Source organism: Loxodonta africana, chromosome 23 (genome assembly GCF_030014295.1).
Source record: "Loxodonta africana isolate mLoxAfr1 chromosome 23, mLoxAfr1.hap2, whole genome shotgun sequence".
Lineage (NCBI taxonomy): Eukaryota > Metazoa > Chordata > Mammalia > Proboscidea > Elephantidae > Loxodonta > Loxodonta africana.
In genome coordinates this window covers 16,567,574-16,639,662 of record NC_087364.1, presented here as the reverse complement: position 1 = coordinate 16,639,662, position 72,089 = coordinate 16,567,574, and the positions used below count along the sequence as shown (strand labels likewise).

The window sequence follows — 72,089 nt, the reverse complement described above, 5'->3', positions numbered from 1 at the left end:
GTGTTCTGGAATTCCCATTCTTCACAATGTTATCCATAATTTGTCATGATCTACACAGTCAAATACCCTTGCATAATTAATAAAACACAGGTAAACATCTTTCTGGTATTCTCTGCTTTCAGCCAAGATTCATCTGACATCAGCAATGATACCCCTGGTTCCTCGTCCTCTTCTAAATCGGGCTTAAATTTCTGGCAGTTCCCTGTCGATGTACTTCTGCTTTCCAACATGAGGGGTTCATCTTCCAGCACTATAACGGACAATGTTCTGCTGCTGTCCAAAAGGTTTTCATTGGTTCATTTTTTTCAGAAGTAGATCAACAGGTCCTTCTTTCTAGTGTGTCTTAGTCTGGAAGCTCCACTGAAACCTATCCACCATGGGTGACCCTACTGGTATTTGAAATACCAGTGGCATAGGTTCCAGCATCATAGCAACACACAAGCCACCACACTATGACAAATTGACAGACCAGTGGTGGGCAAATGTAATACATGACTATTACAGTTAAACTACAATTAGACCAAGAAGAGTGACTGCTCATTGGGGAAAAGGAAATAGACTTTTCAGGGATTACTGGACACTGCCGCTAAACTGACACTAATTCCAGGAGACCCAAAATGTCACTCTGGTCCACCAGTCAGAGTGGGAGCATATGGAAATCAGGTTATTAATGGAGTCTGAGTTCAAGTCCATCTCAGAGTAGGTCCAGGGGGTCCCTGAACCCATCCTGTAGTGATTCTCCCTGTTCCAGAATGCATTATCGGAATAGACATACTCAACAACTGGCAGAACCTCCACACTGAATTCCTGACATGTGAAGTAAGGGCTATTATGGTAAGACAAGGCAAGTGGAAGTCATTAGAACCTCCCCTACATAGGAAAATAGTAAACCAAAAGCAATACTGCCTTCCTGGAGGGATTGCAGAGATTACCGCTACCCTCAAGGACTTGAAGGATGTAGGGGTGGTGATTCCCACCACATCCCCGTTCAACTTGCCTATTTGGCCTGTGCGAGAAACAGATGGATCTTGGAGAATGACAGCGGAGTATCAGAAACTTAATCAGGTGTTGACTCCAACTGCAGCTGCTGTGTCAGATGTGGTGTCATTGCTTGAGCAAATTCATAAATCTTCTGGTAACTGGTATGCAGCTCCTGACCTGGTCAATGCCTTTTTCTTGATTCTGGTTTCAAAGGAACGCCAGAAGGAGGTTGCCTTCAGATGGCGAGGCCAGCAATACACCTACAATGTCCTACCTCAGAGGTATAGCAACTCTCCAGCCCTATGTCGTAATTTAGTTCGTAGGGACCTTGATTGCCTTTTCCTTCCACAAGATGTCACACTGGCCCATGACATTGATGACACTATGCTGATTGGACCTAGTAAGGAAGAAGTGTCAATGACTCTGAAGTTATTGGTAAAACATTTGCGTGCTAGAGGGTAGGAAATTAATCCGACAAAAACTCCACCTCAGTGAAATTTCTAGGGATCCAGTAGTATGCGGCATGTCAAGATATTCCTTCTATGAGAAGGGTAAGTTGTTACATCAGGCCTCTCCTACAACTAAAAAGGAGGCACAAGGCCTCGTGGGCTCTTTGGGTTTTGCAGGCAACATATCCCTCATTTGGGTGTGCTACTCCAGCTTATTCATCAAGTGACTCAAAAAGCTGCTAGTCATGAGTGGGGCCTAGAACAAGAGAAGGCTCTGCAACAAGTTCAGGCTTCCGTGCAAGCCGTTCTGCCATTTGGGCCGTGTGATCTGTCTGATCCAATGACGCTTGAAGTGTCAGTGGCAGAGATGCTGTTTGGCGTCTTAGCCAGGCCCTTATTGGTAAATCACAGTGCAGACCCTTAGGAGTCTGAAGCAAAGCTCTGCCATCCTCTGCAGATAACTGCTCTTCTTTTGAGAAATGGCCTTTGGCTTATTACTGGGCCTTAGTAGAGGCTGAACACTTAAACATGGGCTATCAAGTCACTATGCAGACTGAGCTGCCAGTCATGAATTGGGCACTGCCTGACCTACATAGTCATAAAGTCAGACGTGCCCAGCAGCACTCCACTATTACACGGAAGTGGTATATACGAGATCAAGCATGAGCAGGACCTGAAGGCACAGTAGGTTACATGAGAAAGTGGCCCAAGTGCCCATGTTCCCCATTCTTGTCACATTACCTTCCTTCTCCCAGTCTGCACCTATGGCCTCATGGGGAGCTCATTATGATCATTTCCTCAAGCCACTTCTTTGAGAAAACTTATGCCTGGTTTACAGGTGGTTCTGCATGGTATGCAGGCATCACTCAGAAGTGGACAGCAGCAGCACTGCAGCCCTTTTTTGGGACTTCCTTGAAGGACAGTGGTGAAGGGAAATCCTCCCAGTGGGTAGAAGTTTGAGTGGTGCACCTGGTAGTTCATTTTGTTTGGAAGGAGAAATGGCCATATGTGCAACCGTGTACTGATTCAAGGGCTGTGGCAAATGGTTTGGTTAGATGGTCAGGTACTTGCAAAGAACATAATTGAAAATTGGTGACAAGGTACGGGGATGAGGCAAACGGGTAGACTTTTCTGAATGGGTCAAACAAGTGAAAATATTTGTCTGATATGAATGTTCACCAAAGGGTGACCTCTGTAGAGGAGGATTTTAACACTCAATTGGATAGGATGATGTGTTCCATTGATACCAGTCATCCTTTTCCCTCAGCCACTCCTGTCATTGCTCATTGAGCTCATGAACAAAGTGGCCATGGAGGGGAGGCAGGAATGGAGGTTATCCAACATGGACTTCACTCACCAAGGCCAACTTGGCTACAGCCACTGCTGAGTGACCAATCTGCCAGCAGCAGAGACCAACACTGCATCTTCTATATGGCACCATTCCTAGGGGCAATCAGCCAAAAACCTCATGGCAGGTTGATTACATTGAACCACTTCCATCATGGAAAGGGTAGTGTTTTCCTCTTACTGGGATAGGCACTTACTCTGGATATGGATTTGCCTTCCCTGCATGCAATGCTTCTATAAAAGCTACCACCTGCGGACTTGCAGTATGCCTTATCCGCCATTATGGTATCCCATACAGTATTGCCTCAGTTCAAGGAACTCACTTCACAGCATGGAAATTCACTGGTCTTAATATGTTCCCCATCATCTTAAAGCAGGTGGCTTGATAGGACAATGGAATGGCCTTCCAAAGACACAATCACAGCTCAGTTAGGTGGCAATACCTTTCAGGGCTGGGGCAATGTTTTCCAGGAGGCTGTATATGCTCCAAACCAGTGTCCAGTATATGGTGCTATTTCTCCCATAGCCAGGATTCATGGGTCCAGGAATCAAGGGGTGGAAATGGGAGTGGCACCACTCATTATTACCCCTAGTAACTCACTCACAAAATTTTTGCTTCCTGTTTCCATGAAGCTGTGTCTTGCGGCTCTAGAGGTCTTAGTTCCAAAGGGAGGAATGCTACCAGGAGACAACACTGATTCCATTTAAGTGAAAGTTAAGAATGCCACCAGGCCACTTTGGGCTCCTCATGCCTCTGGATGGATCAACAGGCAAAGAAGAGAGTTACTGTATTGGCTGGTGTGATTGATCCTCATTACCAAACGGAAATTGGATTGATACTACATAATGGAGGTAAAGAAGAGTATGTCTGGAATACTGGGAATTCCTAAGATGTCTTCTAGCACTACCACGCCCTAATTAAAGCCAATGAAAAACTCTAGCAACTCAATTCCGACATGACTGCTAATAGCCCAGACCCTTCAGTAATGGTTTGTGTCACCCCACCAGGCAAGGAACAACCAGCTGAGGTGCTTGCTGAGGGCAAAGGAAGTATGGAATGGGTGGTGGAAGAAGGTAGCTTTAAATAGCAGTTATAACCACATGATCAGGTGCAGAAATAAGGACTGTAATTGTTATGAGTGTTTCATCATTATTTTAGTATACATGTGTGCATGTATATATACACACGTGTACATATATTTATATATACATACATAGCAAATATTTTTGTTTTCTTCCCTCCCTTGTATAAAACATAAAATTTAAATGAGGCTACTGCATTTTGGTTGTACACGTCAGTTGTATCATGTTAGAAGCAAATATAACTAATTTTTATTCAGAGATCGTATATGGTTTTAGATGTGTACAGGTGTCAAGTTGACAAGGGGTGGACTGTGATTGTGAAGGTTGTGTGTCAACTTGGGTAGGCCACGATTCCCAGTGGTTTGGCAGTTATGAAATGACGTAATTTGGCTGTTAAGTAAGGATGTAGTCATCTTCCATTTTGTGATCTGATGTGAGCAGCAAATCTGTTGAAAAGGGAATTTTCTTGGGCATGAGGTCTGCACCTAAAATACATGGGCATTCAGGCAAAGCTCACTCACTTGCCCTGGATCCTTCATCTGGCTCATCATCCGAGCTCTGGTTCTTGGGACTTGAGCCAGCAGCCTGCTGCACTGCCTGCCTATCCTGGGATTCGTCAGTCTCTGCAGCCTGTGAGCTAGCGCCCTGCTGTCTTACCTGCAGATCTTGGGATTCATCAGCCTCTGCAGCCTGTGAGCCAGTGGCCTGCTGTCTGACCTGCCAATCTTGGGTTCGTCAGCCCTCGCAGCTATGTGAGTCAGGAGAAGGCTCCAGCCTGAAGCCTGACCCACAGCCTTGGGACTTTCCAGGCTCTGTAACCACATGAGCCATTTCCAAGAGATAAATCTTTCTCTCTATATATTTATATACATATACAATTCACTGGTCTTGCCTCTCCAGAGAACCCAACCTAAGACAATGGTGACAGATGCAGCAGTCGAAGAAATATAAAGCTGGGTAAGGGGCTGCATCTACCTAGTGGAAGGGGCGCCCTGTTCAATTTTCGCCAAGAGAAAAAGCTTTGCATAAAGAGAAAAGCTGCTCTCCACGTGGTGTGTGTAAGTGTTCATGGGGAAGGGCTCTATATGGACTTAAGAGATTTCACCCTAATGAGATAAGAAGGCATTGAAAGGTTTTTAGCAAAGAACTGACATGATCTATGTTTTTAACTGATACACTGGTTGCTAGATGGAGAATAAGCTATTGGGAAGCAAAGAGGCAAGCCGCGAGAACAGGAGATGTCTTAGTTATCTAGTGCTGCTAAAACAGAAATACCTCAAGTGGATGGCTTTAACAAAGATAAGTTTATTCTCTCACAGCCTAGTAGGCTACTAGTCCAAATTCATGGCGCCAGCTCCAGGGGAAGGCTTTCTCCCACTGTTGGGTCTGGAGCAAGGTCCCTGTCATCAATCTTTCCCTGGACTAGGAGCTTCTCCGCACAGGAAACGCGGGTCCAAAGGACGTGCTATGCTCCCAGCACTGCTTTCTTGGTGGTATGAGGTCCCCAACTCTCTCTTTTCCTTTCCTTTTATCTCTTGTAAGATAAAATGCAGGCCACACCCCAGGGAAACTCCCCTCACATTGCATCAAGGATGGGATCTTAGTAAGGGTGTTACAATCCCACCCTAATCGTCTTTAACATAACCTAATCTTGCCTCATTAACCACAGGCAGAGATTAGGATTTACAACACATAGGAAAATTACAATCACAAAATGGACGACAACCACAAAATACTGAGAATCATGGCCTAACCAAGTTGGCACATATCTTGGGGAGACACAATTCAATCCATGACAGGAGGGTATTGCTATCACCCACTGTTCCTCAACTGGGGCAATGTTGCCTCCAAGTGGACACTTGGCAATGTCTGAAGACACTTTTTGGTTGTCACAGTTGAAAAGAAGGTTTGCTACTGGCATCTAGTGGGTAGAGGACAAGATGTTACTCAACATCGTACAATGCACAAGATAGCCCCCACAACAATCAGGCCCACAATGTCAACAGTGTCAAGTTGGAGAACCCCTGCCATAATCTGAGGTAGAATGGTGGCTTGGATTGAGATGGCAGTGCTGGAAGTTGGAGTGGTTAGATTCTGGATATATTTGGAAAGGAGAGCTAACCATATTTGCCAAGGGATTAAATGTAAGGTATGAGGCGAAAAGAGGAATCAAAGATGACAGCAGGGTTTCTTGCCTGAGCAATTAGAAGAACCACATTCTGCATGTTGAGATAAGGAAGACTGTGAGAGTGGCAGGTAATGAGCAGGTGCCTTATTTTGTTTGGGAGTACAAGGAATCAAGAGTTCAGTTTTTAATGTATTAAATTTGAAATGCCTACTTAACACCCAAGTGAGGTTGGCAGTTGGATACATGAGTCTGGAGTTTAGGGGAGGCGTTGGGCCTAGAGATAGAAACTTGGGAGTCTTAGCATCTATCTAGCATTCAAAGCTATACGACTGGATAGATCACGTCGGGAGTGAATGCAAATTGACCCTTGAGGCATGCAATGTTTAAAGAAGAGGTGGAACCTGCAAAAGACAGTAAGAAAGAGAAGCTATGAAGGAGAACTGAGAGCAGGAGGGAATGATCAACCAGGTCAGTGTTGCTGAGGGGTCAAGTAAAGTGAGGACTAAGAAATGACCACCAGACAGCAGGCAACATGGAGGCGATGTTGATGGAGAAATGCACCAGCTTGGTGGGGAGGTGGGAATGAAAGCCTGATTGGCGTGGATTCAAAAGAGCTAACAGTTGAGAAAAGGAGAGACAGCAGCTACATGTGATGAACTCTCTCGAGCTCTCTTGCTGTAAAGCTGAGTAAAGAAACGGGGTATCTCATGAGGGACTTTTTTTCTCCTTCTTTTACGTAATCAAACATACAGAGAAGTTGAAACAACAGAATGACAATCACCCTTGTATCTACCACTTAGAGTCAACATGTTTAACACTGAATCATATTGGCTTTACCAATATGTGCGTATGTGTACACCTATATATTTTTTCTGAACTATTCAAAGATAACTTCATGCCTAAATACATTTTAGATATATCTCCTAAAATAAGGCCATTCTCCTATCTAACCATGTTGTTGTGGTGTGCCATCAAGTAGATTCAGATTCATAGAGCGACCATATAGGACATAGTAGAACTGCCCTATTGGGTTTCCTAGACGGAAATCTTTACGAGAGCAAATCGCCAGGTCTTTTCTCCAGTGGAACGGCTGGTGGGCTCAAGCAGCTGAGCTTTCCCTTAGCATGCTGAACACTTTAACCATTGCATCACCAGGGCTCCTTTACCTAAACACCATAGCCATTAACAACCTAGGAAAGTTAAAAATATATCCCTAAATATATTCAATAGCTGGGCACATTCCAATTTCCCCACCTTCCTCAAAATGTGTTCCACAGAAGGGTTTTTGTTTTCTCCCCCAAGCAATGATCTAATCAAGGTCCTCGCACTGTCTTTGGTTACTACATTCTCTGGGATCTTTCAACACCAATGACTTGCTGAAAAGACCAGCCTTAATGAAAAATTCTACTTTCTGGATCGGGTTCTTTTATTTACTTAAAATAATATTTTATTGTGTTTTCAGTGAAAGTTTACACAGCAAATTAGGTCCCCATTTGACAATTTCCATAGAAATTGTTCAGCGACTTGATTCTTTGTCATGCCATTTGCCTTGTTCTTCTATACTGGAAGGGGAATTTTTTGAGGGTAGTGAACTTATTATTTCCGACACAATATCCCAAAGTTAACATTTCTCAACTTCCCTAAATCTCCTGGCCCTTTCATATTCAGAAAATCCTCCACTTATTCCAAGATTTTTTCATTCATCCACCACAGATTAGCTCTGAAGACTCAACTGAGCAACTTCCAGGGTTTATATACTCCATATTCAGAATAAATGTACTACCACCTCTCATTTACCATACATTTCAAAAGAAATCTCAAAGCCAATCAGTACCCAAGCCAAACGAGATTTTATTAATCACGACAAATTGCAGTTGGGAAGTAAAATGAATGTCTTGAAATTTCTTTCCTGATTAGCAAACAGTGCCTCACTCGAGGGTGAAATCTACTGTCAAATATGTCTACATAAGAGGAAACTCTGTGCACCAACTGAGCTAAGTGGGTCTGGTCTGAGGTCCTGTATACTCTGCCTTTGTAGTAAACTGCTTAAATCCAGATAAGAAAACAGGTTATACTGGTCTCTGGGCCTCTGTAACTGGTCATTCATGTAGACAGTTCTTCAAGCAACTGATCCAATAATGCTTATTGTTAGAAATCCAAAGAATGTATTTAGCCACTGTCAATTTATCTTAAAATGTTTTCTGCCATACGCTTCAGATTATTTTCCTTCCCATAGTGTTGAAGAGCATTAAAAATGGAGGATAAATGAATCCTATACTCTGCAATTCAATGAGCATTTCAAGTTCCCTCTGTAACACTGCTATCTTACAAAACCTAAAATTATTAAGCACAGTATATAAACTAGATTATATTCTTAACCATTTCATTGACTTGGGCTTCTTTAATCCATTGGCATTAAAATTTTAATCAAACCACACACTCACTTAGAATGATGATTTTCAACTCCTTTCGGCCTATGGACTATTTCAGTGAGGTAAATGACCTTCACCAGCCGTCTACTCCACCTACGCTGATCGTTGACGTTGTTAGGTGCTGTTGAGTTGGCTCTGACTCATAGTGACCTTATGTATGACAGAACAAAATGTCCTGGTCCTGCACCATTCTCACCATTGCTATATCTGGGCCCATTGTTGCAGCCACTGTGTCAGTCCACCTCATTGAGGGTCTTCCTCTTTTCTCCTGACCCTCTATTTTACCAAGCATGTCGTTCTCCAGAGATTGGTCCCTGGTGACACAGTGGTTAAGCACCCAGCTGTTAACTAAAAGGTTGGTGGTTCAAACACACTAGCCACTGGGTAGGACAATGCAGCAGTCTGCTTCCACAGAGATTACAACCTTGGAAACTGCATGGGGCAGTTCTACCCTGTCCTATATAGGGTCCCTATCAGTCAGAATTGACTCAACAGCAATGGGTCATAAAACCTTGCTTTAGCCTTGATACCCTGATTACCACTGCAAAAAACACCTCAGTTTGAATAAATCAGAAGATAGAAATCAGACTTTACGAGGCACCTCCCAGGAGACCATAAATAATTAATTTGTACTAAATTGTAGCTATTATCACCTTACAATAGTGACCTGAACTTTCACAGACTATCTGGAAGGTCATGTAAACCAAGAGTAGCCCTGGGCCACACCAGGTAGGTACGCTACTGATTTAGAGACAGAGCTAGACAGGAAGGGAGGTCCAACTGTAGAAAATTATCTTCTGGACGTAATCTCTCAGCTTATTCTCCAGCTAAGAAGCTGCATACTACCGTATGCAAAAATACGATCATTTCACAAAACTACCATTAAATGTTTTAATATTTTAATAGGATATTAGACATTATTGAATTACTTGCTACCCTATGAAGCGATGCAAATACGAAATCAAACCGACATCTTATATAATCATGGTTGCCAGCCTCCAATATGGTTTCCAATGATCCTGCCTCCTGGTGTTCACACCCTTGTGGAATCCTTGGCCACACTGCATCAGGGTTGGTGTGTGGAACCCGTGGCACACGGCAGAGTGATGGTCTGTCACTTCCGAGGCTAGGTTCTAAAAGGCATTGTGGTTTCTGCCTCTCTCAGATGAGTTGTTCTAGGGGAAAGCCAGCTGCCACGTTGTGAGGACACGCAAGCAGCTTTCAGGGGACCGCAACCCCGTGACAGACTGGGAAATGGAATCACCCAGCTAAGCCACTCCCAGATTCCTGACCCACAGAATCCATGTGAAATAATGTTTATTACTTTAAGCTGTTCGGGGTAATGTGTTAAGTAGCAAGATGACCAATAATACATTAAAAAATATATAAATAAATACATACTAGAAAAAAATCTACCTGTGAATTTAACTGAAGTTGTAATCTCATGACTTTTCATTTAGGTGTCAAAAATCACAGCATCCTGATGCCAAGCTTTTTTTTTTTTTAATCCATTACCAAATACCTACTGGGTACTGAGAAGCCCTGGTGGCACAGTGGTTAAGTGCTCAGCTGCTAAGTGAAAGGTCGGTGGTTCAAACCGAGCTATTCTTCGACACAAGGATGTGGTATCTGGTTCCAAAGATTACAGCCTTGGAAACCTTATGGGGCCGTTCTACTCTGTCCCATCGGGTCATCGTGAGTTGGAACTGACTCGACAATTTTTTTTTGGTAATTAAACTGCCATTTTAATCTTCATCTACCTGACTTCTGTGTCTTATTTCTTAACTGAATCCACGCTTAGACAAACTTAGGAAAAAAGAGGCCATCACTTATCAACCCCTAAAGTAAGTGCAAAGTACTATGATGGGTATTTTGTGTCCTTGGGGAGTTTATGGCATATTTAAGGTGTATTTAAACCACCTGAAGGGTTACCTGATAGTACAAAAATTACCTAACAAAAACCCTAAGAACCACATGATCATCAGCAAATAGGTGAGAAATTTTGACACCTGGATCTTTGGTAAGCATCAGGACATTTAGGGAGAAAGGTAAAAATATAGATGCCCGGCTCCCATGTCAACTCACGAATTCAGTCTACAGGAATGGGATCCAAGCCACTGTACTTTTAACAAGTTCCCAGTATAATTCTAATCCATACCATGGTATACATGGTAAGTGCAATAACTGGAAAAGAAGACTGTGAGCTAGCCCAGCAAAGGTTACAGCAAGTGGAACTGCAGGTGAACTCTGAAGAAGATGCAGGATTGAGACGAGATGGAAGAAGGTCGGGGGGAAGCCATTTGCTGAAGGCTTATTAACTGCCGGACACTATTCTGCATTTTACCTCATTTAAGATACTATTTCATATATAGAAAAACTGAGGCTCAGAAGTTAAATCATTTGCCTCAGGTCACAAAACTAGTTAAACAACCAAAGTGTGATTAGTAGAGATTTTCATTTTGTAGATGAAATTGAGCCTCGGGGAGGTTAAATATTTTGTCTGAAGTAACAAAATTTGAAAGTGGCAGAGCTGGGATTACTAACAAATGGTAAGGCTGAAATCAGGCCTGTGACTTTTTTTTTTTTAATGAGAGTGGGGAAGAAGGTCTATATTGCTTACGAAAACACACAGAGGTAGGAAATACAAGTAAACTTAAAAAAGAAATAACTTGTGATCTTATCAGACTGCCACATCTTTCTCCCCCGGCATGCCTGGTGGGTTTGACCTTCTGGTTAGCAGCTGAGTGCTTAACCACTGCACCACGAGGGCTCCTTTTCTCCATCTATGCAGCCCTGGCTCATGGTGACCGTATAGAACAGAAAGGGACTTCAATTCTTTTTCCATCATCAAGACGAAAGTCAAAATTCAACTCTGTGAGGCTGTACCCGCAATTAAAATTCTGACTTCTTCTCTGTTGTTCCTACAGAACATTGTTTGCACAACTCTCTTTAACACTCATTTCACTCTGCCTTGTGTAAGAGCCCACTGGTTCCATGTTTCTACTGATCTTTAGGGATGAGGACTATGCATTACTTACCTCTGGATTTTCCCAGCATTTAGCACAGTGCCTCCCACAGTGAATAAAAGGTTGTTGGAGAATGTATGGTTAATATTTTTCTCAATTAGACAATGACCCTATCCAATACGTATACATCTTCTAAACCAACCCTGAATTAATAAATATCAGAACATGGGGGAAATACGCTGTTATAAACATTCTATGTTAAGAATGGGATTGGTCAGCCATGGAAATTGGGAACTGGGAACCATCAAGGTCCTTTATTCATTTACTCAACAACTGTGTACTTTGTACCAGGCACTGTATCTACAACGGTGAACACAAAACAGGTAGCCACCCTTGCCCTCACGGAGTTCAAACCCTAGCAGAGGGACAGACAGTAAGTAACTGAAACCAACACGTATGTAATTAAAAGTTGAGAAAAGTGCTATGACGAAAACAAACAGCAGGTGGTAACAACGAATTAGAACACAGGTGAAGGATAAAGGGCTCTTCAGATGGAGGGGCAGCTGGACACATGACATTTCAGTTGAGACTTACAGGATAAGAAGAGTCAATGATGCAATGGGTAATAGTATTACCTGCAAATTTAAGGCCCTAAGGGGGTGCCACCTGCTGCAATGTCAGCTTCAAGATAGTCGTTACTACAACACATACCCCAACCTTTCATTTTTAATTATTTTGCTATTGTTCCTATCTCCACTTTTCCTCTTCTTACGATATGTACGAGAGTTAAGTGTCTTCAATTTTCTTGGCTAAATTAAATGATGGCATGAGCTCTGGAGAAGGTAAGACACTCATTTCCAAATAATTCTAAATTTCTTCCAGTCCTTCTGACTGATAATTTAATCTTGAAGTGACAACTATGTCCCAATTAGCAGAGTGTTTCTCTGTAATAGCTTAATTTTTTGATTTGGAGTCCTCCTGATTGCTAATCAGCATGGTGTGTGACTACTTCAACAATCACTTGCAGAACGTTATCCTGCCATGGGGAAAAACACACTGCTGCTTTCTGTACTCTAGGGTGCTCCAGAATCTAGGCAGAGTAAATACACCCGAAGCAATCCACCATGACTGGACATACTCAGACCTACTGCCGGAGCTACATGTACGAGAGTGTGATATATTCGAAAAAACTGTGGAGCAGGAATAAGAAGATGTAGGTCTTAGCCTCAAGGAGCCCTAGTGGTGCAATGGTTAAGAGCTCGGCTGTCAAATAAACCAAAAGATTGGTGGTTTGAACACACCCGGCGGCTCCTCGGGAGCTTTCTCTGTGGATCTGCTCCTGTAAAGATTATAGCCTAGAAAACCCTATGGGGGCAGTTCTACTCTGTCATATAGAGTGGCTATGAGTCGGAATGGGCTTGATGATGGCACACAAGTCTTCGTCTCAGGTTTGCCATTTGGTTATGGAAATTTGGGGTAACTACTTCTTTTAGGCTTAGTTTTCTCATTGGTAGAGGAGGAATATAGTTGTACTTACACACATTCAGCTATATGCACTTGGTAAAAAATTAGAATTGTCAACTGAAACAGCACTCAATGAGCATGTGCCCTGGATGGGCACGAGCTAGAAAGCCACACCTGTTGCTGCATCAACCAGTCTCAACTTTGATGTTTAAAGATTTATTTTTTCAGAATAAGGCCCCTTAAAATAATCTACCTGCTTCATTTGGGGCTCAAAGGTGATGTGATTTGTCTTAAATGTTTACTTTAGGACCAAACATGGCACTGACTCCACTATACCACTGTTAGACTGGTGTAGAGACCACATAAAGTAGATGGAACCCTAGAAATACACTGTTGAAACCCAGATTAACTGATTTTTTATCTTATCAGTTACTAAAAGTTTCATCGATTATGTCACTGTCCAAAAGAGCTGTCACTGTCCGAAGCACAGATAAATTCACAAATGCAGAAAACGATGAATGTACCAAATTAGTCATTGCACAATGCTTTTTAATAGCTGAAGATCTGGAAAAAAATGCTAAAGGGAGAGAACTGATGAAATGATGACGTAGCTATGCAGTGCAGTATTATGCAGCCATAAAAAATGATATATACATACACATGTAAATATAAGGATCTAAAACAGCTTCTAAGTAAAATAATAAGTATTTATATAAATAGGGAAAGAAAATTATATATATATCTCATTTCTTATATATGCATAAAAATTTTGGAGGGGAAACTGTTACCTTTGGTTGCTTCCTAGGCAGGGACCCGGGTAGCTGAGGGACAGGTGTGGAAGGAAGACTTTTACTGCATAGCCCTTTGTACCTTTTGAATTTTTAACCATGGGAATGTATTACCTAACCCAAAACAAAACACCAAACTTAGATCACCAAGAAAGTAGCTTTAGAGGAAGTGGGATCATGTCCTTGGTGAGAAACAAAACAAGCAGGCGGTAGTCCAAGGGTTAATGTCTGCAGGTAGAATGTTGGAACTACTCTAAGAGACCTGCCTCAGGAGATCCATCCATTCTAAACTTGTCATTTTATAATCTGTAAACTGAACCTTGAGAATTAAGTGACTTGTGTAGTTCTATAGCATGAGACAAGACCAGAAGTCAGATATTCCAGTATCCACTCCAGGACTCCTTTATCATACTGTCTTATTTTGTGTGGGCAAAACAGAGCCAAGAGTCTAAAATATAAAGTAACCTCAAACCCTGGGACTAGTAGTTTCTTACTGAGATCACTTATACGGCTATACTTACAAATAGCCTGCGCATACTTCTACCATTGCGATTACTGCAATGTGATAAATGTATTTTTTTCTATCCGAAATCAATTGAATTCACTAAGGCCAATAACTAATACATGATATTATTTAAGTTTTTTAAATATACAAATACATAGCATAAGCGTACTGCCAGAAAAATACTAATATTCACAGTTCCCTTAACCAAAACTCAGAGGATGAATGTTTTAGAATTAAGAATTTCTTAGAAATTAAAAATATTACAAGACATACTAACCATTACATAATACCCCCAAACCTCAGCAACCAGGGAGAATACCCCATAAAATTAATATTTCCCCAGCAGGACATGGGATGAAGACTAGATATAACTTCTCATCAATTCAGGTCAGATTTTGCTACCAAATGGATTTTTGTCTCCAAGCTTAAAATGCTTTTGGTTTCCAGAACCTTTTGGATGCTGGGATTAGATAAGGGATTATAGACTACCCACAACGACGCTGCTTAGATGTAATGTTGGTCACTTCAACTCTCATCTTTTTTTATAACAGAACAAGCAATCACAGCAGGCAGCTTTTACATCGTAGCGTTGGGCAGAAGACTTGTTTGTGGTTAAGGAACACAACCGAGGACAGGGTCTAAAGGCTGACATCGTAACAGAAAACGAGGGAAGAAAAGGAAATCTTAATTGCACAACCTTGTACTCTGCTGTATTTTCTTGTTAGCTGCCACGGAGATGACCCGAACTCATAGCCACCTGCTCCATAGGCTTTTCTTGGCTATAATCTTTACTGGGAACCCTGGCGGTGTAGTGGGTAAGAGCTATGGCTGCTAACCAAAAGGTTGGCAGTTCAAGTTCACCAGGTGCTCCTTGGAAACCCTGTGGAGCAGTTCTACTGTGTCTTATAAGGTCACTATGAGTCAGATCGACTCGACAGCCACGGGTTTGTTTTTTTTGCATAATCTTTACTGAAGCAGTTGTCAAGCCTTTCTTCCAGAGCTTTGGGTAGGTTCAAACTGCTAACATTTAGGTTAGTAGCTGATCGCAAACAACTTGCGCCACCCAGGCTCCTTGCTATTTCATTAGCTATTAATTTAATAAAAGCTCACTTTGATTAAAGGAGCCCTGGAAGCGCAGTAGTTAAAGCATTAAGCTGCCAACCAAAAGGTTGGTGGTTTGAACCCATCAGCCGCTCTATGGGATAAAGATGTGGCAGTCTGCTTCCAGCCTTAGACATCTTATGGGGCAGTTTTACTCTGTCCTCTAAGGTCTCTATGAGTCGGAATCGACTCCTTGGCATTGGGTTTGTTTTGGTTTGATTAAATCGTGTGAACTTACAGATGGAGCTAGGTAAACTTCTGTCTCATATTGCTGACAAGGGGATGGATATAATGGGTCCTACTTGTGCTGGAAGGTAACTAAACTATTTTTGGGACCAAACCACAACTAAACAAAGCTGTTGATTCTGACTGAGAGCGACCCTACAGGGCACAGTAGAACTGCCCCACAAGGAGGGCTTCAAGGAGCAGCTGGTGGATTCCAACTGCATACCTTCTGGTTAGCAGCCAAGCTCTTTAACCACTGTGCCACCAGGGTTCCTTTTAGGGACAAGTGTACCTAAAAGACAGGCGTTCCAGATACACTGGTAAAGAAAAAGCAGATGTAATACAATTTTCTCAACTTGGGCCCATTATGCTGTAACAGAAAGGAAACAGGAGTTTTCTAGTCAACCTCTCCTGACAGTTCCTACATCAAATCCTTCCCTTTATAAGGCTTTTTCTACTTTTTGGGAGGAAAACCCCAGGAGTCGAAACACAGCACACACAACCCAACCCTAATATCTATTTTGTTTCTGTCAATACTACGTATTTTCTTCTGCTAAAAATTCAAACTTATACTAAATGACTATAAATCAACTTTGCAGACAACAATCTTTGATTTAGCTTGGTGGTGTTGATTTTTAATCTTAAATTTTTAGCTGCATTTTAACTGAACCAATTGTTTTGTTCAATTTATGAATAAAATTCAGCAAATTTACTGCAAAAAAAAAAAAAAAAGTTTACCCTATTCTAAAAATTGAAATAGCCGTAATGAACAACAACAAAAAAAACCTCTGGGTTTTGGGTCCCATTTTTTTTTTTTTTTCAGGTTAGGAAACACTGCTTTCTCATGTCATCATCATAATTCTCAAAAAAAAAAAAAACTAGTTAGATTTCATAACAAATATACCAACACATTAATAATCTAATGCAACAACTAATCAGCCAGTATCTTCAGTCTGCAGAAAAAAAAACAACGTTGGGTTTCTCAATGATGTGCATTCAAAGAAGTACGGAAAACTAAAATTCTTTTCCACTAAGGCATTTCTTGGTACCTGAGGTTTGTTTCCTCCGTATTATCCTATCAAAACTACCAGTATTCCAAAATATAATCACTTCAGACCACTGAAAAATCTAAAATCCCCTAAAACACATAATCCAAAATGCCCAACGTGGTTACTCTACTGTGTAATGAAATGGTCAGAAACGACGCTGTTACCCTGTAACACAGAACTAGCAGCTCAGAAGGACTTCTGCAATATGCTGCCCCCAAGATTTAGTATGCAGGCTCAGAAAGAGCACACGCAGTCACGATGCCCCTTAAGCCACATGACCGTCCTAGAAAGCAGAACCTTAAACGTATCAACTAGAGGAGAACTGCCTGTCTCTGAAGTTAAAACTAGGCAAGGGCAGCTGCAATTCGCGCAGCAGGGCAGATGGGCCGCTGACTAGTGAAAACGGGTGATGGACAGCTAAGGCCCTGTGCTCCGGCTGCTCCCCTTACCGTTGGACGATCTGGGAGGGAGGCTAGGTGAAACACCCCCAAAACCCTGGCCGCAAAGGTGGGCTGTGGGGAGACAGGGGCAGCTCCGTGTGTGGTGGCCCTTTGTGAACGCGCACTCTGCGGCAGCTCGGATCTCACCGAGCCTTTAAGAGGGTGGACTGGGGCTGCCTCGCGCGGCCGAGGCGTGGAGCACACGGCGCCGCAAAGACAGGCCTGCGGAGACCCGCCATCGCAGCCTCCGCCCGGCTCGAGGGCCCTCCCTGTCCCAACCACCCCGGCCGCGCTGGGGACCGTCGGCTCCAACCCCAGCACCCTCGTGACGAGCCGCGCACCGGACTCTTTCCTCAGCGTAATCCCTCCGCTGCAGGCCGCGCACTAGTTTTAATCACGCCTCCCCCCTCCCGGCGTCACCTCCGCCCCTCGAGCGCCTTCCAGCAGCTTCCAGAAACGTCGCCTCCCCAAACCTAGCCACTCACACATGGCGGGCTCTGCAGTCCCCGGCCCCGCCCCTAATCGTCGCCGCAGCTGAAACTGCCGCTGCGGCAGCCGGGCGGACAGCCACGCCTCTGCGGAGCCCGACCGGAAGTGCACCCTTCTAGCCTTCCCCGCCAGGGCTTCGTCCTTTCAGGCCCCGCGCGCAGCAGGAAGGGGAACTCTTTTGCCGCGGACTGAAACCGGAAGCTGCTCACCGAAAGGGCCCGCTGGTGGGGGAGGAGCAGTCCGAGGGAACGTGAGGTGAACGTTGCTGTGGGTGTTGTGGGGCTCAAACTGGAACAGGAGTCCGGATCGAGCCGGTGTGAAGAAGGGGAGTGCCCGCGGCAGGTAAGGGGGAGGAAGGAGTAGTTCCCTTCAGCTCTCGAGATAGGAAATGAGGAAGTAGTTTGCACGCGGGGAAGGTGGGCTAGGTGGGAGGGGCAGGGCTGCGACTGGGTTCGCGTGGGAAGGGTTGATGCTTAAGGTGTCGTTTGGGCTCAGAGAGGTAAACGCTGAAGAGAAACCAGAGTTCGTTCCCTCTTCCAAGGTGCGTGGAGATGAGGGTTAACGGAACCCCACGCCTCCTCGGGTTTCCAAGGTTCGGATTCGAAACTGACCTCTCTTGGTTCTACGCGCCTCCGATTCGGGACGTCGGGGTTCGGTACCAGACTGCTCTGGGCGCTGAAGGCCGACCCCATTCCTCTGCTTTTTGTCGGTTGTGGCTTCGTGTTTTGACTGAGTGCTGAATGCACTTGGTTTCGGAGCGCACATTCAAGAGGGTATAAGGCCCCTCTCCGAACTGCTCTTTCTCCGAGTGTCCTCATTTTGCACACGGGACTGTGAATTACGTTTAATTGCACGTGTTTCGGGGTTCCCAGGGCCAACTTTACACGTCGTTGGCACCGCATACTGGGCTAGTCGTTCACATTAGGGCTCCTGGAGGATCAGTGGCTCACAGAAGTGTGAAAAGGAGGTGGTAAAAGAAAGGGGCTGAGGGTGAAGTGGAGTAGAGGAAGATGAGGCTGGAAAGCTAGATTGCCGTCGCAGTGCAACGAGCTTTAGGTCGGAAGGCTACCTTTAGGTTGTATTGATCTGTTTGGACTTTCCAATAATCGGCATGGAGTAAATAGATAACTTTGAGCTGAGCTGTGACAGAATCAGACTTGTTTTGTGGGAGCATCACCTTGGCAGTGATACAGAGTGGGGATGGGATGGACAGAGGTGGGATTTGGGACATTTCCAAGGTAAAGCCACAGAATTTGGTGAGTTACTGCGTGAAGCTGAGGGATTTTGCAGAGTAGAACGACTCAAATATTCTAACCTGTGTGCTTGGAAGGTTGGAGATACCAAAATTTGGGTGAGATATATATATATATTTTTTTATAGGAAGAGGAGCCAATTATTTTTGAAGGAGGGCGGCAGTGAGGGCATTTTTTTAGGGACAAATTAAGTTGTAGCAACCACTCTTAGGATTTTGTATCCTAGGACAAAATAATTGTGTTTGAAGGAAAATCTGAATAGTCCATCTCTGGCATTTTTTTAAGTGAGTGTTTTCTGGGGGAGTTTTGCATATTTCTGGGTTTCAGGACTTCAACTACCAGCCTACCTGCTTTCCTCATTGACATGTGGGTGGTGGGATCAGGAGAGCAGATTTGGAGGCTTGATTTTGGATATTCAGCGTCCTGGTGGTGCAGTGGTTAAGAGCTCAGCTGCTAACCAAAAGGTTGGCGGTTTGAATCCACCAGGCTCCTTGGAAACCCCGTGGGGCGGTTGTACTACAGGGTTATAGGGCTCTATTGGGTTGCTGTGAGTTGGAATCGACTCATCAACAGTGGGCTTGGTTTTGGTTTTCTTCATGTTTTAGTTTACTTTTATAATTGAGAGAGAGAGAACCATCCAAAAAAAAGCTTTCTAGATTTCTCAGGCAAATGAAAATTTTTATCAAAAATAATTTATTCATGGTTAAGTCACCTCCCAGTTTTTCTTTTGAGAATATTGTAGGATGATGCAAGGTGTACTGCATATTTTCTACATAGAGCGAAGTGTAAAATTAGCACCAGATAAATAGTAGCTGCAACTTACTATGTGTCAGATGCTGTGTTAAGCATTTTCCATGCGTTACTTCATTTAGTTCTTAGAATAATCCAGTTTTACAACAAGAAATTTCTGAACACAGAACGGCAGATGCAAAGCCAATGCTTTTTAGGTACTCTGGAACTCCAGAAGTTTGAGCCGTTCTTGTATGGTTACCTTTGTAAGTAAATTATAAATAGAACAAACCGAAGGTAATAAACAAGTTGGTCCTGTGGCAGTGGTTCCTTACGGGCTGGTTTTGCCTCCAGGGGACATTTAGCAATGTCTGGAGATACTTTTGATAGTTACAGTGTGGGGTGGGGTGGGAAATGCTACTGGCATCCAGAGGATACAGGCCAGGGATGCTGCTAAACATTCTACAGTGCACTGAACAAATAATCATCAGGTCCAAAATGCCTGTAGTGCAGTGGGGATGTTTCCTCAGGAGTAGGAAATTGGGATTCATTAATACTAACTTGGAGCCCTGGTGGCGGAGTGGCTGAGATCAGCTGCTGACCAAAAGGCTGGCTGTATGAATCCACCAGCTGCCCCTTGGAAACCTATGAGGTGCTTCTACTCTGTTTTATAGGGTCGCTATGAGTCAGAATTGAGTCAACAGCAACGCGTTTTTTAATACTAACTTTCTTAAAAGTACTTTTATTTTTAAAATCATTATTTGTCCTGAAAGGTGTGTGAGGCGTTTTACAGCTCAAACAGGAAAACGTAACTCATTTTTAGAGTGAACCTGTGGCCACTGATAAAAGCTGTATAGTTCAACCACGTGTGCTTGAGACTGTTCTGTAACATCCCTGCTAAGTGATAATTCCCTTTTGCAAAGATTTCCTGTGTCTGGTTTCTCTATATTTTAAATCCATGTTCACACAGCTCTTAATAATTTTTCTTTACATGGAGCTCCAGTTTCATAATTTTGACTTAATGGGTTCCACTCCATGGGACTATACTCAGCAAACTTGTCACATGTGTAATTTGTATGACGACAGTGTTTATATATTTGTTTTAACAAAAAACCAACCCAAACCCATTGCCCTCGAGTCGATTCCGACTCATAGCGACCCAATAGGACAGAGTAGAACTGCCCCATAGAGTTTCCAAGGAGCGCCTGGTCGATTTGAACTGCTGACCTTTTGGTTAGCAGCTGTACCACTTAACCACTACACCACCAGGGTTTCCATATTTGTTTTAGTACAGTTAATTTAATATAAAATAACATTTCATTGACAGCTTTTAAAAAGTATCATTACTCTTCACTGGTAAAATACTTTTTGGTGGTTGAGAACAATAGGAATATAAGAGATATGTGGTTCATTGTTCCATTTTCCCTTTGAAGTAGTGGCACAATGGATCTAGGGTTTTTTAAGAGTCCTTTCTCAGTATAATATCAGCATATTTGTTTCAAATTGTGCATAGACTCTAAAAACTTTTATTTTTCAAACTCTGGTCAATTATACCCTTAGCTGTCAAGTTGATTTCAACTCATAGTGGCCCTGTAGGCCAGAGTAGAACTGCCCCCGTAGGGTTTCCAAGGCTGCAGTCTTTACAGAAGCAGACCGTCACATCTTTCTCTCACAGAGCAGCTGGCAGGTTCAAACTGCCGACCTTTCAGTTAGCAGCCGAGTACTTTAACTGCTGCACCACCAGGGCTTCAAGTTTGCTTTAAATAATAGCTTTCTCTATTACAAGTTTTGTTTAATTTGCTTACAAATGAGTCTGCTGTGAAAATGGGTCCTACTGCCAGTCTCTGCCCTCTCCCCACAAATTTGCTAGATTTATAAAGGTAGGTATTTTGTTTTCAGATCAGAATTTCAGAATATGTTTACCCTAGGATATGGTTAACTCAACTATATTTAGCATATATGTATGTCTTAGTAAACAGTCTAGCTCTTTTTCAAAGTAAGTAGGATTTTTATTTAATTGCCTATTGACTTTTTTTTTCCAGGGTTCATTGAAAAATCCTTAGTGATATTGACATGTTTCAAGTGACATAAATTAGCCAATGACTCGGAATGATGGATTCCCCGAAGATTGGAAATGGTTTGCCAGTGATTGGACAAGGGACTGATAGAGGGGTACCTTCACTCCACAGGGTGGGGAATTTGGGAAAAGTTAGTGAACTCGTTTTTTGCCTCAGTGCAAAGTTTTTCTTTTTCTCCTATTTTTGAGACTTAAATTTGGTTTTAATTTTACCAGTTAACTTCTGGAAAATTCTGTCTTCCACGGAAATCTTACAGCAATGGCGAAAGATTGTTTTAATGTGTTTGCCTCTCTGTTTTATTGATACGTGAGAGTAAAAATAAAACACAGACTATGTGGTTCACTAGTCTTTGAAATTATAGAACATGTTTCTCCTGGCAGTTGACATGACTTTTTTCCTTGCAAATAAAACTGATGCTATTCTTAACACTTAAAATTTAATACTTAAAACTGTGATATATTCTTTTTGGAACACTATCTCTATGTAAAGCCCCTATGCATTTCCTTTATTTGCCATGTTTAAGATATCTTTCCAGGACACTTCTTGTCGAAAATTGTAATTATTTTCTGGTTATCTTTGCATTTAACTTTTTTGTAATTTGATACAATCTAGAAATGCCTGTGTTTTAATTTGCTTTATTTCTTCTTTAGAATTATGATTCAGCTAAAGATGCATCAGATGGGTATTGCCCAGCTTGTCGAGAGAAGGGAAAGTTAAAAGCGTTAAAGACTTACCGAATAAGTTTCCAAGAATCTATCTTTCTATGTGAGGATCTGCAGGTAAAGTATTAATCGTATATAATGGATGGGTTTTAGCCTTTTGATTTTTTTTTTTCAGTGTTTAAATTTGTACTCATCGTTTATATTTTGGAATGTAGGCTTTTAATGCTAGATAGATAATCTGGGTTTATAAGACAGTCTGATAAACAATTTAAAATAGTTTCTGTTACATTCTTCCACCTGGTTTCCTGAATTATTGCCAGAAAAAAGTGTTTCCTTATTACCATTAGACTTGACAGACAAATGAGGGGAGAAATACATTTCAAGATGGATTTTTTTTTTTTTAAATCTGTGGAGATTCTTGTAGAGAGTATTCTCTCATTTTTTAGTTTATTAACTTTGAGACTGATTGGAAGAGTCATTAATCTGTAATGTATTTGGAAGGGTATTTTGAAAATTGGTTTGTCCAGAAACAATATATATGTGTTCTTAACTAAATAGTATGTATTTAAAGCTTGATTTGTTTATTTTTACTTCAGGCTTTAAATGGTTCTACATATCTCTTAGAATTAATTATGGTAGTTTATACCCATTGGTACAGCTTTTATATAGGAACTGATTAAATTCTGTAATATTGTACATTTTATTGTACTTGACAGATTTTAGAACTGTTTCATATATGTTTAATTCTCAAAACTTTGCAGAGTAGGTATTCCCATTTTATGAACGGAAGAAAAATTCACAGGGTTTAGGAACACTGGGCCCTCCTAGAGCAGCAGAGCCGGGATTGGAATGCAGTCTTCTCATTTTAAAACCCACTGCCATCGAGTCAATTCCAACTCATAGTGACCCTACAGGACAGAGCAGAACTGCCCCATAGGGTTTCCAAGGCTGTGAATCTTTATGGAAGCAGACTGCCACGTCTTTCTCCTGAGTAGCTGATGGTTTTGAGCCTCCAACCTTTTGGTTAGTAGCGAAGTGCTTAACCATTGTACCACCAGGGCTCCTTTCTTCTCATTTTAGATCTGTTTTGTTCCAGCTAAAATAGCAGCTCAGCAGAATCACCTTGGGAAAAATTCCTGGGTTGCACTACTAGACATTGAGTCAGTGGAGTTGGCCCAGGACACTGTAGTTTACGAGCACGGAGGGTTATTCTGATGATTGGCCAAGTCTGGGAAATACTAGATTATACCACACTGTTGGTGGTAAATAATTTTGCTGGGTATGATTTGAAGAAAAACAATCCCAGGCATTCTGACAAATAGGAAGAAAAACAAATTTATGTATTTAGTCAATAAATCTGTTTTTGAGCATCACTGCGTTAGGCACTGTGCCGGATGCTAAGCTACAATAATGAACAGAACACAAAAATTTACCCTGAGGAGCTTATGTTTTAGAGTGGGAAACCCAGGCAGTAAATAGGCAAAGTGCATTTTTTTGTGTCACGTAATTAAAAAGTACTGTGAAGAAAAATACAGCAGTGGGGAGAGTGCCAGGGAAAGGGGAGTTTGCAGTTTTATACAGAGTGGGAGGGGAACGCTTCATTGAGACAGCGGCATTTAAGGAAAGGCTGGAAAGAAATGAAGGGGAGTAAGTCGTATGGGTTCCTAGGGCAGGGAGAGTAGCCGTGAGAGAGTGGGGGTTTCTTGTCATGTTTGTGCTACTGTGAGGAAGCCAGCATCGCTGTCCCTGAGTACATGAGAGCAGAGTGATAGAAGATGTGTCTGAAAAGTAATGGGGGACTGGACTAAGTCTTAGGATCTTATAGGCCACTGTACGGTACCTGGCTTTTACTCTGGGTGAAATGAGCCACAGCAGGGATAGTGGCAGAGGAGTGGCATAATCCGATTGACATGTTGTGAGAATCATTGTGGCAGCTGTGTTGAAAATACAACTAATGGGCAAGACTTGAGGCAGGGAGACTAGTGAGGAGGCAATTGCAGTATTCCTTTGGGGAAAGAGAGCAGTCGCAGAGGTGATGAGACATGATTGGCGATTTTATATATATATACTTTGAAGGTAGGGCCAATTGAATCTGCTGAAAGATTAGTCTCCAGGGTAGGAGAGAAAGAAGAATCATGGATGACTCCAAGATTTTTGGCCTGAGCAGTTGAAAGAATAGAGTTGCCAGTTACTGCAATGGGAAAGACTTTGGGAAGAGGAAGCTTTGAGGAGAAGACCAGGAGGTTGGTACCAGTCAAGCTTGAGATGTTCTAATGTCTACGGGTGTATGGAGTAAACAGTTGGATCTATGTTTCTGGCATTAGGTGAAATTTGAGGTTGGAGATAGAAATTTGGGATTCATCAGCATTAGATAATCCCTGAGACTGGGTGAATTTACCTAGGAGTATGGATAACTCTGGTGGTGTAGTGATTAAGAGCTACGGCTGTTAACCAAAAGGTCGGCAGATCACATCCACCAGGTGCTCCTTGGAAACTCTATGGGGCAGCTCTACTCTGTCCTGTAGGGTTGCTATGAGTCAGAATTGACTTGATGGCAACTGGGTTTTTTTTCTGGTACGGATAAAGAGGTCCAAGGACTGAGCCCTGGAACACTCCAGCACAAAGAGGTTGGGAGATGAAGTTGAACCAAGAAAGCAGTCAAGAAAAAGCAAACAGTGAGGTAGGAGCAAAACTAGGAAGGCGAGTTCATGGTCCTAAAAGTCAGGGGAAAGTTAGGTCTCAACTGGAGGTCATCGGAGACCTTGATGAGACTAGTTTCAGTAAAGTGGTAGTGGTAATCTGATTGGAGTGGGTTTGATAGAAAATGGGAGGAGAAAAATTGAGAAATGCAATAGATGTGAACTAGTGTCTGGAAGTGGAAGGCTTTTGTTCTTGGGTTTTTTTTTTTTTTTAAGTTGGAAAAAAACAGCAGCAAGTTTATATGTTGATTGTGCCTATCGGTGGTGTTTGTTAGGTGCTGTTGAGTCGACTTTGACTCATAGAGACCCCGTGTGACAGAGTAGAACTGCCCCATAGGGTTTTCTAGAAAGACCAAATTGCCAGGTCTTTCTTCCCTAGAGCTGCTGGATGGGTCCCAGCTGCCAGCCTTTCCGTTAGCAGCCAAGCGCTTAACTGTTGTTGCACCGGTAGGGTGTATCTGTAGAGAGGGAAAAACAGATGATTTAGGGGAAAGGAGCAGTAGAATTGCGGGAGGGATATCCCTGGAGCAGAGGTGATGGGCTCTTTCGCATAGGTATAGGAGTTGACTTGCGGACCTTTGACAGCTCACCCATAAAAACAGACGTTATACAGAGATTTTGCTAATTCACCAGCTGAGAATAAAGTTGTAGAACTGGGAACATGGAAAGAAGATGAATCTTACTGATTTAAGAAAAAAAATCTACCTGTTGTTTTCTCTTCTGAATAATATGTAATTTCTCGGTAGAATTCTTTAACCAAGGACTGTAACGTACAGCAAAACCTGTGAGAGCCAGAACTCAACCAGACTGCCTTGTTTTCCCTGGTCTTGCCAAGTTTTCCACCTTTGGCAGGGTGCAGCTTACCACTTTTCTGTCACTCACTATTACCAAACCAAAGCAAACCAAACCAAACCCAATGTGTCGAGTCGATTCCGACATAGTGGTGACCCTATAGGACAGAGTAGAACTGGCCCGTAGAGTTTCCAAGGAGCGCCTGGTGGATTCGAATTGCCGACCCTTTAGGTTAGCAGCCATAGCACTTAATCACTATGCCACCAGGGTTTCCCACTCTCTATTAGTAGAAAATATTTGATTTTTCCTTCACTGGTAGGTTTCCGCCTTAAACAGGCTCTGGTTTTCACAGGTTTTACTGTAATAACAAAGAAGTCCCTGTCTTCAAGAGATAGGTTTTGGCTGTTAAAGTTAGATGCGTTAACACGCATTTTTAGTTTTTGAAGTAGTCTTTTTCAAATGATGAGGAAAACAATATAACCAAGAAGTTTAAGGTAGTGTGTCTTTTGTAAATGTATAAAGGTAACTTTAGAGTTAAAGTTTTTTTTTTTTTCTAGTCAGCAATAAAAGCCTAGTGTACTTCATGAGTCAGAATTGACTTGACAGCAAATAACAGCAAGATACTTTATGAAGTAGATGAGTTTACCAGCTCTAAAGATTCTTCATCTCTTTTAACAAATTCCAGAAGGGTGTCTGGGGGGGCCATCTCTCCGGGTGTAGAAAGCATATTTTAAATGAGGGTATTTAGTATATCAGTTTCTTGAATTTGCCTTGGAAAATATTTTGGCAGTTTTCAAACTTAGGGAAAATTCACTGATTATTTGAGTGGTTTGTTTTCAGTTTTGATAGATGGTTGAAATTATGTTACTGCACAGTGAGATTTGATGAGACCATTAAAATTCAACCAATCTGACTCTAAATCCACTAGAAGTGCAAACTGTCAGTGCTCTCAAACTAAAATTTAGTTTTAAGATATGGAAAACAGAAATTACCCCATACAGTTGTGAAATTTGAAAATACTAGTTTTTAACATGTGTAGTGTATCACTTCAAAAGAGTCATATACTCAGTTTTTTAAAATCGTTGAAAATTTTAAATTTGCTCAACATTAAGCTTTTTATTAAAGCAAAAATATTTGTTTTTCTTGCCAGCTTAACCTACAGTGGTTGATTAAACCTTTCATTGTGGAAATGAGGAAAAATTATTCTCTTGGGGACCAAGTTTTCAATAAATTTTAAGCAGCTGTTTGCCTATGAGCCCTGCAAATTTAGATTCACTAATATTATACCCTCTCATGCTTAAATCAGTGCCAAAATTTTATACATATTTTTTATGACACAGGAAGTGTAAAGTAAAACTTGAGCTTGTTTGAATTTTTGAAGTTTTTATCATTTTATTTTCTCTTTCTAGTGCATCTATCCTTTGGGCTCTAAATCACTTAATAACTTAATTTGCCCGGATTTGGAAGATTGCCACATTCCAAATAAGCCTCAAAAAAGAAAGATCTTGGCAACCAGCTATGAAGATTCACCTCCTTTAACAAATTCCAAAAAGACTAGAAATCATTTTGTTATTGATGGTGAGCAGACTTTGAACAGCAAGCCTAATGGAGACCCATACGATGAAACATCAGGTTTACCTGAGTTACCACAAAGTGGCCGACAGAATGTCGTTAGGACAGCTGATTCCTTGGAGCAGAAGATCGTGGAGCCTGACAGTGTTGACTGTCCTGCGGGAGAAGATCCTCCTACAGTTGACATCGCTGGAACCAGGGAGACCTCCCCTCAAAACCAAGGCTGCACCTCTGAGCTGGAATTGCCTTTGGAGACCAGCAGTACGTCACTTTGCCAGACTTCCTGTGTCCAGTGGAAAAATACTTTTGCTCTCTGCTGGTTAGATTGTATCCTGTCAGCATTGGTGCACTTGGAAGGATTAAGAAACGCTGTGACTGAACTGTGCACTACACAGGAATCTGTGTTCCGGCAGCTCTTTACAAAATATAACGAAGCAGACAAGCTTCTGCATACCCATCAGCTGGATGCAGTTAAAGGTTGGTGTTAATGTTTTCTTTCTCTTTAATTCTTTTTTCTCAGTACCAGACTTTTGATTAGTGTGGCTTTATTTATATATTTGATAACATTTTATTGTGTTTTTGATAAAGTAAATTTAACCAGCAGTTTAAGTTCTCACTCACCAACTTCTACACAAAGTATTCAGTGACATTGGTTACGTTCTTCACACTGCTTGAATGTTCTCACTATTTCTGTTCTGGTTGTTTTGTTTCCATTTAGTTTCCCTGCCTATTCATAGTCTCATCTTTGTTTTAAAGTAATTGTTGACTGTTTGGTCACATACAGGTGATTTTGTAAAGCAGCGCAGTACTTACGGGTGATGTTAGTTATTTTTTGAGCCAATTTGTTATTTAGCTACAAGATGACCTCAGAGGCTGGTATTGGTTCAAGGTTTGAAAAGTATCACAGAGCAGTAGTCTTGCAGGGTGGGGGTGGGGGGGTCCTTGAGTCTCAACCACTCTAATAGCTCTGGTTTTTTTTTATTTTTTAGGAATTCTCTTTAACTTTTAAAGAAGTTAATTTTGAGCGTTTTCTTACAGCATGTGGGAAAAAATACTATCAATAGCTTCTGTTTTCTGTAGAGACCTGGGAGCCAAGGACCTTAGGTTCAGATGTCATGGAGCTTGAGTTAAGACTAGCTGCATTATCATGACTGCCCCAAAGACAGCCTTTTGCAGAAACCTAAGAGTAAAGGAGAAGGAGGCTGTGTTGATAGCTTGTCGTGATAATGGTAGTCATCGTAGAGTACATCAAAGTAAAATTTGAAGGTTTTTTTTTCCTAGTGATTTAGGTAAAGGCTTACAGAGCAAATTAGTTTCTCATTAAAACAATTAATACACATACTGTTTTGTGACATTGGTTGCCAATCCCACAACATGTCAGCACTTTCCCTTCTTGACCTTGGGTTCCCCATTACCAGCTTTCCTGTCCCCTCCTGCCTACCCGTACTTGCCCCTGGGCTGATGTGTCCATTTAGTCTCGTTATGTTTTATGGGCATGTCTAATCTTTGGCTGAAGGGTGAACCTCAGGAGTGACTTTATTACCGAGCTAAAAGGGTGTCCAGGGGTCATACTCTGGGAGTTTCTCCAGTCTCTGTCAGACCAGTAAGTCTGGTCTTTTTTTGTGAGAATTTATTCTACATTTTTCTCCAGCTCTGTCCAGGACCCTCTATTGTGACCCCTGTCAGAGCAGTCCATGGTGGTAGCTGGTAGCCATCTAGTTGTGCTAGACTCAAGTCTGATGAAGGACGTGGTAGTTGTAGTCCATTAGTCCTTTGGACTAATCTTTCTCTTGTGTCTGTGGTTTTCTTTATTCTCCCTTGCTGCAGATGGGGTGGGACCAGTGGAGAATCTTAGATGGCCAGTCACAAGCTTTTAAGACCCCAGACACTACTCCCCAAAGTAGGATGTAGAACATTTTCTTTATAAACTATGTTATGCCAATTGAGCTAGATGGTCTGTCCCCTGAGACCATGGTCCGCAGCCCTCAGGGAGTTCGGATGTGTCTGTGAAGCTTCCATGACTTTGTTTTGGTCAGTTTGTGCTTGCTTCCCCAGTATCGTTTATTGGGGAAGTTACTACTTATCTGTTGTCCGTTTAGTGCTTTTCCCTCTCCATCCCTTCCCTCCTTTGTAACGGTCAAGGATTGTTTCCTTCTGTGTGTGAACCTTTCCTTATAATAATGATCTCCTACAGTATTTGTCCTGTCGTGATTGACTTATTTTACTCTGCATGATGCCAGGTTTATCCATGTTGTGAAATGTTTCGCAGGTTCATCATTGTTCTTTATCATTGCGTAGCATTCCATTGTGTGTGTGTACCATAGTTTATCCATTCGTCTGTCGACAGGCACCTAGGCTGTTTCCATCTTTTTGCTGCTGTGAATTATGCTGCGACGAACATGGGAGCGCATACGTCTATGCGTGTGACAGCTCTTATTTCCCTAGGATATATTCCTAGGAGTGGGATTGCTGGATCGTATGGTACTTCTATTTCTAGCTTTTTAAGGAAGTGCCGAACCAATTTCCAACATGGTTGTACCGTTTTGCATTCCCAGCAGCAGTGCATAAGAGTTCACTCTCTCTGTGAAGTTGTGTGGATTATTTATAAGAGATTTGAGTGGAAAGATTTATTTGTAGCTAAAGAATAACTGGAGTCAGATGCATATGGAGGCTTTTATTCACCATAAGGAGCCCTGGTGGCTCAGTAGTTAAGCGCTCAGCTGCTAACCAAATGGCCAGCAGTTCAAACCCACCCAGTGGCGCTGCAGGAGAAAGATGCGGTGATCTGCTCCCATAAAGATTACAGCCTTGGAAACCCTATGAGGCAGTTCTGCTCTGTCATATGGAGTTGCTGTGAGTCGGAATCCATTCGATGGTAAAGGGATTTCTAGTTATTCAAGATAGTTTATTAATCTTTGATTCTTTTCTGTCATAGTCATTCTACTTTTAGGACATTCACTCTAAAGAAGTAATCGAAAACGTGGACAGATACGTGCCCAAAGATGCTTATCATGTTATTTACAGTAGTGAAAAAAAGAAACAGCCTAAATGTCAGCAGTATGGGTCAGTCAGAGCATAATAACTAACCTGCAGAGGTTTTAATGAAGCCAACGCAGATATGGAATCGTATATGATGTCAGTAAAGATCCTGTCCTTCTGCACACCCCCCAAAAACAGACTTAGAAGGAGGAAAATACATCAAATGTTGATTTGGAAATAATCATAACTAATTAAGACTCCCTACAAATTTATATAGGGTTGCTATGAGTCAGAATCGACTCCATGGCAGTGGATTTGGTTTTTTTTATTTGGTTATAATTTATCTAAGTTCAATTAAAGGTAAGCAGAGTGAAATAGATGAACTGCGTGTTGTCCCTAGCGTCAGTGGTAACTGCATGTTAAGAGATAGCTTTAGATGTTTTAGAGATAGGCGGGATATCTGACAGGTTGCCTGTTGCGGTGAGCCTGTGGTTATCTGGCCGAGAATGGCTTACACTGAGATTCACCCAGGCAGAATGGCTTTGGCCCAGGCAGTCAGCACTAATGAGACTGTGTTGATACCAAATACCGAGGGAGTATATGGTAATACCATAGAGAGAGGAGGAAGAATTAAGGGCATTTTGTGTTTTGCATTTTGTCTCTGATAGCAAAATTTTATCGATTCTGCTTGCTTTTTTTTTTCCAGATTTTATTCCTGACCTTTATTTTATTATTTTAAGTCTTTGAACGAGGTATAATTTACATACATAAAATGAGCAGATCTCGAGTGGTCAGTTCAGTTAATGTTGACATAATCACTACTGAAAACAAGATCTAGAACATTCTGTCACCTCAGAAAGTTTCCTGTTGTCCTTTTCCAGTCAGCCTAACCCCCTCCCTCCCAGAAAAGCAACACTTGCACGTGTCTCTGACTGTATTATTTTTGCCTATTCTCAGACTTCCTATGTTTAGAATCATATATATGCAATCCGTGTACTTTTATGTCTGGGTTATTTCGCCGAACAGAATATTTTCCATATTCATCAGTATTGTCGTGTGTATTGATAATTCGTTCATCTTTATTGCTGAGTAATATTCCATTGTACAGATGTTGTTGTGTGCCGTCAAGTTGATGCCGACTAATAGCAACCTTAATGACAGTAGAACAGCCCCGTAGAGTTTCCTAGGCTGTAATCTTCACAGGAGCAGACTGTCAGGTTTTTTGTCCTGCAGAACAGCTGGTGAGTTTGAACCGCCAACCTTTGGGTTAGCAGCCAAACACTTAACTATTGTACCACCAGGGCTGCTTACCATATAGGTGTACCGCGAGTTATGTATCCATTCTCCTGTTGATGGGCGTTTGGGTTTTCCCAGTTTTTTATTGTTACGAATTAAGACTGCCAAAAGTATTTTTGTACTTTTTTTTTTTTTGCGGGGGGGGGTCTGGTGAACTATTTAATTCTTGCTAGTGTCTTAATTTTTGGTGGAAAAGTATAGACGGATGAGAAATTGATAATGTTCTGTACTTTATTTTTAGATGAAGATTGTAAAAAACTTCCTTCAGTACTGTTTACAAAGATAGATGCCTGCCTGAATGAAGTCAGAGATGAAATTTTTACTAGGCTTCAGCCCCAGCTTCGATGCACATTAGGTAAGTAAGTTGTGTAATTTAACTGTGTTGCTCATGTACCACACAGAAATACTTACATCATAAGGAAACATAATACTGTATTCTTACTTTGAACAAGCAGATTCTTAGGAGAGAGAATCTGGACAGTTTGGCTTATGAATCTACCACTGGTTAAATCACTGTGGACAGGACCTGGTGTTGTACCCCTAAAGACTGAATCAGGATCAGGTGAATACTTGGAGGACACAGCAATGGTTGCCTTCTAACACTTTTCCTCCATCTAGTAGATTAGTCCATCATTTTTAACCTTTTTTAAAAAAAAAAAAATTTTTATTTATTTATTTATTTGTTTATTTATTTATTTATTTTTGTCCATAGGAAAAATACCCAGGGAATTTAAAAGTAAATACCCATAGTAAGGGGCCATTCCAAACCCATAAAACCAAACCCATTGCCGTCGAGTCAATTCTGGCTCATAGTGACCCTATAGGACAGAGTAGAACTGCCCCATAGAGCTTACAAGGAGCACCTGGTAGATTCGAACTGCCGACCCCCTTCGGTTAGCAGCTGTAGCACTTAGCCATTACGCCACCAGGGGCCATTCCAGATGAGTTAAATCAGAATCTTGCAGGTGGAGCTCAGGGATTGGTAATTTTTAGAAGCTCCCTTGTGATTCTTACATGTAGACGGGGTGGCAAAACTCTAGTCTAAACCAGCCATAGTCATTCTACTTCTCTTGCCAGTGATTGGCTAGGAGTGGACATGTGGTATGATTTTAGCCAATGGGATATAAGGATAAATACGCTGATGACCTTCTGAGAAGGTTTTCTCGTCTTCAAAATGGGTTTTGTCCTCTGCGAATTGGCTTTTGACCTTTAGAAGCAGAATGGAGCACGGGAGCTAGAGTTTCCTCGACTTCATGAATTTTTTTTTTTTTATTACAAAAAGGAGCCCCTTGGTTATTTTGGGGGGGGGGGTTATTTTCCTTTTATTCTCATATTAACTCTTCTATTAATATTGTACTATAAAAACAAAAAACCTGTTGCCATCAAGTCAGTTCCAACTCATGATGACCTCATGTGACGGAGTAGAACTGCCCCATAGATTTTCTAGGCTGTAGTCTTTATGCGAGCACATAGCCCAAGTCTTTTCTCCCACGGAAGCCGCTGGGTGAGTTCGAACCACCAACCTTTGGGTTAGCAACCGAGAGCTTATTATTGTATTATGCATATTAAATTATGTAAAATATCAATGCTTCAAGTTTTTCTCTCAAAGAGTGGCAACTTTTTCATCAGATACAGATCTTGTATCTGTAAGCAGTGTCTTTTTTTGTCCCACAATTCTTCCCCTTAGTTTTTCTACTTTGTATTTCATAGACTTCTCCATATATAAGTTTACTGTTTTTAAAATAATAAACCGATTTTCCATATGCCAGTTCTTTGGTATGGCTTCCTCCAGCTCTAGAAGGCTGTTCTAATTCATCATCTTCAGGTTGGATATCAGATGAGATGGATTTTTTTTCTTTTTATTGAAGTATAATTTAATACTGTAAAATTGACCCTTTTTAGTATTTAGTCCTATGAATTTTGACAGACATGAAGAGTGTATAACCACTATCACAGGATATGGAACACCATAAAATTTTTTCCCAGGCTCCTTTGTGGTCAGCCCTTCTCTGCACTCCTGGTCCCTGGCAACCACTCCTCTGTTGAGCGAACACTCATTTCACAGGAGCCTTCTCTGTGAGATCCCTGGCTGGTAGACTGAGGGGCTTCCATGCAGCATTTGCAGGTATCGTTTCCCTCCCAGAGTGGCTTGAGTTGGTTTATTCAGGGCCACTGCTCCAGTTCCCAGGTGAACTGAAGAGTGGTCTTTCCCCCAGCCTGAGTCACCTACGTGGCCCTGATAATTATATTCAGAGCAGGGTTGGATCTTGCTCCACCTCCACCCTGGACCTGGTTTTCTAAGTAACAGAGAAAGGCTTTTATTTTGTGCGATCGTAACATTTGGGCGAGTGTACGGTTCTAGCAGGACAACAGAATCTCTCGTTTGTGTGTGACCCGTTCAACAGTGATAGGCTCTTGAGACCCTGGTTACCGATAAAGCAGAAAACCAAACCTGTTGCCGCTGAGTTGATTCCGACCCTCAGCCGCCCTACGTGACAGAGTAGAGCTGCCCCACGGGGTCTCCAAGGCTGTAATGTCTACGGAAGGAGTCCTGGCGGTGAAGTGGTTAAGTGCTCAGCTACTAACTGAAAGGTCAGCGGTTCGAACCCCCAGCCACTCTGTGGGAGAAAGATGTGGCAGGCTGCTTCTGGGAATTTTATGTGTTCTAGACCTGAAGAGTCTATGCTGTCGTATAAATTGAAATATAAATTTTTTTTTCAATTATTGCTTAGTTACAATAAAATTAACATTTAAAGGCTGATGACTAATTGCAGAACTAGTGCTACACTGTGTATTGTTTATGCCTATGGTGTTACTTTTTTTTTTTTTTAGGAGATTGTTTTATTTCTATTTACAAAAAAAGATATTGTTTTGATTTTATGTTTTTGCATAAAAATAGCAGGACCATAACACAAAGGTGACTATTAAAATAGCCATTGTAATTACTGATATTTGTAGTCAGATCTCTAGCTTTAAAGTTGCTAAAGTTTGAATAGTAAAGGAAAAGCTTAGACTGAAAGATTGAGAAAAATGAGAGTTGAGGAGTCAGGATTTGAGGTTGGACATTGAATCTTCGAAGGTGTCCTGGTGGCGTAATAGTGAAGCACTCAGCTGCTAACTTAACGGTCAGCTGTTCCACCGGAGAAAGCCCTGGCAATCAGCTCCCATAAAGATCACAGCCTAGGAAACTCTGTGGGGGACAGTTCTGCTCTGTCCTGTCTGGTGGCTGTGAGTCGGAATCGGCTCGTCGGCAGTGGGTTTTGTTGAACTCTTGTGTGTCCCGCCCTCTCCATGTGTAGAAGAAGCAGATTTGAATAGAAATGGTATTTCAGTGGTTTCCTTCAGCTTTGAAATTATTCCACATTGTTTCCCTAGTTAAATGATCTTAGTATCTGTAACCAACCATTTACATAATTTTTGTATTAATATTACTCTAGGGCTATTATAGTTGTGCGGAATTTTTTTTTCCCCCTGAGAAGAGCTAGAAAGGTCTGAGAAGATAATATAGGTCTTTGGTCGTAGAATTTTTCATGAATGCCCACTAAGAAAGTAAGAAAATGAAAGATGGAGACTAAGGTGATAATTTCTTGCTAGGTTTTTGTAGGAAAATGCTTTAAACCCTCCCCCTCTCCCCCAAATTGTGAATGGCTTACTCCAGAAGCATAGTGAGAAGAGAGAGCAGTTGATCCTTTTGGTTTACGTTTTTCAATTGTTAATTATGAGCAATAATTTTTTTCTTTTCTCTTTGAAGGTGACATGGAAAGTCCTGTGTTTGCATTTCCCCTGCTCTTAAAAATAGAGCCTCACATTGAAAAGCTCTTCATGTATTCCTTTTCTTGGAACTTTGAATGTTCTCAGTGTGGACACAAATATCAGAACAGGTTAGTTTTTCTGTTTTTTAAGACCTGTTCATTCTGAATGAAAATGGCTCAGAGTAATAACATTTGAATAAAACTTGCTTCTACCTATAACACTGCTGTTTCTCTCTCTCTGATTCCTCTACCCTAGACACAATTTTTCGTATCTTTAAGTCTCTCCACCACTAAGGTAAAAAAACAAATTTGAGCTCCAGAATCTGTAGTGTATTTGCTTCTTTAAACTGGGAATGGTAAAAAAAAAAAAAAAACATTGTTTTGATAGACTGTGAGTAGGAACTTTCTTAAGAAGTCCTGTAGTGGGAAGTGGGAACTAATAGGGAAAAAAAAAAACAGGACCACTTGCTTTTAGCCCCCACCTTCTGGATTCCCTGCTGGATAAGATTACCTCTTACTCTGAGTTCCTGAGAATTTCTTGAAAAACTATATGTGGTTCATTTACTCCTGTATTAGAGACAAGGGTTTTCTTTGTTTTAGGTTTTTAACATCATGGAAACTGTGTGTTCAGGCTTCTAGAATCTGGCAGCTATTCTCAGAGGTAACTTACGCCTTCCCTTCCGTCCCCTATTCCTGGGAGAGGCTAGCCACCACCAGAATCTTCTACACCACATGCGAGCTGGCTGAGCCGTACTTTCTACTTCCCTGAGTGAAGCTTGGTAAGGAGTAGAGGTCAGGATAGGTATACATGGCCTGAGATTGACTCTTGGGAGGAAGCGTGGAGAAGAAAGAAGCTTGCGGGTTTCTTTCCATAAGTCTACCGTGTAATAAGAAGAGGAATTAGACTTTAGAACAAGGGTCAGTGAGGGTAAGTTTTTATCAGATACCATACCCTTAGCTTTGCCTGTATCTGAGGAAGTTGCTGGCTGGCAGTGAAAAAAGTATCAAGCTGGCTCTTTTGGTTATGTGTTCAAGTTATTACAGTAGACAGCAACCTTTCCCTCCTTTTTTTTTAGTAATATTTTCTTGTGTATTCTGGTAAAGGTTTACATAGCAGTTTAGTTTCCCATTCAACAGTTTCTACACAGGCTGTTCAGTGACATTGGTCACAGTCTTCACAATGAGTAAGCAGTCTCATGGTTTCCATTCTGGTTGTTCCATTTCCATTAATCTAGTTTCCCTGCCCCCTTATATTCTCGTCTTTGTTTTAAAATAATTGTGAACCATTTGGTCTGTTATGGATGATTTTTTTAAGGAACACAGTACTCATCGGTGATAATTATTTTTCAAGCCAATCTGTTACTTAGCTACAAGGTAGTCTCCGGCTAGTTTTGATTCAAGGTTTGAAGAGTGTATCAGAGAACTAATCTCAGGAAATCCTTCAGCCTCAACCAGTCCAGTAGGTGTGGGGCCGTTTGTTTGTTTTTAAGCATTCAAATGTTAGTTGCTGCTGTTATTATTAAACACTTTTTTTTTATTGTGCTTTAGGTGAAAGTTTACAGCTCAAGTTAATTTCCCATACAAAAATTTATACACATATTGTTATGTGACACTGGTTGCAATCCGTATAATGGGACAGCACACTCCCCCTTTCCACCCTGGGTTTCCCATGTCCATCCAACCAGCTTCTGTCCCATCTTTCCTTCTTACCCTACCTCCGGACAGGAGCTGCCCATTTGGTCTTGTGTAGTATTATTTTATGTTTTATAGTCCAGGCTGATCTTTGTCTGAAGAGTGGACATCGGGAATGGTTTTAGTTGTGGGTTAACAACGTCCAGGGGCCATGGCTTTGGGGGTTCCTTCAATCTCAGACCATTAAATCTGGTCTTTTTACGTGAATTTCAGTTTTGCACCACACTTTTCTCTGACTCCGTCGGGGACTCTGTTGTGTTGCCTGTCAGGGTGGTCACTGAGGCTAGGTGTCATCTAGTTCTTCTGGTCTCAGGCTAATGGAGTCTCTGGTTTATGTGGCCCTTTTGTCTGTTGATCTCATATTTTTCTTGTGTCTTTGGTGTTCTTCCTTCCCTTTTGGTCCAAGTGGGTTGGGATCGATTATGCATCTTAGATGGCCACTCCCAAGCTTTTAAGACTGCAGACACCACTCACCAAAGTGGGATGAAGAATATTTTCTTAATAAAGTTCTTTATGCCGATTGACCTAGATGTTCCCCAAAACCATGGTCCCCAGATCCCAGCCACTCTGTCCCCAGAGTGTTTGGTTGTGTTCAGGAAACTAATCTTAGCTTTTGGTTTAGTCCAGCTGCGCTGACTTCCCCTGTATTGTGTGCTTTCCTTCCCTTCACCTAAGATAATTCTTGTTTACTCTATCTAGTTAGTAAATTCCCCCCTCCAGCCTCATAACCATCAAAGAATGTTTTCTTCTGTGTTTAACCCTTTTCTTGAGTTCTTATAATAATGGTCTCATACAATATTTGTCCTTTTGTGACTGATTAATTTCACTCAGCATAATGCCTTCCGGATTCATCCATGTTATGTTTTGCAGATTCGTCGTTCTTTATTTTCATGTAGTATTCCATTGTGTGAATATAGCATAATTTGCTTATCCGTTGATCTATTGATAGGTACCTGGATTGTTTCCATCTTTTTGCTATTGTTAACAGTGCTGCACTGAACAGGGTTATGCACATATGTATTCGTGCAACAGCTCTTATTTCTCTAGGATATATTCCAAAGAGTGGGATTGCTGGATCATACAGTGCTTCTATTTCTAGCTTTTTAAAGAAGCGCCAAATCAATTTCCAAAGTGGTTGTACCGTTTTACATTCCCACCAGCAGTGTACAAGTGTTCCACTCTCTCCACAATTTCTCCAACATATATTATTTTGTGTTTTTCAGATTAGTGCCAGCCTTGTTGGGGTGAGATGGTATCATAGTTTTGATTTGATTTCTCTAGTGGCTAATGATCATGAGCATTTCCTTATATATCTGTTAGCCACCTGAATGTCTTCTTTGGTAAAGTGTCTGTTCATATCCTTTGCCCATTTTTTAATTGGGTTGTTTGTCTTTTTCTTGTTGAGATGTTGCAGTATCTTGTAGATTTTAGAGATTAAACCCTTACTGGGTATGTTGTAGTCAAAAATTTTTTTCCCAGTCTATACGTTCTCTCATTATTCCTGGTGAAGTCTTTGGATGAGCATAAATGTTTGCTTTTTAGGAGCTCCTAGTTATCTAGTTTCCTTCTGGTGTTTGTGCAGTGTTAGTTATGGTTTGTATTCTGTTTATGCCATGTATTAGGGCTCCTAGCATTGTCCCTATTTTTCCTTTCATGACCTTTGTCATTTTAGTTTTATATATAGGTCTTTGATCCATTTCGAGTTAGTTTTCTATACATGGTGTGAGGTATGGGTCTTATTTCATTTTTTTTTTTTTTTGCAGATGGATATCTAGTTATGCCAGCACCATTTGTTAAGGAGACTGTCTTTCCCCATTTAACGGTCTCTGGGCCTTTGTCAAATATCAGCTGCTCATAGTGTTTTGTTTTTTTTTTTTAAGAATTTGGGGTTCTGGTCCACATTTTTCTTTCTCTCAGGGTCCATCTGTTGTGGCCCTGATCAGAACTTTCCCACTTTTCTTAAACTCACCTAATAGTAGATTGGAAAACTTGGAGTGTCTGTAAGTTATTAAATAAGAACACGAGGCAAAATGTTACTTAAACCCATTTTTGTCGAGTTGTTTCTGACTCTGTAACAACCCTATAAGACAGAGTAGAACTGCCCTATAGGGTTTCCAAGGCTATAATCTTTATGGAAGCAGACTGTCAGGTCTTTTCTCCTGCAGAACAGTTGGTGGGTTCGAACCACTGACCTTCCAGTTAGCAGTCGAGTGCTTTAACCACTGCGCGACCAGGGCTCTTTAAAGTATTACTTATTGTTATGGATTGAATTGTGTTCTCCAAAAATGTGTTGTAAGTAGTAACCTCTATAGAGTCACTGTGAGTTGGAATGGACTCAGTGGCAATGGGTATGGTGTTTTGGATGCCTGTGGTTAATAATCCCATTTGGGGAACGGGGTGTCTTTGTTAATGAGGCCGGATTAGTGTGGGGTGTGTCACGCATTAATCTCTTTTGAGATACAGAAGAGGTTAAACGAGCAAGAGAGAAGCAGCTTGGGGTAAGATAGATGCCAAGACACATGGAGATCTCTTAGACACTAGAAGCCAAAAGAACAAGAACCTTCCTTCTGACAGAAAGTCTTCCCCTACAGCTGATACCTTGCATTCAGACTTGTAGCCTCCTAAACTGTGGCAAAATAAATTTGTTTGTTAAAGCTGCCCACTTGTGCTATTTCTGTTTTAGCAGCAAGATCAGATATTTCTTATCTAAATATAAGATTTGTTTTTGGTATTCAAGGAATAATCAAGGAGAGTTGAGTCTGGGAGAATGCTCTAAGTAGACAAGAAACAGTGCCAAAAAACAAGTGTTCTTTTACAGTGAGTTCCAAAAGTACTAGAATGGGCTAAGAATTAGAGTTTCACTCACACCTAGGACTTAAATAATTTTGTGTAAGCAAGGGAGAATGGGAATACCTATTTCCAGGCCTTCTAGCTTTGACCTTTACATGAATTACCTGGTTTTCTCCTCAGCAATAACTCTGTGAGGAAAATCTTTATACCCTCGATAAGTGTGTAAATTGAAGTTTGAAAGAGCACCTTAAATAGGCGTTCTTGAGTAGATGCCCACAAGAACACAGTAGTGACTGCCAGTCAGGATTCAAACTTTGACTTTTCTGATGTCTTAGACTTACTTCTTGCTCACTGTAGTGTACTCCCTAACCACCGCCTGGATTTCCAATAATATAAACAAGCTAGATGATTAAAATCAAGTTAATTATAGCTTTTGTAGAATTCACATCTCAGTTGTTGGACAGCTTGTCATTGCAGATGTTCTCCATGCCGGGCACTCACCCAGACCCTGGGAATTATCCTGGCAGAATTTGAAGTCCCTGAGTGGTACAAACTGTTAATGTGCTTGGCTGCTGATCAGAGGCTTGGAGGTCACACTCCATCCAAAGGCACCTCGGAAGAAAGGCCTGGTGACCTGCTTCCAAAGAATCCGCCTTTAGAAACATGGAGCACAGTTCTGCTCCAACACACATGGACTAGTTGGCAGAATTCAGACGAGTTAAGGAGATAACGTGTAACACGTAATTCAGGGCCAGTGAATTAATTACTCTGATCTGTTGGATGCTCGAAGTTGCCTTTGAGTACAGGGTGATAAGTGCATTTTGGAGGACACAGAAGATGATGTGCGAGCTCAAGGTAAAGAAGCCACCTTAATTTCTTTCTTCCCCCCCTTTTTTTTTTTTTGGTTCCGAAAACGAAACGAAGGTATTTCATTAAATATATTTTAGTCATAGCTTCAAATTTATTTCTCTTTATTCTGAAGGAGGAATATCCAGCAAATTTTTTTTTTGTTTTGTTTTCGTTCTGCTGTTTTTAGTGCCGGTTTAAGAGTGTGCCCCTTATTTAGAAAGAGTATTCTGGAGGCCGTGAAGAACATGTTCTCTGGAGTCAGGCTCCCTGGAGTCACGTCTGCAGCCTGCCGTTTACCATCTGATGTGCCCCGTGTGTTTCAGTTTCTTCAGTTGTAAATGGGGATAGTGATGGCACCTGTCACTTAGGGCTGTTCTGAAAATGAGTGCCTAGCACAGTTCATTGCGAATAGTAAGTGCTCAGGAATGTTCGTTGCTGTTTGGAGCATTAATACTTATTTTTTCCTAAGATAAACTCCCTTTTATAAACTAAAAAATAAGTATCCTTACTTAGTAATTATCTTCAAGAACCAAGAAATTTAGCAGAAATGCAGTCAGTGCAGTCGTTGATACGTTTATGTTGCTTTGCCGTCACAACGTTAGCTTCTCTGAGACCTGATCTGTTTTTAATGGCTAGCGCTTGTCTCATTTGCAATTTGTAATTGTTTAAAGGAGAAGCTAGTGTCTCTTCTGTTTTTTTATTTAATATTAAATTTTTCTTTTATTTTTCTTAATTGAATGTGTATTCCTGTTTTAATGTGTTTAAAATTTGTTGAATAAATGCTGAGTTTTTTGTTTGCATATATATAATTCTGCATCTTTTGTACAACTTAGTATTTTAACATGCGTTTTCTGTGTTAATATCTACTTCTCAAACATTACTTCATAATATTCTATTGAATAACAAACTGTTGTTTTCCATACTGTTCCGTCATGGAAAGTACTTTTTCTACAAAGTCACACTGACTCTAAATGTGGAAAACACCTCTTGAAGTTAACCGCCTTCAACTTTAACCTGTTTCTGGGCACATAGATGCTAAAAAAGTTCGTGTTGCTTGATGGGTTATCATCATTAACATTTTTTTTTCTTTTTTGTGGTGGTTGTTGTTAGGTGTCATCAAGTCAATTCTGATGCATAGCCACTCTGTGTACAACAGAACAAAACACTGCCTGGTTCTGCACCATCTTCAGAATCGTTATGCTTGAGCCCATCGTTGTAGCCACTGTGTCTGTCCATCTCGTTGAGGGTTTTCCTCTTTTTCGCTAATCCTCTGCTTTACCAAGCATGATATCCTTCTCCAAGGACTGGTCCCTCGTGATAATATGTCCAAAGTATGTGAGACGGAGTCTCCCATCCTTGTTTTTAAGGAACATTTTGGCTGTACTTTTTCCAAGACAGGTTTGTTCATTCTTTTGGCAATCCATGGTATATTCAGTATTCTTTGCCAACACCATAATTTGAAGGCGTCAGTTCTTCTGTCTTCCATATTCATTGTCCAGCTTATACATGCGTATGAGGCAATTGAAAACACCGAGGCTGGGGTCAGGCACACCATAGTCTTCAAGGTAACATCTTTACCTTTTAACACTTTAAAGAGGTTTTTTTTGAAGCAGATTTGCCCAATGCAATGCGTTGTTTGATTTCTTGACTGCTGCTTCCGTGGGTGTTGTTGGTGGATCCAAGTAAAATGAAATCTTCGACAACTTCAATCTTTCTGGTTATCCTTATTGGTCTGGTTGTGAGGATTTTTGTTTTCTTTTATGTTGAGTGTAATCCATACTGAAGGCTGTGGTCTTTGATCTTCACCAGTAAGTGCTTCAAGTCCTCTTCACTTTCAGCAAGCAGGGTTGTGTCATCTGCATAACGCAGGTTGATAATGAGTCTTCCTTCAATCCTGATGCCCTGTTCTTCTTCATATAGACCAGCTTCTTGGATTATATGCTCAGCCTACAGATTGAATAAGTATGGTGAAAGGATACAACGCTGACATACACTTTTCCTATCTAAACCATGCAGTATCCCCTTCTTCTGTTCAAATGAATGCCTCTTGGTCTGTGTACAGGTTCCTCGTGAGCACAATTAAGTGTTCTGGCATGATCATTGTTCACAATGTTATCCATAGTATGTTACTATCCACATAGTTGAATGGCTTAGCATAGTCAATAAAACACAGGTAAATATCTTTCCTGTATCCTCTGTTTTCAGCCAAGATCCATTGGACTTCAGCAGCGATACCCTTACTCCGGGTCCTCTTCTGAATCTGGCTTGAGTTTCTCACAGTTTGCAGCTGCAACTGATTTTCAGCATAATTTTGCTTGTGCGTCATATTAATTATATTGTCCGATAATTGTTGCATTCTGTTGGATCACCTTTCTTTGGAATGGGCACAAATATGTGTCTCTTCTAGTCGGTTGGCTAGGAAGCCATCTTCCGAATTTCTTGACATAGACGAGTGAGTACCTCCAGCACTGCACCTGTTTCTTGAAACATCTCAGTTGGTATTCCGTCAATTCCTGGAGCCTTGTTTTTCACCAGTGCTTTTAGTGCAGCTAAGACCTCTTCCTTCACTATCATCGGTTCTTGATCATATGCCACCTCCTGAAATGGTTGAATGTTGACCAGTTCTTTTTTGTACAGTGACTCTTTCTTTTTCCATCTTCTTTTGATGCTTCCTGTGTTGTTTAATATTTTGCCCATAGAGTCCTTCAACAGTGCAACTCAAGGCTTAACTTTTTTTTTTTTTCCTTCAGTTGTTTCATCTTGAGAACATGGCTTGAGCGTGTTCTACGCTTTTGGTTTTTCTAACTCCAGGTCTTTGCGTATTTCATTATAATACTTTGTCTTCTCCAGCTGCCCTTTGAAACCTTCTGTTCAGCTCTTTTACTTCAATATTTCTTCGTTTTGCTGTAGCTACTCTATGTTCAAGAGCAAGTTTCAGAGCCTCTTCTGACATCCGTTTTGGTCTTTTCTTTCTTTCCTGTCTTTTATGATGTTAGCTGTGGGTTTTTCCTTCCATTGCGGTTGCAGAAGATACTTTGTATAATTTCATTCTTTTGGTATTTATTGTGACTTGCTCTGTGTCTTGAGATATGGACCATCCTGGAGAATATTTCATGTACCCTGGAGGAGAATGTATATTGTGCTGTTTTCTATGTATGTCTGTTAGGTCTAGTTGGTTTATATATTCAAGCCTTGTATTTCTTTATTGATTTTCTCTCATTAATGAAAGTGGTATGTTGAAGTCTCCATCTATTATTGTAGACTTCTTTCTCCCTTCAATTCTGTCAGTGATTTGTTTTATATGTTTTGAGACTCTGAAGTTAGGTGCATATCTATTTGTGTTAATAGTTACATCTCTTTGATCAGTTGACCCTTTTATAATTACAGAGCATCCTTTATCTCTTATAATAGTTTTTGACTTAAAGTCTGTTTCATCTGATACTAAAATCACTGTGTGAGCTCTCTCTTGATTACTATTTGCATGGAGTTTTTTTTTTTCCTCCTTTCGCTTTCAACCTATCTGTGTATTTGTGTCCGTTGTGTGTCTCTTGTAGATAGCGTATAGTTGGGTTATGTGTCTGCCACTCTGCCTTTTGATTGGAGCATTTAATCCATTTACATTCATGGTAATTACCGAAAAAGGAGGACTTCTGCCGTTTTGTTATTAATTTTTTTGAGTGTTTTATACCTCTGCCCCCCATTTGATCCAGTATTGCCTTTTTTGTGTGTAGTTGATTTTTTTTTTTTTTTTGGTTGGTGGGGAGGGTAGTAAACCATTTTGTTTCCCCTTCTCCTTTTCTTTTGTGAATATATTTTATTTATTCATTCATTCATTTGTTCATCCTAGTTCTTGAAATTTAACTATTACACTTTAGAATTCTGGAGATTAGCTGCTTCTTTTTCATTATTGTTAATTTTAGATTATTCAAGGTTGTAGTTCTCTGTTTCAACATCAAATTCCCCGCCTTAGGTGCACCTTCTGTGGACTCTTGTTTTCTTCCAGATCTGTTGTAGGGGGATGGGTGCGCCCAACAGCTGATGCTGCCGTCTTGTTTGCCCTTCCAGGACTCTGATTACTTCTTAAGAGATAGTTTTATTAAAGGAAATGTATTGAAATACAGTGTATGTCTTTTAAAGGTCATCTTTTTCAAGCATATTACTATCAGGTATTGAGATTAAAGTGCAAATTTAGAACTTATATAACCTGTGGAAACAAAATTCTTGCTCAGTTGATGTTCTAATTTTATTTTTTTGAGTGCCAAGAAAATTAAGTTGTATCCCTTCCCTGATTATGTAATTGAAAATGCCCCTTTTCACTTTTGGTTTTTAGTAATAGCTAAAGGGATTGTAAGTTATTTCAGCGAGGGTTGAGTTCTTAATAGTTTTGAAAACCTAGAACAGTAGTTCGCAAATACGGATGTTAGGCAGCATCTGGAGACATTGGCTGTCACAGCTGGGGAGTGGAGAATGCCACTGGCAAATAGTAGGTAGGGGCCAGCAGTGTTGCTGAACATCCTGCAGTGTGTGGGACAGCCTCTCACAACCAGGAATTTTCCAGTACAAAAAAGTCAGTGGTCTCGCCATTGAGAAACCCTTCCTTAAAACAACATTTTTTTGCTAGATGTCTTGTCTAAAAACTGTAGGTATTGATGTAGAGAGCCCTCACAGAGAGCTTCATTACTAGTATCAAGGAAGACCATTACCATATTAATATATGCTTTGGGAGAACATAAAAGTATGAATAAATAAGTGAAGGGAAACATCTTTTATTTTAGACATTGCTCTAATGTTCAGTGTATTTAAGTGAATTTACGTTATGTCTCTTTTTTTTACAGGTGTATAAAGACTCTGGTCACCTTTACACATGTCATCCCTGAGTGGCATCCACTTAATGCTGCCCATTTTGGCCCGTGTAACAGTTGCAACAATAAATCACAAATACGGAAAATGGTATTGGAAAAGTAAGTTGAAATTACTTAACAGATTTTAGAACAAAACGAAGGTGAATTTAAATTTTTAAATACATGGAAGTGATGACTACACCCGGCCCTTCAGAAATTTGAGTCAACATATATATTTTTGAATTTGTCACATGCCTCTATCATGAACTATGGCCAATAAGCAAGCTGTTTCAGGCTAAATACCACTGAAGAGCTGACTTAGAGTTCTAGTGTTTTTCCTTCTTTTGCCTTTTCACTCCCTTTAGGGATGTTAAGCTTCAGTTTTTCCCTCCTGCCAAGTGCCTGGGTCATGAGATTCCTGGAATTACCTCAGTCTAATTTCAAGAACTAAGATGATCCTAAGATGAGCTTTAGGCTCATCTCTGAATTTTCATTTCCCAGACCTCAGTCTGTTAATTCTTCTTCATCTTGTAAACTCTCTGCTGCCTTTGAGCAGATGGGTTTTTACTATATTTTTTTCAGCTTTTCTATTTGGCTTCAGTGGGAGGGCTGGTCAGAATTACCTTTTCTAGTACTAATAGAAGCCCAGTTCCATTTTAGGCAGTTTGTCTCTCTCTCTCTTGTTCATGCACACACGTATAAACGTGTTCTTGACCTTAATTTGCAATCTCCCTGTAAAAATGGCATGGGGGCAGCATCTGACCTCCTCTAACTTCACAAGGAGGAAGGAGAATCAAGATCAGCAGCCCAAGCCTGATTCCTTTGAGGTGGAGGTCAGACATGCCTCCTTTCTCTGCCATCTTTACCAATTCTGACACTAACCGTCCTTCTCATACTCTCCACTTCTCTGCTGCATTTGATAATTTATTACCATGGCCACACAGAACTCACAGACCATACTCACAGTTATGGGATTTATTAGGGAAGTAACAGGTTACAGTTCAGATATCGGGATGCTCCGGATTTATAGCTCTTCCATCACGACAGCCTTTTCTCAGCCGTGCCCAAGGCATGCCTCTTTCTGGCCCTTAGCTGGGGCAAATGTTACAAAGCTTTTTTAGCTGTACTGGTAAGCGCCCCCAAGACACTCCACTCTGCCAGTAAGCCTCAACCTAAAGGCGCTCAGCTCTAGCTCTGTGGGTTGGCACGCATAGCTCCCACCAAGTGTCTGGAGTGCTGTACTCCACTACCAAGCCTCCTGCCTAAAGGCACTCAGCTTTCTCATTCAGTAGTCAGGGAAACCCACCAAGCCTCCTGGTTCTGCTGCTTTTGCTGCTGCCGTTTCTCTGCCCCTGCTTCTTACTGTCTTGCTGTCTTCCATGTAACAGCTATCTCTCTTGTCTCTTGGGTCTAGAGTGGTCTCAGATTAGGGATCCCAGGTCCAAAGGACACGCCATGCTCCTGGCTCTTTGGTATGGCTCATTTTTAGTCTAGTGGGATGGCAAAACTGACCAATCCCCTCAGTGGGCCACAATTACCTTATTTATTTGCATAGTGCCACCCACTCACTTGGTTAGGAGTTACAAGATCATGGTGAGAAAGGCTGTGTTAAAGCAATCCATAGCTCTGCACTCCCTTACCCTAACTCTACATTAAAGAAATGTTTTGAGGTATAATTTGTTAAAGAACCAGTGACGTTAACCTCTGATGCATTTGAGTGTTCAAGAAGCCCCTCAGAATCTTTCCTAAATGTTAATTTTACTTGAAGTAATAAATTTTCAGTTAATCTCACAGTACCAAAAGGCTTAAAAGTATAAAAGGGTAGTCTCTATTTCCCACCCCCTTTCCAGGCATCTACTTTAAACCCTTAAAGGTAGTGTTTGCCTTGACATTTCTAAACGATATACTTACTCTGTTATTCTGTGCAGTCTAGCCTCCTTTTATAGTAGTTGAGGATTAGGGCTGTACACCAACATCTGGCCCCCTCTCTACTTGGCTTCTTCTCTCTGTCTTTTTTTAAATCAGTTAGCAGCGTTTACATTATTATGAATGTACAGATACTACTCCCTGTTAAGCCAAGTAATGTCTGTGGTAGTGTTTAATTTCTTTTATAACTCTGTATTTTTCCTTGACTTATTAATTGCCTTTGTTTTCATTTGCTTTGTTTATGTATGCATTGCTGTTTTTTTCTAAACGCTTCACACATCTATAATAAATTTTCCAGACACTCATATGCTTCAGTGTTTTCAGTTCTTTTTTCTCCCCCCACCCTTGGAAACTTCTCTTTTGCTGCATTTCTGCCTCATTCTTCAGTCTGTGGGCTTGATGCATAGGTTTGTTCTTTATAACCCACGAAGACACTTTCAATCACTATTTTAGTTTGTGGCTCAGGGCCTCACCCTCACATTCCACAGTATCTGTTTTCTGTAAATAGTGAGTCTTTTAGGGGCCCTGTGGTGCAGGTAAGCTCTTCCCACCAGTGTGCCCACTCTGTAGTACTCACATCATCACTTCATCCTTCTGCTGTGTCAGTTACCACTTCCCTGTTGGCTTTCGTCTTGTAAATGCTTATTGGCTTATTACCTTTCTTTTCCTTCCCATTTCTTTTGGAACCTTTTTTAGCCCTTCACTGTCATTTGATATCATTTCATTTGGTGGGCAGGGTGGGAAGGAAGAGGAGATACCTGTAGCCAGAAGTCCATCATCTGACTTGGCAGCCTGATGTCAAAATTTTGAGAGGGATCCCTTTTTTACTTCCACCTCCCATCCCCTTCTCTCGTTTTTCAAAGTCCTTTCCTTGATGATGAGGAAGGTAGAAGGGGAGCCGGATATGGGTTTCTGCCATCTCACACTAGATGATTGGCTGAGTCTTGTTTCTTGGTGTATGTAACTTCTTCTAACTCTGTTTATACCTGCTTTTTCTCAAGCCCCAGCTTTGAAGATAAACTCACACTTATTTTGTTTGATCTGTTCATTGGTTGCATTTAAACCTATACTTTTTAATTATGCAAATTGGACAGTTTACTTACATTACAGATTGTGTCCTAATTTGGAAGTGTGTTCATTAGGTAAGATGGTGTTTCGATGGAAAATGGGTTTTGAGTTCCAGTGGGCCAGTTTATAAGCAGACTTTGTACAATTCCCTGTATTCTTCAAAAGTAAATTGAACTAGTGTGTAAAATTTCACTTAAATTTTGAATGATGAGATCTTTATAAAGGTCTTTGTAATTGTCTTAGTTATCTAGTACTGCCATAACAGAAATACCGCAAGTGGATGGCTTTAACAAAGAGAAATTTATTTTCTCACAGTGTAGTAGGTTACAAGTCCAAATTCAGGGTGTCAGCTCCAGGGGAAGGCTTTCTCTCTCTGTTGGCTCTGGAGGAAGGTCTTTGTCCTCAGTCTTCCCCTGGTTGAGGAGTTACTCAGGCACAGGGACCCCGGGTCCAAAGGATGTGCTCTGCTCCTGGTGCTGCTTTCTTGGCGGTATGAGGTCCCCAACTCTGCTTGCTTCCCTTCCCTTTTGTCTTTTGAGACAGGAAAGCTGGTGCAGGCTACACCCCAGGGAAACTCCCTTTATCTTGGATCAGGGAGATGACCTGAGTAAGGGTGGTGTTACAGTCCCACCCTAATCCTCTCAACATAAAATTACAATCACAAAGTGGAGGACAACCACACAATACTGGGAATCATGGCCTAACCAAGTTGACACGTGGTGTTTTACTTGTGCCATTTGATTTGTTGGTGTCTGATGGAATTTAGAAGCAAATTTAATACAGTTTTTAGGGATAACTTAAAAATAATTAGGTCCATCATGATACCATGTGTAATTCAATCTTAGAGCATTGTAAAAACCGGTACTGCTCTAAGGTCCCTGAACACCTTGTCAGATAACCCACATCTGTAATACATCTCCATTAGAAAAATATTTCATTGATAAATCAGGTGGATGATATCTAGTGTGTACAAATTTGCTACTTTTCTTCAAGTAAATTATTTAGGAGTTATATTCAGATCATGGTGACATAAAGCACCAAGAACTTAGATTTAATTTACAAACTCTTTAAATGAACCTCAGTACTGCCACAGGAGTCTGATCGAATACTTTCCTAAACTGACAGTTGAAAAGCTTGTTTCAACTTCCATTTCCACAGTGATTTATTAAACAACTTTGTGAAATAAAGGATGGGAGCGCGGTAAGGAGAGAGATGGCGTTTCTGTTCTGTCTCATCAGAGGCTAATACAGAGACTTGGAGGCTTTTTTAAAAAGCAGATAAACCATACCTTCCCTTATGAGACTTTGGGTAGAGTACTAATATATAAAATAGTTAAAATTACGTTTTTAAATAAAGTATTCATTGTTTGACAGAAAATGCTTTGTTGTTTATAAAATTCCTCAGCTACCTCCAAAGAGTGTAGTTCGGAAACCCTTGTTGAACAGCTAAGTTTTTCTCAAGATACATTTTCTTGTTACAACTAATGTGAATCAATTCCAGCTCTTTGAATACAACAGATCATTCATTTTTTTTTTTTTATCTATGTTTTTTAGGGTCTGAGATAGTTCAAGCAATGACATAATAGATCTAAAATATAGCGAAGTTTAAAAATTGTATTTGCAGATTTTTTCTCACTAAAACCTGCGTGATTACAGTTCACAGGTACATATATTGAATGCATATTGCTTTATTACCATTTTCTAAAAAGGTGAATTATTACAGTATGTCAGTTGGGGTGAAAATTGAAAACTTTTTGGCCATTTGCCAGGACATTTGCACAAGACCATATCTGCTCTTGTGGGACAGACTTGGTATTTTCCTTTTGTCTTTGGGTAGTAAGGGTTTCCTGGTACTTTCTTCCTGTTTTTTGTTTTCTTTCCCTGAGAGTGGAACCATATAGTGGGATGAGTTTACTTCTGTGTTGGGGAGGCAAAGGCAAATAGCTGTTAGCTTGAAATGTCTAGTTGACCCTTGGTTCTAGTTCTGTTAATCCCCCCACCCCTCAACACAGTTTTCCTATGTCTGAGGCAAAACCTAACTGGATTGCCTCAACTTGAGCTTCGTCTTTACTGACACTCCAGGCATTGAAGGTAGGAAGAAGCCTGGGAACACAGTCCAGCACCAAGCCAGGGAAGAAGTTCTAGCCTTACCTGAGGCTGTCAACGAGATGAGCGGAATTGTGGTAGGAGAGTACTGTGACTCCGTGGGATGTGTGTTCACCCAAAATGGAAAAGGAACTCGAAAAAGGGAGCAATGCTCAAATAATACACACGCTTTATTTGGTTGACTCCAAGATGCCATTGTTTATAAGTTGTGCCATTTTTTTTATATGCCGTTAAGAGAGAAATGCTGCCCGTTAAACTGTGGGCCGTCAATTGTTAGGTGCATCTCAGTCTCAGAGGTGTTAAAATACAGAGGGAAAAAGTGCATTTGGAATTTATGAAATTTCATAGCAACAGAAAGTAGTATGGGGGACGTTCTGAGGGTTTTGCCTCTGTATGAATGAAATGCTAGTAAAACGCTATCAAGAATTGTAATTCCATAGGCAGGACCATCCCATCTAGTTGTCCTGGTCTCAGGTAGATGAGGCCGTGGTTCTGAAGACCCTTCGTCCTGCGGACGGTGTCTTCCTTGGCCAGTGTAAGAGGCTGTTTTTGAATTGATGCAATTGCTCTGTTGTCTTCCCTTTTGGCTGGTTAAGAAAATCAAATTCCCACCCTTTTGGAATTTTCTGACAAACCATTTCTTGGTATCTAGGGAAACCTTCTTGTGTTTAACTAGAGTTTGAATATCTACCGTGTTCAAAGAAGTATGCTAGATGTGGTGTTTGGTCTTTGCAGTTTTTACTGTCAGTAATTTGCAGAAGGCTGTTTTAGAAGGCTCGTAAATGGACAAGAAGCATAAAGATGTGCCAGGTGGTTTCCATGCATTGTTTTATTTGTTCATATTAATAAGCTTGTCTGCAAACAGAACATTTTCCGTGTGTTAAACTCACACATAGAAAGAAGGAAACTAGTGGGATCGTGTAGCCTAGGGATCAGTGACAAAATGTTTTATTAACTAGCCTCAGTAGATATCTCGAAAGGTATCATATGAAGCCATGGGAACTAAATATCAGCAATTAAAGGATCAGGCAAATGCCAAAGCCTTCATACCCAGCTATGAGAATACCTCTCTAGTTTTACTGCGCATCGTTGATTCAGAGACCCACTTCACATTTAATATATCTGAAGTGGGGATACACCTTAAAATTGGTGGCGTGGTACAGTTTAATTGGCAGCATTCTTGCATTCTGGTACAGTTTACAATTATTGATGTTTTAGATTTGGTGAAATGTGGTATGATAAAAAAAAAACAACAATAGGAAAGAGTTCAGCGTTACCAACAGTTTTGAGGGACTTTGCATTTGAAGTCTCGATTATTCTACAACAGGATGACTGACCAGGGTAATTTATAGATTATCCCTTGTCAGTCTGAATATCTGCGTTTTGGACATTGATTCAAGTTCATTTCAGCTGAATAGATTTTGATAAGCTAAGTATGTCTTGACAGCTGTTTAAATATTGAGAAAGGGGATATTCAACATTTTCCTTAAATCCTGAGAGCTTTGTGAAGTTCAGCCATTTCAGGCCCATTTTCGGTTTCTCTTTTCTCATTCAGCATGTTACTATAAAGGTAAAACGCATTTTAGGAATTGTGGATATTTGGCAGTTTACAGTAAATCAGCCAGTAGGTTGTATTTTTTTCTCTACCTAGTTAAAAATTGAGCTTTTACCAAATAGAAATTTTAATATGTACTCTACTTCCTGAGATAACAGAAATAGGCCAGATTATCAGCATTTTTTTTTTTTTAATGTTTTCTAAATATCTTAGGTTTGACACTTTGTTTTGTGTATTGCCCACACCACCCCCCAAAAGCAAGTCATTTGGGCACTTGATGGCAAAGAAAATTCTAAAAGGCATAGGTTTTGTTCTTTGATTCTACAAACTGGCTACTAAGAGATCTTCTTTCCACCAGAGCAGCACTGCTGCTTAGAGAGCAATTTCTGTTCAATGGTCTGTGTGAGAGCCTTATTGCAGGATGGCTTCCAACTGTCAGCGATGCCATTCTGAGAGGCTTTACTGTTACAGACTTCTTAGACAGAGTTCTCCATTTCTAATTAAGACGCACATCTGGAGGTTCTCAAGAAAAATGAGTGCAGTTAGCCTTAAAAGTGGGATGTGTGATGTGGTAGCCTCAGACTATCTTTTGTATAACCAGACACACAGCACTGAATTTATCTGCCTTCTCTTTCTTTTCTTTTCTCCCCCACAGAGTATCTCCCATATTCATGGTGCACTTTGTAGAAGGCTTACCGCATAATGACTTACAGCAGTATTTGTTTCATTTTGAAGACTCTATTTATCAAGTAACTTCTGTAATTCAGTACCAAGCAAATAATCATTTTATAACATGGATCTTAGATGCTGATGGTAAGTGTTTCAGTGTTTTCCTTTGATGATAATAGGCATGGAAACTAAACTCCAGTTTAAAAAAAAAAAAAGACAAACTTTGCCTTGACTTTTCTTCTTTCTCTAGTCTTGTCCTTGCCTTTTTTACTATTGTTATTAAATGTTTTTGGTGAGCGTTTACACAGCAGGTTAGGTTCCCCTTCGACAGTTTCCACACAAATTGACCAGTGACATTAGTTACGTTTTTCATGTTGTGTCAGAATTCGCATTCCTTATGTTCTGGTTATTCCATTTCCAATACTGTCAATTTCCTGCCCCCGTGTCTTCTCAGCTTTGCTGATCTTTGTTGATCTTTTGGACTCATACAGGTGTTTTTTTTTAGTGGCGCACTGATCTTAACGGGTAAAATTCTTTATTTTGTGTGTCGCTCTGCTTTTGTATTAAAAGGTCATCTTGGGGTAGTTTTGGGTCAAGGTTTGAAGAGTGTCTCAGGATCATAGTCAGAGGGAGTCCTCTAGTCTCAGTGGTCCAGTTAACCTGGTTGTATTTATGAATTTGAATTTTCTTCTGCATTTTTCTCCCATTCTAGCCAGGATCATCTATTGTGGCCCCAGTCAGATCCATCAGAGGTGGTAGCCAGGCACCATCTAGTTCTTCTGATCTCAGGGAAGTTGAGGTTATGGCTTGTGTAGGCCATCAGCCTTTTAGACTTGCTTCCTCCCTGTGATTTTGGTTACCTTCTTACTCTTTTGCTCCTGATGAGTAGAGACCAGTAGTTGTACCTTAGATGGCTGCTTGCAAGCTTTTAAGACCCCAGATGCTACTCACCTCACTAGGATGGAGAACATGAACTTTGTGAAATATATTATGCCAACTGATTGAGTTACCCCATGAGACTAAGGCCCTAAGCCTTCAAACCCAGGAAACCAGTCTTGCAAAATGTTTGGTTATGTCTGAGAAGTCTCTGTAATTGTGTCTTCTGTGAATATATGGGCCTGCACACGGCGTATCTGTACTTAGACATGCATATAGGTCTGTGCACACTTATGTATACATCTGTACCTGCCTGTATGCCTATACACATACATATGTGACCATCCACTTGTTTCTTGGTCATTGTTGGTATTATTGCCAAGTTATATGTATCTATCTGGTATAAGCATCCTTTTCTCTGGAATGCTTCTTAGTGACATTGTTTACTTTGGTCAGGCTGTGCTCACTACACCCACATTTGGTGCTGCTTTTCCATCACCAAAAATAACAAGTATTTACGATACAGAGCATGCTTCCCCCTCCCTTCCCCTGGTTGCCACTGTTGAACATTAGTCTCTTTATATGTCTGTTCTTATCTTCTTATAAAAGAGAAATCATACAATAGTTGTCCTTATGTGCTTGACTTATTTAGCATTATGCCCTCCATGTCCATCCATGTTACAGCACGTTTCATCATTGTTCTTTATGGTTGTGTAGTATCCTATTGTACGTATGTACTATATTTTGCTTATCCATTCATCTGCTGATGAGCACTTTGGTTGCTTCTGTTTTTTTTTACTATTGTGAGTAAAGGTGCAGTAAACCTAGAAGTGCATGTATCTGTCTGTGTCACACTTTTAGGTCTTTAGGGTATATGCCCAGGAATGGGGATTGCTGGATCGTAGCATAGTTTTGTTTTCCAGCTTTTTGAGGAAGCAGCATATCATTTTCCACAGTGGTTGTACCATTTTACATTCCCACCAGGAATGGATAAGGGTTCCAGTCTCCCCACGTCCTCACCAACATTTGTCGTTATGTTCCCCTCCGCCGCCCTTGGTGACATTTTAGCCAAGGTGAGATGGTATCTCATTGTAGTTTTGATTTACATCTCTCTAATGGCTAATGGGAAACCTTGGTGGTGTAGTCGTTAAGCACTATGGCTGCTAACCAAAAGGTCGGCAGTTCGAATCCACCAGGCAGTCCTTGGAAGCTGTATGGGGCAGCTCTACTCTGTCCTGTAGGGTCACTATAAGTCAGAATCAACTCAACAGCAATGGGTATAATGGCTAATGATCATGAGCATCTTTTCTTGTGCTTGTTGGCTGCTTGGATGTCTTTTTCGGTGAGGGTTTTGTTCCTGTCCTTTGCCTATTTCATAATTGGGTTGTTTGTCTTTTTATTGTTGAGTTATTGAAGTTCTCTATACATTTGGAGTTTAGACCCTTATCTGATATGTCGTTTCCAGAGATTTCCCAATCCGTAGGTTCTCTACTCTTTTGATAGTATCTTTTGATGAGCATAAGTTTTTAATTTTTATAAGGTCCCATTTATCTATTTTATCTTCTTTTATTTGTGCATTTGTTGTAGTGTTTGTTATCCTATATTTATAAAAGATTGGGTCCCATAGTTTTCCACTGTGTTTTCTTCCAAGAATTTTAGAGTTTTAGGTTTAACATTTAGGCCTTTGGTCATTTTGAGTTAATTTTTGTATGTGGTGTGGCGTATGGGTCCTGTTTCATTTTTCTGCAGGCGAATATCCAGTTTTGCCAGCACCACTTAATTACACGCTTTTTCCCCCATTGAATGGATTTTGAGTTCTTATCAAAAATCAGTTGTCCATAGAAGGCTGGGCTTAGTTCTGAGTTTTCAGCTCTGTTCCACTGGTCCGTGTGTCTGTGCTGTTTTGATCACAGTGGCTTTATAGTATGTTTTGATATCTGGGCGTGTGAGGCTTCCTGCTTTGTTCTTTGTCTTCAATTGCTTTGGCTATTTGGGGTTTCTTTGCTTTCCATATGAAGTTGGTTATTAGTTTTTCCATTTCAGTAAAGAATGTTGTTGAGATTTGTATCAGGATTGCCTTGTATCCATAGATCACTTTAGGTAGGATTGAGATTTTCACTATATTAAATCTTCCAGTCCATGAGCACTGGATGTCTTTCCATTTTTGTAGGTCTCTTTTAGTAGTGTTTTATAATTTTCATTGTGTAAGTCTTTTTTGCCCTTGCCTTTACTTTTTCCACCCTCTCCCACATACCCCATCACTATTAACAAGTCGGCTGGTTTTATTACCTTCGTTACTATTTTCTTTGCCGACGTCAGTGTATCTGGGTATATACGTGCACATATGCATGTTTCTCTTTCAGACAAAGAAGGAGATCGTATACTAATGTTGGTGTGCAGTTTGCTTTTTTCCACTTAATATGTTCGCTTTAGTTTTTTGCTTTTATTGTATGAGTACTACATGTTCATTCTAGAAAAGTGAATGCTGGGAATTTTAATTTCTGACTTCTTTTAAAAAGAAAGTGCATCACACTGCAGGTTTTTAATCAAGAAAATACACCAAAAATAAGTTTTGCTTAGTTTGCGATTGTTAATATAAACAAAAAAATAAAAATATCCATTTCTAAGAATATTCACTGTGAAATAGAGTATCTGAAACCCATGGTTTGTTAAACAGCTTCATTCAGGGTATAGCCCTTATCTAAGTAATTAAACTTAATAGAAAGCTAAATAAGTACAGTTCATGAATTTTGATAATTTTTCCCCTTCCATTTCTCTAATGTGGTTTAATATTGAGTTTGTTGTACTCAAATTGTTCACTTTGTCTTAGATAAAATAACTTAATCCCCTTGAAGTGTACTTCAGGCACTGGTAAGGTGTCACTTTGATACAACATTTTCTATTGTTTGGATACTTTTCATATTTGAGAAACTTTTGAATATTTTCCTCCAGGGATGGTTTGGCTGGAACAAAATAATGTGTTATGTAAGAGCACTTGGCAAACTGAAACTCACACTGTAAATACAATTACTACCTTGAAGTTTAATCCTGCTGCAGAATTTGGGTGGAAGTAGTTCTCAATACCATAAACAAAAACTTTTCAAAAATCCACTTTAATTTTCTGTTGCATTCCAGAGTATACCATTAATCATTTCGCAGTGTGAAGAGGAGAGTGGTAGTAGTTAAGCTAAAAAAAAATCCTCTTCAAGTGAAGTGCACTTGCCAAGAAACCCTGTCAGCGTGTAAGAATCATTTGGTTAGTTTGTAACAAATTTCCTGACCTAGCCCTACATCAGTGAATTCGTCTTTGGGGATTGGGCCCAAATATCACTATTGGTTTAAGAGCTCCCTAGGTGATTCTTATGTGCAGATATGGTGGAGAACCACTGGCAGAGGCAAACGAGGACTCTCAGAGTTTCAAGGAGAGTAAGAAGTGGCAGGTTCAGGTAGTTTTCGAAGGGTGTAGCCACGTAAGTCACATACTTAGTGTGTGTGGGGCGGGGGGGTTAGCAGATCTCTGCGTATGTTTTCTCATTTCTCTTTTTGTGATATACTCTCAGAGAGGACATAGTTGTGTTACGTTACTTAGTCATGCTCTCGTTTTACTTAGTTTATATCAGATATTTTAATAAATACTTAGATCTCATTTTTAATTTTTCCATTTTGGGAATTTTTTTCAATCTGTGTCAGATCGGGAACTTAGTTGTTCTCAGTTACTAATGGTACCTCAGAAATTGAATTGGTCTGTAGCAGCAGATGAAGACCAGTGTCTTTCCCTTTCTTTACCCTCCTTACTCCACAAGATTAGTGCCTTAGAGGAAGCCTTTGAAACCTGTGACAGAGTCCTCTGTCCTCACACTCCGAAGATAGGGTAGTTTTCAGCGTTAGAAAGTGGATTTTATGGATATATCCCATCTGTATCAGTCATGAGTTCTCTGTGTGCACTCTTAGAAACCTTTTCAAAAGGATAGGGATGTGTGTGTGTATATAAGGGAGAAAGGAAAGGGAAATGTAGTGTACCATATTAAGTGTCTCTAGGGTGGCTGTGAGTCATAATCAAGTCAACAGCAGTGGGTCTGGGTTTTGGTAAATGTAATTTTGAAACATTAAAGAACATTATGGTGGTCATCACTTCTCTACTGTCAAAACAGTGTTGTCTAAAGTAACATACTCCCTTAAAAGGAAATATAGTGGTTTGGGGGCTCACTACTGTAATCCCAGGAATATCAAATATTAATAAGTATGGTGGTGTTTGACATGATTTATTCATCCCGTTTAGTTTAACAGAAATCCAGAGTAAGCTGCATATTTGCTGTGTCACAATTCCCATGAAATTACACTTTTGCTATCCATTTCCGCTTCATAGGCGCATGGGTATTGACATACACAGTTGAAGTGTGGATGGTTTGGAAAAGTCAGCAGTAAGAGCACATGTAATTGTTGATTAGTTAAAAGCTGTTGCCTGTCCAGGTCTGTAGTTAGCGCTTCCCAAATTATCATGTAGTAGTAGGTAAAATATAGATATAAAAACATACCTTCCCTTAACCCCACATCACCCACCAGCACCGAGCTACCTTCCTTTTCTTCTTAGCTGTGCTTTTTTTTTTTTTTAATGACTAGTTTAAACAAGTTACCTCCTCGTTCCTCACCTACACGGGAGTCCACTACATCATGCCCTCCTATTCCTGCTGCTCCATGGAAATCGTGATGCTCAGGATAAGAGCCAGTGACCAAACTGCCATCAGTAACGGGCTCTTCACACTTCCTGACTTAATACAGTGCTTCAGTATCTGACACAGTAGACTAGCCCTAGTCCATAGACTCTCCCCTTGTCATCCGTCATATCATTTCCACCTAGCACATGAGGAAAGAGAAACTCAGAAATCAAATAAGAATTGAAATACATGTTGGTACCTGGGGTAAGAAGCTTTATATAACTTGAAAACTCACATATATGGAACAGCTTCTGTTTTCTGACATTGTTGGATAAATAGTTGATACTGTATTCTAAGCTACAAAGGTTAAATATACTTCTGTCTTGAGTTTTATGGGTATTTTAGGAAAAAGTGTAAACTATCCAAAAAGCTACCTCAGTTTTTCAAATTTATGGGTATGTAAGTCCATAACTTGTTAGCCAAAGAAGGGCTTTAACATTTGGCAGAGAAAAAATGGCGACATGAGGACAAGGCCCTGTCTTAGAGTGTTCGCCTTTGGTCTGTACTCAATGATAGAGCAATTTAAGAGGCCAGAAGAATGTTAAACTAAGACAGTGACTTTTGAATGTCTAATCTCTTTCCTATTCTTCCCATTCTCCCAGGAAGTTGGCTTGAGTGTGATGACTTAAAAGGCCCATGTGCTGAGAGACATGAGAAATTTGAAGTTCCTGCTTCAGAGATTCATATTGTTATCTGGGAAGGAAAAATATCCCAAATGATAGATACAACAGTTGCCGGCCTTCCACTTACAAAGAAGACTGATCAGCATGCTTTCAGCGATGAGAACCCAGCGTTCCCAGCATCGTGTTCTGTGGGCGATGCTGCCTCGGCTGAAACGTCCTCAGTAACTCACCCCTCCGATACGTCAGGTGTTCCAACTGCTCTTTCACAGGCTGAAGCTGTAGTTATTGGAGATCAGTCACTTTCAAGTCCATGTGGTTTGGTTGACAATAATCTTTTAACTTTGACACTTGAAGAAATACAGGTTAACTCTGATGGTTTCCTCTTAGAAAAGAGACCTGTGGGAGAAAACGAAGGAATTTTCGAAACAAATACTTTGCAATTGCAAGAATCACTAACGAATTCTTTCGTATTAGCTCCTTGTACGGAAAAGCTTATCAAAGACCAAGCTGTGGATGTAAGGTTTCCATCTCAAGTCATAAATGCAGACGTGCCGTCAGTACAGCCGAATACAGAAGATATTGTAATTACTCAACCTGTGAATAATGGTCATGCTACTGATCTTACACAAGGAGTAGAATCAATAGAAATTGAGAGGAGTCCTCAGTTCAGACAATTCCTTTCACCAGAAACTGAGAAATTAAAGTCAGAACATGTTACATCTCAGGTGTCTAATTTGAAGAAAAAAGAAGCTGCCACGCATTCTCCAGGCATAGCAGCTAGGTCGGTACAGAATCAGCCTCCGAAAGCTCTGAAAGAAAATCAGAAGAAACCGTTTGTGGGAAGTTGGGTGAAAGGCCTTTTAAGCAAGGGTGCTTCTTTTATGCCACCTTGTGTCTCAGCTCATACTAGAAACACTATAACTGATTTGCAGCCTTCAGTGAAAGGGGCAAGTAATTTTGGTGGCTTTAAAACGAAAGGTATAAACCAGAAGGCCAACCAGGTATCCAGGAAAGCGCGAAAGTGTGCAAGTAAGCCGCCTCCGGTTAGTAATCCTCCACCAAGTGACCCGTCTTCAGATGGCACAGCTGCTCATCTGCGCCCCAGTGGTAGTGCTGATTCAGACGTTTTGAAGCAGAGTGAAAGCGCCCCTCACGGGGCTCACCTCAGTCACAGTTCTCATGGCAACGAAAGTGGCATTTCTTCAGCCAGCCACGGAAACTCAGTTGATGGCCAGATTCATCGACTTCGACTAAAACTTCTTAAAAAACTTAAGGCAAAAAAGAAGAAATTAGCTGCTCTTATGTCTTCCCCCCAGAACGGAACACTTCCAGGTGAAAATTTGGAAAATGCCTCCCATTGCGGGTCTCCAAATGATTGTGAATCCATAGAAGACTTGTTAAATGAACTGCAGTACCAGATTGATAATGCAGATACTAAATCCGGATGCACCACAATTGCTGGCGCTTCCCAATGTAGCGGTCAAACTCAGGAAGAGATTTTAGCAGAACTACTGTCTCCCACAGCTGTTGTTTCGGCAGAGCCTGCAGAGCACGGGGAAGCTGACTTCAGGTACTTGGAAATGGGTGATAACCGTATTCCAGCGCCAGTAGCCGATGCACTAAACACTACTCCCCAAGACACACACCTGAGACAGGACCATAATTATTGCAGTCCCACCAAGAAACATCAAGGTGAAGTTCAGACAGACTCACTAACAAGTCATTCCTGCGTTAGAACCTTAAACTTGGAGACATGCATGAAAACTGATATTTTTGATGAATTTTTTTCTACTTCAGCATTAAACTCTTTAGCAGATGATCCATTAGACTTACCTCATTTTGATGAATATTTGTTTGAGAGTTGTTGAATGCCTGTTAACTCTTTAGTTTAATATTTATTACTGTCCTTGAAGAACTTAAGTTATGTTTTTAGGTAGTGTTTTCCACACTGGCCTTGTCTGAATAACCGTGAACAAAATGTAAGCTACTGGAGATGTTCCTTTGGCTCTACCTAAAAAGCACGGAATCTGTTTTCCAAATTAAAATGATCAAGAATTTATTCTCCTTTTTTGGCTTCATTTTGTATTTGTCGGAGAATGAGGATTTCAGAACACTGAAAATCAAAAATGGCGCCTCATTTCTGGCAGTTTGTACAGTTGTGTATATTAAATTTCTAGATACTTAATTTTGGCCACACTGGTTTGGGAAAAGCACTAGCTTATACAGATTGAAGGCCTTGTATACTGTATGTGAAGTCTGGCTGTTCTGCTGCTGGGTCTGTGGTCTTTGGTAGGAGTCTAAGATGTCTCACACAGGTTGAGTGCTGTGGAATACCAGCTTCCCCTGTACAGTTTGCCTCATTTCCCCCTCCTTACAAAGATGGCAGGAAACCTTCTAACTAGAATTTTGAATAATGTTAGGTAATTGTTCAATAGGTGACCTGTAACAGGAAAAAAGTAACCTCCTTTTGCATTGCTGTACAAAAGTTTCCATATTGTCATAAATACCACCTTTCTCCAGTGACACTTACTTCCGCAGTCAGACTGGAACACCATGCAGAAGCTCTGTTTGGGGAGAGAATAACAGCCAGTGTTGCCAGGCGTGCTGTCTGTCAGGTTCTGTTATGTATGTGAAACATGATTGAAACCTCTAGATTGCTGCACGAGAGGCGCCATCGTCACATTTTACAGACGAGGAAGCAGGCACAGAACTAGTTAGTGAGTTGTAGTAGAGCTGGGGTTGAGGAGAGTGGTTGCCGCAGCTGCTCGGTGTGTTGAGGTGATCGACCTAAGAGTTCCAAGCTTCACCGAACGTCGGGACACCCCCCAGCACCGCTGCTGTAGTGCTGGGAGTTACCGGCAGTAGTTACTGACGAGGTTACAGGTACTCGGTACTTAATTTATTTGTCACATTTACCCCTGAGCCTTTTTTTTTTTATTATTATTACAAAACTAATGCATGCTTATTGTAAAGAAACTGGGAAAATGCAGAAGAAGAAGAATTTGGATCATCTATCTTAACATGACAGTAACTGCTATGAACATTTTAATGCATATTCAGGTTTTAAGAAATAAAATGAGATCCTACTCTACCTATTTGTATGATCTGTTTTTGCTTAATGCTTAATGAACGTTTTTTGTGTCATATAATTTTTGACAGCTTTTTGAATCAATAGCTCTATAAGATTGTATGACTGTACCATTGTGTCAGGGATCCCTGGGGGGCACCAGTGGTTAAGCGCTTGACTAGTAGCCGAAAGCTTGGCAGTTCGAATCCACTCAGCCGCGCTTTGGAAGACAGGCCTGGCGATCTGCTTCTGAAAGGCCACATCGTTAAAAACCCTGTGGGGCAGCTGTACTCTGCACACATGCCAGCACCATCGTTTCAGCAGTCTTTAGATTCTGAGGTGATCTGTAATGTTTCAGTCGCGCTCATGGCACTGCAGCAGTCATTCTTGTTGAAAAATTTCTGCATCCCCAAAACCCAGTGCCTTCGAGTCGATTCCGACTCATAGCGACCCTATATGACAGAGTAGAACTGGCCCAAATTTCTGCATAGATCCAAGTTTTATTTTCTGGGAGTGGAACTGTTGGGTCAAAGGATATGCACATTTAACGTCTTAATAATGGTTACACTCAACCCTCTCCAGCCCTAAGTACTAGCATTAAGAGCAAAGAAGCAACCATGACTTTTTTTGTTTACATTTTCATGATTACTAGTAAAATCAAGCATTTTCTATAACTGTTGGCCAGTTTGAGAAGTTAGGTGCCCGTCCCTTTCTTGTTGTTATTCGTTCAACAAGTATTTCTAGATTTCAGCTCAGGGCCAAGCACTGTTCTAAGCCCCAGAGATAAGGCAACAAACAAAAGGAATTTCTTGCCCTTGGGGAGTTTGCCTTCTAAACAATCAGATAAATATATAGTGTTAGGTGGTAATAGGAGGTGTGTATATAGTATCGGATGGTAATGCTATGAAAAAAAACGTGGATTAAGAGTGAATGGGAAGACCACTTTATCCTGGGTGGACTGGGAAGGTCTCTGGGAGACATCAGTGGACACCTTATAGAACTGAGTTAGCCATGTGACGATATGGAGGAAGAGCATTCCAGGAAGAGCCCAGGTCCTCAGAGCGAGGAGGGGCCTTGGCATGATTGAGGACAGAGAAGAGGCCAGTGTGGTTGAGGAGAATGAGCAAGGGAAGGGATACTAGACTGTGAGGTCAGGGAGGTTGACGGAAGCCAGATCTTGTAGGCTTTTGGGGCCACAGGGAGGGCTTTGCCCACCCTGAGAATAAGAAGCAAATGGAAGATTTCAGGTAAGAGTGACAGGATCTCACCTGGGCTTTTTTTAAAAGGGTCACTGAAATGAAGAATGAGTGCAGGTGGTCAGGAACAGAGAGGTTGAGTCCGTGACAGTCTTCCTAATGAGAGTTTAGGGTGGTGGCTGTGGAGGTGTTACTGGGTTACTGTTGCTTTTCAGAGGTGGAGAGAGGCAACAGGGTGTGTTGATGAACTGAATGTGGGCTGAGAAAGAGGAGTCAAAGGTGAACCCCAGGTTTTTGTTCCCTAAGCAAAAGGATTGTACCATTTTTAAAAATAGGACAGACTCAGAAAGGAATGCATTTAAAGGGGGTAAACCAAGAACTCAATTCTGGATCTGTTAAGTGTGAGATTCCTATTAGACTTCCAGGTAGAGATAATTTAATAGAAAGATGGATCTGCAGGCTGGAGCTCAGGAGAGAGCTGGAGACTCAATACTCATTTGGGAATTATGAATGCATGGATCGTATTGAATGCCATGTTACAGGTTAAAGTCATATGGCATTAAAACAGCCCTGGAAAACGGGTCAGTAGGAGGAAAACCAGAAGAGTGGTATCCTGAAAATTAAGGGAAGAAGGGTTTTTAAGAAAGGGAGTGATTATCTGCCAGATGCTTCTGACAAGTGGAGTTTATACGAAGACTGAAAACTGACCATTGGCTTTGCCAGTAGGAAATCCTTGGTGATTTAACAAGGGCAGTTAGTGAAGTGTGAGAACAATCGTGAATGGGTTCAAGAGAGAAGAGATGGTGAGGAAACAGACCTGGTTCCATTCTTGAAGCACTTTGCAGGTGCCTGGTGGAGAAGTGGAGCCCTGGTGGTGCAGAGGTGAGGAGTTCTTAACCTGCTAACTAAAAGGCTGGCAGTTCGAATCCACCAGCTGCTCCTTGAAAATCCTATGGGACAGTTCTACTCTGTCCTGTAGGGTCACTATGAGTTGGAATTTTTTTTTTTTTTTTTTTTTGGTGGGGGAGTGTGAGGTTAAGGTGGTTGATGTTAACTGAGAGGAGAGATGTCATAATACGTTCATGTGTGGACCCGAGTGTCCCATGGGGAGAGACAAACGGATGTTGTAAATGAGAAGGGCCAATTGTAGAGCAGTTTCTCCGGGGATGGGATCCACTGTAGAAGAGAAGGTCTGAACTTAAGGGCTAGAAGAATGTACCTATTTTAGTAATACCAGAGAAGACAGCGTGTATGGGTAGAGAAGAAAGATGTGGTGATTAGAAAATGAGAAAGTTCTGATTGTCTTCTCAGGGAAGATAAACCAAAACCATCAGCGGAGGGCGTGAGGTGGGGAGGAGTTGGAGACTGAAAAGGAGACAGCTTCGAAGTCTCAGAGAGTGGAGAGCTAATTGAGGAGGGGCATGCAGGAGGCTTGCTGGGAGGTTTATGGTCACAAATGTAACTGAGACTAGGTAAGATGGTGGTTTATTTTTCTCCAATCATGTTTACCTCTCCAGGGGCAGGTCAGAGAGAATAGCTGGGACACTGGATTCAACCATAGCATTGTCAGGCAAGTGGGGTGGAGAGAGGAGAAAAGGAATCACAGTTTTATACAAGGGAAATGACTATAGTGATGGATAAGGAGGGAAGTAGAGACATAAGAAAGGAGCCCTGGTAGCACAGTGGTTAAGCAGTTGGCTGCTAACCGAAAGGTCGGCAGTTTGAACCCAACCAACTGCTCCGTGGAATAAAAGACAGCAATCTATTCCCATAAAAATTACAGCCTCAGGAGCTCTATGAGGCAGCTCTGATCTCTCCTGTAGGGTCACTATGAGTCCGAATTGACTCAACAGCACACAACAGGAAGGACATGAGACAGGTAATGGTCAGTTAAAAAGTGGTAGCAGATCTCAAAGGATTGAAAGTGCTTGTAAAGAATGTCAGGGTGGGACTAGTGGAGGAAGTAAGCTGCTCAGAAAGTGGTGTGCTTGACATTGAGCTTCAAGGATACTGTAATGATCGGCGAGGCTTGGCAAAGTGAGTGAGTGAGGAAAAAAAAGCCCAGGGAAACAGTAAAGGAACCAAGGGGCGGGGATGATGTATGCTTAGTCCTTGTGGACGGCAAAGTCATCTAAATGGCAGCAGAAGCTGAAATCCTCAAAGGCAGAACACCATGAAAACAGTAGGTGACAGCAAAAGGAGCTGTAGTGGGAGGTGCAGTCTGGTGGCTTGTGTTTCAGAGGGGCTGGAGAGTTTACAAGGAGGATGGGGGACAGTGGTTGAAATGGCAACGAGAAGGAAAAACCTGTCCCATGCGCAGGCCCAGCAATGTCTGGAATGTGAGAAAACATATACCACTAGAAAGGGCTGTTGCTTCAGGGGACGTTGTGCTTAGAGTAAGGTAGTGGAGCTCGGCTGCTAACCAAAAGGCTGGCAGTTTGAACCCAACCAGCGGCTCCATGGGAGAAAAGACCTGGTGATCTATAAAAGATTATAACCTGGAAAACCCTGTGGAGCAGTTCTACTCTGTCACATGTGGTCGCTATGAGTTGAAATCTAACAACAAGGTAATGGAGAGAGTGTGTACAGATGGAGTTGAGGACATGGGAGGTCCTGTCAATGGGAGACCATTCTAGAGGGGCCGCAGAAGGGGTGGGGAGTAGCAGAGGTCTTAGTTATCTAATGCAGCTATAACAGAAATACCACAAGGGGGTGGTTTAACAAACAAATCGATCCTTTCACAGTTAGATGGCCAGAAGTCAGAATTCAGGGCACCAGCTCTAGGGGAAGGCTTTGTCTCTGTTGACTCTGGGGGAAGGTGCTTGTTCCTTAGTTCCTTGGTGATCTTCTTAGGCTTGACATCATCAATCTACCTCCATCCCTGCTTGCTTCTTTGTAACTAATCTGCTCTTTTGTATCTCAAGAGAGATTGATTTAAGACACACCCTACGCTAATACTGTCTAATTATCACAACAAAGAAAACACATTACCAAATGGGACTATAATTGGGTATACCAAAAAAAAAAAAAAAAAAAAAACCCCGTTGCCATTGAGTCAATTCTGACTCATACTGACCGTACAGGACAGAGTAGAACCAAACCACAAGGTTTCCACGGAGCGGCTCATGGATTCGAATGGCTAACTTTTTGCTTATTTTGGGGGTATACAAGTAAATCCATAACATTCCACCTTTTGACCCCCCAAAATTCATGTCCTTCCCACATGCAAAAAAAAAAAAAAAATTCAACCCCATCACATCATCCCGGAAGTCTTAAATCAACTCCAAGTCCAAAATCTCATCTTCTGACTCATCTAAATCAAATACGGGTGAGACGTAGGCACATTTCATCCTGAGGCAAAATTCCTCTTCATCTGTGAAGTTTAGAATCATAGAATACAAGTTATCTCCTTCCAAAGTACAATGGTGGAACAAATGGGAGAAATTGGAGGGAAAGAGGGGATAACCGGCACCACTCAAGCCGCAAATCCAGCAGAACAAATTACATCAGCTCTCAAGACTTGAAAACAATCCTTTCTCCTTTGAGACCGTCTGGGCAATGGTGTGATTAGAATATAAAGTCCTGAGAGACTGAGATAAACAAGAATGTAGGGTGCGACTGGATCTCTTGGGTGGAGGGTATGGGGGAATAATGACGTCCAATTATAGCATCCCTCTTGGGACTGGCCTTCTTGGGACTGGCCTCTGGGGCAGTGTGAAATGGTGGGGCAAGGTGGGAGTGTTTTGAGTGGGGAGATTGGGAGCAAGGTGTCTGAACAAGGAGCATGACATCTGTGGGTCTCCCTTCGGCCCTGCAAGGAGAGCTGAATCGAGGTCTTAAACTAATTTATATCTGCTCTTTATGAATAAGATATTAAACGTCGTTCTGCCATGTGGCAATTTTGGTTTCCAGTTGACTGTTATTTTTAATGTTTTGACATAGAGAAGTTTCAGATTATTTTACAGTCTTTTCCTTTGGGTATTATGTTTTAGCAAGGTCATTTCCACCCAAAAATATGAGTGGCACAAACGATTAAGTGCTCCTCTACTAAACAGAAAGCCTGAAGGTTTGAATCCATTGAGAGGTGCCTCAGAAGAAAGGCCTGTCAATCCGCTTCCAAAAGGTCACACCTATGAAAACCCTGTGGAGCAGCTCTACTCTGTACCTGAGTCAGGATCAATGGCAACTGGTTTGGGTTTTTTTTTTTTTTGGTTTATATTTTCTTCTAATGAAACTAGTTTTCTTCCTTTTTTCTTTTGCCTGTGACTCTTTAATTCTTTCGGAATGTATTTTGATGTGTAGCACTGAGGTTTCCATTTTTTTAAATTTTTCCCCAAATAGTGAACTTACTGTCTGAATACCATTTATTGAATAAATCTCACTATTATTTAACCATTCAGAACACACCATTCATATTAAATTTATTAAATGTTCAAATCCCATAGTATGCTGAGGTTATGGGAAAAAATTAGTGGCCTGCTGACAACAGTGGCTGTAACAACGGACTCATGCATAGCAGTGATTGTGAGGAGGGTTCAGGACCAGGCAGTGGTTTGTTCTGTTGTACATAGGCTCACAATGAGTCGGAACTGACTCAGTGGCACCTAACAACAACATTATAGGATACTAATTTAAAAAGTAATACAATGATTCAATATCAGTTTTTGCAAAAGAAAAGAGGCTAAGAGGAAAGTCTATTAAATTTTAGCCCATTTTTCTTCCAGTTAACATTATCACAATAACGCACTCTGCAAGTCAGGATGAGTATGAGAAGGAAAAAGATACAATTTGCTTATATGGAAAGTTTTGCTGAGTCCTGCAAAAGCAAGTGACACCAAATGGTCTGGCCTCTCTAAGCTTAGAATCTGGGGGCCAAAAGTTATTGATCAATAATGTGCCTGGCTGGGGAAGAAGAGGACCCCATGGCAGGAGAAGTGGAACCGAGCTGGTGCAATAGGGTAAGGAGCTACCTGGTGGCACAGTGGTTAAGTTCCTGGCTGCTAACCAAAAGCTCAGCAGTTCGAACCCATCAGCTGCTTCATGGGAGAAAGATGTGGCAGTCTGCTTCTGTAAACATTTAGATCCTTGGAAACCCTATGGGGCAGTTCTACTCTGTTCTATAGGGTCGCTATGAGTCGGAATTGACAATGACAGGTTTGGTATCCCAGAGAAATGAGGCAACTCCTTGAGTGTGTGTCTTAGTTATCTAGTGCTACTATAACAGAAGTACCACAGGTGCATGGCTTTAACAAACAGAAATTTATTCTCTCATACTTCAGGAGGCTAGAAGCCCGAATTTAGGGCGCCAGCTCCAAGGGAAGGCTTTCTCTGAATGTCGGTTCTAGGGGAAGGTCCTTGTCATCAACCTTTCCCTGGTCTAGGAGTTTCTCAGCTCAGAGACCCCAGATCCAAAATATGTACTCCGCTCCTGGTTCTTCTTGCTCGGTGGTAATGAGGTCCCTCTCCCCTTTACTCCCCTTTCTTTTGTATCTCAGAAGAAACTGACTCAAGATGCAACCTAATCCTATAGATTTTGTCCTCTGCCTCATTAACATAACTGCCTCTAACCTGCCTCATTAACATCGTAGAGGTTAGGATTTACATCACGTAGGATAATTATATCAGATCACAAAACGGACAACCACACAATACTGGAAATCACGGCTGAGCCAAGTTGACCTATGTTTTTGGGGGGACACAATCCAATGCATAGCAGTGTCCCTGCCACAGGTAAAGAGCCACCCACAGTTTGTTGGCTCAGACACAGGCATGTGCAGTGAATTTATCCGTGAGTCTCTCTGGCCCTTTTGTACTTACCACTGTGAGGTCCACAGCCACTCTTTGCCTACCACTGTGTCTCTGGGAACCACAAGAAGGAGGGGAGCTGGAAGGTCTACCAAGTTGCTTCTATGTAAAGTGCACGCACGAAAAGGCAGAGAGCAAAAGCGCTAACATGACAAGAAATTTGGCACTGGAGCAGTTTAAAACAGCAAGCAGACTAGACATAACCCCATGAACAAGAGGTCGTAGGGGAAAAAGGAACTCCTGTGAAAAACTTACAATCTCAAAATGAAAACCCATTTTCTGTTTCGTTACTGCCGGCACTTAATAGCTTGGTAAAGCACCCTTCTTGCCAGCTTTCTCTTGATTATAGTCTTCCCACTGGGCTTGGAGGCAGAGATTATCTAAATATGCTGAGAAGGTTCAAGCGTCTCTACAACTCACCTGCTATTTAATGCGCCCCTCAGCCCGGAGGCAATGTAAACCAGGCCTAGTCAGCAGGATGGCAAAATGTTTGCAGTTGTAAACTGATGTCCCACTGGCTATGAAACTTGTGATTACTGGAAAGAATCCCTGTGCTTGGTTAATTAATAGAGAAATTCTCTATTTAAAACATCAGCCAGTTCTATATTGGGCCTTATCTATTGCATATTCTCACCTACCCAGAACCCCGTAGTGCATTGGGCAAATCTGCTGCAAAAGACCTCTTTAAAGTGTTAAAAAGCAAAGAGGTTGCCTTGAAGACTAAGGTGCACCTGGCCCAAGCCATGGTGTTTTCAGTCACCTCGTATGCATGTGAAAGCTGGACAATGAATATGGAAGACCGAAGAAGAAATGATGCCTTTGAATTAGGGTGTTGGCGAAGAATACTGACTATACCGTGGACTGCCAAAAGAACAAAATAACCTGTCTTGGAAGAAGTACAGCCAGAATGCTTCTTAAAAGTAAGAATGGGAGACTACGTCTCACATACTTTGGACATGTTATCAGGTCCCTGGAGAAGGATATCACACTTGGTAAAGTAGAGGGTCGGAGATAAAGAGGACCCTCAAGGAGATGGATTGACAAAGTGGCTGCAACAATGGGCTCAAACATAACAATGATTGTGAGGATGGCGCAGGACCGGGCAGTGTTTGATTCTGTTGTACATAGGGTCACTATGAGTTAGAGTTGGCTTGATGGCACCTAACAACAACAGTGCTTGTTATAAACTCATTGCTGTCAATACTGACCAATAGCAGCCCTACAGGACAGAGTTGAACTGCCCCATAGGGTTTCCAAGGAGTGGCTGGTGGATTGGAACTGCTGACCTTTTGTTTAGCAGTCAAACGCTTAACTATTGCACCACAAGGCCCCCAGTGTTTATTAACATGAATTCCAATGATCAGATCAACCTATATTCAAGTGTAAGTGCAATCAACTATAAATAAATCCTTCTGTTCAACCATACATATGATAGCCTACTCAGGTTATTATCTGGGTAGTCGAACTCCTTATTTTGCAGTGTATCTAATTGATTTGCCATCCATAGGGTTTTTACTGGCTGATTTTCAGAAGTATATTATCAGGACTTCCTTCCTAGCCTGTCTTAGTCTGGAAGCTCCATTGAAACCTGTCTAAAACCCATTGCCATCGAGTCAATTCCAACTCATAGTGAACCTATAGGATAGAGTAAAACTGCCCCATGGGGTTTCCAAAGCTGTAATCTTTATGGAGGTAGACTGCCACATCTTTCTCCCACGGAGCGGCTGGTAGGTTCAAACCACTGACCCTGCTGTTAGCAGTCGAGCACTTTAACCACTGCACCACAAGGCCTCCTTTCTTTGGCTCAAGTTCTTTATTACTAATTTTGTATATCTACTTAATTGCTTCAGGAAAAAAAGGCACACTGGTCTCTGTTTTTATGCCTTGTCAATAGTATTAGATGATTCTGGTTCTTGTGTTACCTTAAAGCCTTTAGTACAATAAATTTTCCAGACCCAAACACTTTGGATTTAACATGCTTTATGGCTCTTATTGGAAACCCTGGTGGTGTAGTGGTTAAGAGTGGCTGCTAACCAAAAGGTCAGCAGTTTGAATCCACCAGCCACTCCTTAGAAACCCTATGGGGCAGTTCTACTCTGTCCTATAAGGTCGCTATGAGTTGGAAAACCAAAAGGGACGAACACACTTGGCATTTCTCAAGCTGAAAGAACTAAAGAAAAAATTCAGTCCTCGAGTTGCCATTTTGAAGGATTTTATGGGCAAAATACTGAATGACACAGGAAGCATGAAAAGAAGATGGAAGGAATACACTGATTCACTGTACCAAAAAGAATTGGTTGATGTTCAACCATTTCAGGAGGTGGCATATGATGACCGAGATTCGATGGTATTAAAGAAAGAAGTCCTAGCAGCACTGAAGGCATTGGCAAAAAACAAAACCCCCGTGGCCATCAAGTCAATTCCGACTCATAGCAACACTTTGAGTAAAACTGCCCCATAGGGTTTCCAAGGAGACACTGGTGGATTTGAACTGCCAACCTTTTGGTTAGCAGCCGAACTCTTATCCGCTGTGCCACCAGGGCTCCAAAACATGGTTCCAGGAATTGACAGAATACCAACTGAGATGTTTTAAAAAAATGGGTGTAGTATGGGGGGTGCTCATTTGTCTTTGCCGAGAAATTTGGAAGATAGCTTCCTGTCCAACCGACTACCAGAGATCCATATTTGTGCCCATTCCAAAGAAAGGTGATCCCACAGAATGCAGAAATTATTGAACAATATCACACACAAGCAAAATTTTGCTGAAGATAACTCAAAAGTGACTGCAGCAGTACATCCATAGGGAGCTGCCAGAAGTTCAAGCCGGATTCAGAAGAGGACATGAAACAAGGAATATCATTGCTGATGTCAGATGGATCCTGGCTGCAAGCAGAGAATACCAGAAGGATGTTTGCCTGTGTTTTATTGACTAAGCAACAGCATTCAACTGTGTCGATCATGACAAATTATGGATAACATTGCAAAGAATAGTAATTCTAGAACACTTAATTGTGCTCACGAGGAATCTGGACATAAATCAAGAGGCAGTCGTC

At 41.2% G+C, this 72,089-nt stretch overlaps 1 protein-coding gene across 11 annotated transcripts; it reads left to right on the top strand.

Annotated features, from left to right (window-relative positions):
• Window positions 1-17,232: 17,232 nt before the first annotated feature.
• Window positions 17,233-61,027, top strand: USPL1 (ubiquitin specific peptidase like 1). Of its 11 annotated transcripts, none has more exons than XR_010319091.1 (9): window positions 17,234-17,789; window positions 21,472-21,637; window positions 22,158-22,286; window positions 27,070-27,709; window positions 31,749-31,862; window positions 35,259-35,388; window positions 35,860-35,920; window positions 45,426-45,551; window positions 58,948-59,061. XR_010319091.1 is itself a non-coding variant. In XM_010593991.3 (9 exons), the coding sequence occupies exons 2-9, from the start codon at window positions 21,539-21,541 to the stop codon at window positions 60,834-60,836; spliced, it is 3,249 nt and encodes a 1,082-aa protein (XP_010592293.1). In that variant the 5' UTR covers window positions 17,242-17,789; window positions 21,472-21,538; the 3' UTR covers window positions 60,837-61,027. The 11 variants fall into 11 exon arrangements, 9 of the variants coding, with proteins under 9 accessions (XP_064131353.1, XP_064131352.1, XP_010592293.1 ...); XR_010319092.1 differs by lacking the exon at window positions 35,860-35,920 and adding an exon at window positions 40,206-40,596 and having other exon boundaries at window positions 17,236-17,789; XM_010593991.3 differs by lacking the exon at window positions 35,860-35,920 and adding an exon at window positions 52,741-52,898 and having other exon boundaries at window positions 17,242-17,789; window positions 21,472-21,601; window positions 58,948-61,027.
• The last annotated feature ends 11,062 nt before the right edge of the window (window positions 61,028-72,089 follow it).

Excerpts from the sequence above, each read along its gene's own strand:
- USPL1 (XM_003414020.4), top strand. The coding sequence starts at position 21,539 with ATGATGGATTCCCCGAAGATTGGAAATGGTTTGCCAGTGATTGGACAA. Across the intron at positions 22,287-27,069 it reads TTCTATGTGAGGATCTGCAG|TGCATCTATCCTTTGGGCTC; the intron begins GTAAAGTATTAA and ends TTCTCTTTCTAG. Across the intron at positions 31,863-35,258 it reads CCAGCTTCGATGCACATTAG|GTGACATGGAAAGTCCTGTG; the intron begins GTAAGTAAGTTG and ends TTCTCTTTGAAG.